We start from the raw sequence: 72089 nt of genomic DNA, 5'->3' as shown, positions 1-72089 counted from the left end.
CTATGCTCTATCATCATTGCACAACGAATTTAAATCATGCACAACCCCGGTATTGGCCAAGTCATTGTTTTCACACCTTTACTTTCTCAAACTTTTTCAACTCTCACGGAATACATGAGCGTGAGCCATGGTTTTAGCACTATGTGGTGTGGAGTGTGGTGGAGGTTGCAAGACAAACAAGGAGAAGATGGTCACATTAACTAGGCATATCAATGAGCTGTGGGGATCTCATCAATAGACATCAATGTGAATGAGTAGGGATTGCCATACAAATGATGCACTAGAGCTAAGAGCATGTGAAAGCTCTTAAAGAAAACTAGCGGGTGTGCATCCAACTTGCTTGCTCACGAAGACCTTAGGCAAATTTGAGAAAGCCTATCATTGGAATATACAAGCCAAGTTATATAATGAAAATTTCCCACTAGCTATATGGTGGTGACAAAACGATAGACTCTCAATCATGAAGATCATGGTGCTTAATATGCACAAGTGTGGAAAGGTGGTAGCATTGTCCCTTCTCTCTTTTTCTCTCATTTCATTTTAATTTATTTTTTTGGATGGGCTCTTTGGCCTCTTTTTTTGGTGGGCATTTTTGGCCTCTTTTATTTCCTCACATGGGACAATGCTCCATCAATGATGATCATCACACTTACAACTCAAAACTTAGAGCAACGATGACTCTATATGGAATGCCTTCGGTAGTGTACCGTGACAATGATCTAGCATGGCATAGACATTAATGGAAACATCATGCTAGCTATCTTACGATCATGCAATGGCAATGTAGACGTGGTGGCACATGTCATGGTGGTAGTTGCATGGCAATATATCTCGGAATGACTTTGAAAAAGCCATAGTAGGTAGGTATGGTGGCTGTTTTGAGGGAGGCTAACGGTGGATTTTGTGCACCGGCGAAAGTTGCACGGCACTAAAGAAGATAGTGATGGTGGAAGGTGAAAGTGCATCTAAACCATGGACTCAACATTAGTCATGAATAACTCATATACTTGTTGCAGAAGTTTTAGTAGTAATCGAAACAAAGCATTCAACGCATACTCCTAGGGGGAGGGTTGGTAGGTATAAACCATCGCGTGATCCCGACCGCCACACAGAGGATGACAATCAATAGACTAATCATGCTCAGACTTCATCACATAGCGGTTCACCATACGTGCATGCTACGGGAATCACTAACTTCAACACAGGTATTTCTAGATCCACAACACCTTACTAATATAACTTCAATATTACCATAACAACAACTCAAAACTAGTTGAGATGAATCAAACTTCTCTAACTATTCAATACACATGAAGGTGGAAGTTTTCGTATCCCTTTGGATAACTACCCATTTTGAGACTACTTTCAAAGCATAGATCAACTACCAAGCCATGCACCGCCGTGCTCTAAAAGATATAAGTGAAGCACATAGAGCAAAAGCAACTAGCTCCAAAGATATAAGTGAAGCACATGTGAGCTGAATTGTCTACCAAAGGATATAAGTGAAGCTCGACAAAATCACGGTGAGTGCATGTCTCTCTCTCTAGGTGTGCATAAAGGATTATTGTGACACAACAAAAATAAAAGACTCCTATGATACACGATGCTCCAAGCAAAACACATAACATGTGGTGAATAAAAATATAGCCCCAAGTAACGTTACCAATGGATTGAAGACGAAAGAGGGGATGCCTTCCCGGGGCATCCCCAAGCTTAGGCTTTTACGGCATACTTGAATCATATTGGGGTGACTTGGGCATCCCCAAGCTTAAGCTCTTGCCACTCTTTATCTTTTTGTCCATAAGAACTTCACCCAAAACTTGAAAACTTCACAACACGAAACTTAAACAGAAACTCGTGATAACATTAGTATAAGAAAGCAAACCACCACTTCCTTAGGTACTGTAGAAAACTTAAATTCTACTTATGTTGATGTTGGGTTACTGTATTTTCAATCTTCCATGGCTAATACCCCCCGATACTATCCATAGTTTCATCAAAATAAGCAACCAACACAACAAAAACAGTATCTGTTAAGAGCAGACCAGTCTGTAGCAATCTGTATACTTCGTATACTTCTGGTACTTCAAAAATTCTGAAAAATTACGACAGTCTGAAGAATTTGCATAGAAGTCAGCAGCAAAAAGAATCAACTCAAAAGCTCTTACAGAAAAAAAATGAAAATTCTTTTCGTGAGTAGAAAGTTTCTGTTTTTTCCAGCATGACCAAACGATCATCCCCAAGACTAATCATAACGGTGTTGCTTGGCACAAACGGTGTGGAAAACACAAAACATAAAGAAAAAGGATAGATTCGTTGGGTTGCCTCCCAACAAGCACTATTGTTTAACGCCCTTAGTTAGGCATAAGGTGATGGAATCACGTATAGTCATCTTTGGTGCTCAAACCATAAGTAGCCCTCATCATAGATTCATAAGGGAATCTTATTTTCTTTCTAGTAAAGTGCTCCATGCCCTTATTTAGAGGAAATTGAAATCTAATATTCCCTTCCTTCATATCGATGATAGCACCAATAGTCCTTAGGAAAGGTCTACCAAGAATAATGGGACATGAAGGATTGCAATCTATGTCAAGTACAATGAAATCCACGGGTACATAGTTCTTATTTGCAACAATAAGAACATCATCGATCCTTCCCATGGGTTTCTTGACAGTAGAATCCGCAAGATGCAAATTAAGAGAACACTCTTCAATCTCATGAAAACCAAGAATATCACATAAAGACTTTGGAATCGCAGAAACACTAGCACCCAAATCACACAAAGCATTGCACTCATAGTTTTTGATCGTGATTTTGATAGTAGGTTCCCACTCATCATGAAGTTTTCTAGGTATAGAGACTTCTAGTTCGAGCTTCTCTTCAAGGGATTTCATCGTAGCATCTACGATATGCGCGGTAAAGGCTTTGCTTTGGCTATAAGCATGTGGAGAGTTTGCAATGGATTGCATCAAATAAATGCATTCAAACAAGGAGCAACTATCATAATTTAATTCCTTGAAATCCAAAGTGGGGGTTTCATTACTACCCAAAATTTTGATTTCTTCTACTCCATTCTCCACACCTTTATCATCAAGATAGGTGGACTCCGAATCATTGGGGCGTTTTTCAACCAAAGTGGATTCATATCCAGCCCCTTTATCAATAGGTTTGACACGCGAAAACAAAGATTCAAGAGGAGTCACACCAAGCACTTTAAGATCTTCGTGATTTGCATCACTAAAACGCACCTTTTTAAACCATTCATGCCTAGCGCGAATTTGGGCGGTTCTTTCTTTGCTCTCATTCATGGAGACACGCATAGCTTTCAAAGTTTCATCCAAGTTGACCTTGGGAGGAGCATATCTAACTTTCAAAGCATCAATATCACAAGACATCCTATCAACGCTCTTAGCCAAATCGTCAATTTTGAGTAGTTTTTCCTCTATGGACGCATTGAAAATCTTTTGAGAGTTGATGAACTCTTTGATATTACTCTATAAATCATAGGGTAATTTGTTGTGATTTTCATAAGTGTTGTTGTAGGAATTGCCATAATTGTTAGAGGAGTTACTAGGAAAAGGCCTAGGAACATAGTTTCCTCTAAAAGCATTGTTGTTGCCAAAATTGTTCCTACCAACAAAATTAACGTCCAAACTAGCGTTGCTACTCTCAATCAAGGAAGATAGTGGCATGTCATTAGGATCTAAAGGAGCGTTTCTACTAGCAACCAAATTCATCAACTCGTCCATCTTAGCACTAAGCGAGTTCATTTCTTCTATAGCGTGTACCTTTTTGCTAGCAGGTGACCTTTCAGTGTGCCACTGAGAGTAGTTGGTCATGATATTGTCTAGGAGTTTTGTAGCGTCTCCTAACGTGATTTCCATGAACGTTCCACCTGAGGCGGAGTCCAAGATATTGCGAGAGGGAAAATTCAAGCCAGCGTAAAAGATTTGTATAATCATCCACAAACTCAAGCAATGAGCGAGACAATTTCTAATCATTAACTTCATCCTCTCCCAAGATTGTGCAACATGTTCATGATCAAGTTGCTTGAAATTCATGATATCGTTACGTAAGGAGATAATCTTAGCCGGCGGAAAATACTTGGATATGTAAGCATCTTTGCACTTATCCCAAGAATCGATACTATTTTTAGGCAAAGAAGAAAACCAAGTTTTTGCGCGATCTCGCAACGAGAAAGGAAAAAGCTTCAACTTAATCACGTCATTATCCACATCTCTTTTCTTTTGCATATCGCAAAGCTCAATGAAGGTATTGAGATGGGATGCGGCATCTTCACTGGGAAGGCCAAAAAATTGCTCTTTCATAACAAGATTCAGCAAAGCTGCGTTGATTTCATACGATTCCGCACTAGTGGCGGGAGCAATCGGAGTACTAATAAAATCATTATTATTGGTACTCGAGAAGTCGCAAAGTTTGGTGTTTTCAGCCATGATGACTTAAACAAACAAACAAGCACACAAGCAAGCAAGAAAACCGGCAAAGGGCAAAAGAAAGCAGCAAAGGAAAACGGCAAAAAGGCAAGAGAAAATGGCAAAGGAGAAAGGCAAATGAAAACGACAAATGTGGAGTGGGGGAGAGGAAAACAAGAGGCAACTGGCAAAAAAGTAAATGCAAGAGATGAGTTTGTGAGACCTACTTGGATAGATCTCTCCTTCCCCGGCAACGGCGCTAGAAATACTTCTGCTACTGCAACAAAAGACCTTCCAACGGCGCCAGAAACAAGCGTGCTGATGGGAGACTATTCTTGTCTTGATACTCCTCAGCAACGGCACCAGGAATCCTTCTGATACGGCTACGCCTTTACGGACTTCCTAGGAAAATATGCAAAGGATTCCCCCATGACCTTGGAGCCTTGCGTTGGTGTTCCCTCGAAGCGGAAAGGGTGATGTAGCACAGCGGTGGTAAGTATTTCCCTCAGTTTTGAGAACCAAGGTATCGATCCAGTGAAGAAATATCACAAGTACCTGCACAAACACAAAGAGCTTGCTCCCAACGCTATGAAGGGGTTGTCAATCCCTTATAGATTTCTTTGCCAAGTGAGAACTGAAAGCAACAAAGTAACAAAGCAAAGTAAAAGCGAAAGTGGAAACGATAGGTGTGAATAGACCCGGGGGCCGTAGTGTTCACTAGTGGCTTATCTCATGAAAGCAAGTAGACTGTGGCTGAACGAATTACTGATCGCCCGAAGGGGGAGTATGAAGCCCCTAGGACAAATTTTCATACAGGAAGTGACGAGAGTTGCTGACCTCCTAGATCCGAATGGGAGAACGTGAGATGTGGCCAAGCTGGATGCTATGTTCTCTCTTGAAGATGCCCGGGACATTAAGCAAATCGCTATTATGGACCAGAGGTGGTTGACTATATGGGCTGGAATTACACCAAGAATGAATGCTTCACCGTCACGTCTACATACCACCTACAACTGTCCATGTTGAGAGCGAGGAACGGACAACCGGGATCCTCTAGCTCAGGGAACCAACATCCGGGTTTCCTGGCATTATGGGATACGAATGCACCTCCAAAAGCAAAGATTCACATGTGGAGATTGATAAAAAATGGGTTGGCTATAGGTTATGAACTGCATCGACGTCGGATTAAACCGGGTGTTTTTTGTGTTGCATGAGACAGAGAAGAGACAACCTATCATGGTTCATGGGTGTATCAACATTTAGTCAGGTTTTGGCAACTTCTTCACTCAGAGAAGGGAGTTTTCAGTGGCGATCCCACCGTGTTTCATCAAATCCTAGAGTGGCCTTGCTCGCTGGAGATGACGAGATGATGTATATACTTATCGCCCCTCGTTGGTTACCCCAAGTGGAAGGGGGAGATGTAGTCAGCAGCAAATTTTCCTTACACGGAGACTGTAAGGTTTATTGAACCAGGAGGACTCCTAGGCTCAACAAGTAGGTGTCTTCCACCCTGGCGCTAGAAGAAGACGTGGACCTGCACACACAACAAATAATTTTGCTCCCAACAAGTACAAAGAGGTTGTCAATCTCTTTCGCCTTGTAGTTTGCAAAGGATCAAAACACAAGCGGGAAGGTAATAGTGATTGCAACGGAAAAGTAAATGAAAAGCGGTAAATGATGGAGGTGTAAACAACGATGGTGATATGGACCAGAGTAACATGATGTTCACTAGTGATGTCTCTCTCCCAAAAGACGATAAACAACTATGTTAGGGTAAACAAATCACAGTTGTGCAATTGGCAGAATTATGATCGCACCACAATGCTAATTATGCTCCTTGATAGTTAGAGGTTCAATAGTAATGGGCAGTACGTCAAGACAAGTAGACCGTTTATTCATCAGCATCTACTTACTAATCATCCACCTTGAGATATCTATCCAGAACATCTCTCCGGTGTTAAGTTGCGAGCCGCACCCAAAGTGTAAACTCAAAACAACGGACGACTGCATTAACGAACTATGCGTAAGGTAAACAATCCTTGCAACCGTGGTCACAAGCAACGTTGTTTTCTCCCTGGTGGCAACAAGCACATCCCCTAGTCTCATGTTTGTCACTCAAGCTAGACATCGAGGGGCCCAAACCCACAATCATGCATAACACTCCCTCTTGGAGTTACGATCTATTACTTGGCCAAAGCAATAAAAAGCAACAGAGAACATGCAAGAATCACTAAGGAACATAATATAAAAGGATAATCAAATATATAACTCATAACAATCTGAACATAATTTCATAATCCATCGGATCCCAACAAACCGAGCATAGCAAAAGCAAGAGGATTACATAGATGCCTTGATCATGTAGGGCAGCTCACAGGGACTAACCATTGAAGCAAAAGATTGGAGAGAAGGCATCACATAGCTATTGGTCATGGACTCATGGTCCAAGGAGGACTACTCATGGCACGTCCGGCAAGCGTCCATGACGGTGGAGAAGCTCCCGGAGGTCAATCCTCCCTCCGGCAGGGTGCCGGGAAGAGGTCTCCTCACGCTCCCGATCTTGGAAGCGTTGCGGCGACAGAACGATGGAGAAATTCGCGATTCCAGAAATTATGCGAGGGTTTCCTCACGGAACACTAAATAGAGGCCAAAGGAGGGCACCGGAGGAGGTGGGACCCACCCAGGCGACCTCCTGGCGCAGCCTAGGGCCTGGCCGCGCCAGCAGGCCGCCTGGGAGGCCCGTGCCCCCCTCTGTCCCTCCTTCGGTGATCCCGAAGCTTCTGTTTCGCTGATTTTTTAAATATTTTTCTGGATTTTTTCGGGCTTCGGAAAATTGGGTAAAAGCCCATGCAAAATAGACATGTGCAAACAGAAACTGTCATTGGGTGCACTGAGTTAGTAGATTTGTCCAAATATGTGTAAAATGATATAAAAGTGTAACAAACCATATAACAATGTCACCCAAAAGATCATGGAACAAGCAGAAATTATAGATAAGTTTGGGACGTATCAGCTGGCTCCTCGATTGGTTCGTGGGTGCATGTGACGAAGAAAGAGGGGTGATGGTCCAAGCATTGTATGGACTTTGGCTCGCTATAAATGAAGCACAAGATGGAAGGCAGATTGCTGGTCCATATGAAACAACAAACACAATATATGCTCATATGCGGGAATGGAATGAAGCAAATGGGGTTGGGCCACGGACAGATAATCCGAGAGTGGTTCAAAGCTCAGAAGCTCGGGATATTGGGTGGATCAAGGTCAACTTCGATGGTGTAGTGTACAAACATGGAGATAAGGGAGGGGTGGAGCGGTGCTCACGGATCACAATGGTGCCTTTAAGGCCGCGGTCCGCCACCATTTTCCCTCTATTATTGATTCAGAGGCTACAAAGATTCTAGCCTGTAAGCGTGGACTGGAGGTGGCAAGGGAGATCAATGCAACATTGGTGCATGTGTTGCTGGATTCGCTTAGCGTGGTACATGCTTTGGAGCAGTCCTCTCGGTGCGTGGCGGCAGTGGGACCGTGGGTGCAAGAAATCAAGACCTTGCTGGTGTTGTTTGATGATTTTAAAGTTTTATGGGTTCGTCGTTCGGCCAATGTCGCTGCACATAAGCTAGCTAAAGTAGGAGTAGGTGATGAACTGTGTAAGGTTTGGCTTGGGGTACCCCCAGACTTCGTTCTTGATGTAATTTTGGATGAAATTCCGGGACATGCTGGTTGAATAAAGCAGTGACATTGATACTCAAAAAAGAAAAAATGATTGCGTGTTGCAATGATATTTTTTTGCATGTTCCTTAACTATAACATTAATTATCTGAGCAAAGCAAGACTAAATGCATCTAGCGCCCCTTAGTGATTTTGGTGGTTTGAAGACTTATAGGTTAAGAGACTGATATGTTTGTGAGTGTACACAGGCTCTATAAGTCGCTGAGGAGTTTGAGTTATCCGATGAATATCGACCCCTAAAAATGTATGTCTTCGAGTGAAGACTTTGGTCTTTCCTTGAAGACTTTGATCGCGAAGAAATGCGAAGAAATTGATATTCCTCATGAAGATATTGAAGATGAGGAATTCGTGTGTCCTGAAGAAAACACTGTGAAGACTTTGAAGCATGAAGATTTACTCTTTCTGTTTCATTTTCTTTACACTTGAGTCATAGGAACACCGTACTATTAAAGGGGGTCAAGGTAAAACTACAAAATGATTTTCCTCATGATGCTCAACCCAAGCCTAAATCTACTAAAGCCTCAAAGTGAGGAATATGAGAGACATGAGGACTTTCACAGTTGAAAGTTTCGACCGTTGCCGCGCCACGCGCCACCTCACTGATGTTATCCACCCAACGATGAAAGTGTGTTATATCGACTAGAGGGGGTGAATAGGCGATTTTCAGAATTTCATCACTGAGGAAATTCCTTGTGAGGAAAGTCCTCAATGATGAACTAAGTGCAGCGGAAGTAGTACAGGATTAGGTGTGCAAAAACAGCTACAACAAAGTACTCAATGAGATTTCTGAGATTTGGTTTGCACAGTTCACAAGTACAGAGTAAGCACGTGAAGATTAACTCAAGTGAAGAATTTGAGGTTGAGGAAATTCAGTGAAAGACTTCACACAAGTTCTTCAAGCACCACAAATGAAAGTCTTCTGTTGGAAATATGCCCTAGAGGCAATAAAATGGTCATTATCATATTTCCTTGTTCATGATAATCGTCTATTGTTCATGCTATAATTGTATTAACAGGAAACAGTAATACATGTGTGAATAAATAGATCACAATGTGTCCCTAGAAAGCCTCTAGTTGGCTAGCTCGTTGATCAATAGATGATCATGGTTTCCTGATCATGGACATTAGATGTCATTGATAATGGGATCTCATCATTAGGAGAATGATGTGATGGACAAGACCCAATCTAAGCATAGCACTAGATTGTGTTGTTCGTATGCTAAAGCTTTTCTAATGTCAAGTGTCTTTTCCTTCGACCATGAGATTGTGCAACTCCCGGATACCGTAGGAGTGCTTTGGGTGTATCAAACGTCACAACGTAACTGGGTAACTATAAAGGTGCACTATGGGTATCTCCGAAAGTGTGTGTTGGGTTGGTACGAATCGAGATCGGGATTTGTCACTCCGTGTGACGGAGAGGTATCTCTGGGTCCACTCGGTAGAACATCATCATGAGCTCAATGTGACTAAGGAGTTAGTCACAGGATGACATGTTACAGAATGAGTAAAGAGACTTACTGATGACCCACAAGTATAGGGGATCAATCGTAGTCCTTTCGATAAGTAAGAGTGTCGAACCCAACGAGGAGCAGAATGCTCTGATAAACGGTTTTCAGCAAGGTAATAACTGCAAGCACTGAAAGTAGCTGTAACAAGTGATGGTGTAGTGAGGTGAAACGTAGCAGGTGAAAAGTAACAAGTAACAAGAGTAGCAACGGTGCAGCAAAGTGGCCCAATCCCTTTTGTAGCAAGGGACAAGCCTGAACAAAGTCTTATAGGAGGAAAAACGCTCCCGGGGACACACGGGAATTTCTTTCATGCTAGTTTCATCATGTTCATATGATTCGCGTTCGTTACTTTGATAGTTTGATATGTGGGTGGACCGGCGCTTGGGTACTGCCCTTACTTGGACAAGCATCCCACTTATGATTAATCCCTCTCGCAAGCATCCGCAACTACGAAAGAAGAATTAAGACAACGTCTAACCATAGCATTAAACTAGTGGATCCAAATCAGCCCCTTACAAAGCAACGCATAGACTGGGGTTTAAGCTTTTGTCGCTCTAGCAACCCATCATCTACTTACTACTCCCCAATGCCTTCCTCTAGGCCCAAATATGGTGAAGTGTTATGTAGTCGACGTTCACATAACATCACTAGAGGAAAAACAACGTACAACATATCAAAATACCGAACGAATACCAAATTCACATGACTATTATTAGCATGACTTATCCCATGTCCCGAGGAACAAAAGTAACTACTCACAAAGCATAATCATAATCATGATCAGAGGTGTAATGAGTAGCATCAAGGATCTGAACATAAACTCTTCCACCAAGTAATCCAACTAGCATCAACTACAAAGAGTAATCAACACTACTAGCAACCTTACAAGTACTAATCAGAGTCGCGAGACGGAGATTGGTTACAAGTGATGAACTAGGGTTTGGAGATGAGATGGTGCTGATGAAGATGGTGATGGAGATGACTCTCCTCCGACGAGAGGAGTGTTGGTGCTGACGATGGCGACGATTTCCCCCTCCGGGAGGGAAGTTTCCCCGGCAGGATCGTCCTGCCGCAGCTCTAGATTGGTTCTGCTAAAGTTCCGCCTCGTGGCGGCGGAGAATCCACGAAAAAGCTCTGCCTTGATTTTTTTCCAGATGAAACCCTTCATATAGCAGAAGAGGGGGGCTAGTGGGCCACCAGGGTGCCCACAAGCAGTGTAGCCGCGGCCAGGGGGCAGGCCGCGGCCACCAGGCTTGTGTGCCCTTGGCAGCTCCCCTCTGGCACTTCTTTCGCCCAGTATTTTTTATATATTCCCAAAATATTCCACGTTGATTTTCAGGGCATTTGGAGTTGTGCAGAATAGAGGACTCATACTTGCTCCTTTTCCAGTCCAGAATTCCAGCTGCTGGTATTCTCCCTCTTCAAATAAACCTTGCAAAATAAGAGAGAAAAGGCATAAGTATGGTACCACAAAGTATAATAACAGTCCATAAAGCGATAAATATCAACATGAAAGCATGATGCAAAGTGGACGTATCACTTACCGGTAACGAGATTAAACAAGGTATAAGTATACCGACGATCGAATCTCGGGCAAGTTCTATACCGACAGACGAAGGGAATTGTATACGGGATTGATTGAATCCTTGACATCGTGGTTTATGATGAGATTATCGTGGAACATGTGGGAGCCACCATGGGTATATAGTCCCCACTGATGGTTATTGGTCGGAGAGGTGTCTCGGTCATGTCTGCATGCCTCCCGAACCCATAGGGTCTACACACTTAAGGTTCGATGACGCTAGGGTTATAGGGAATTGTTAAACGAGGTTACCGAAGGTTGTTCGGAGTCCCGGATGAGATCCCGGACGTCACGAGGAGCTCCGGAATGGTCCGGAGGTAAATATTGATATATACGATGGATGGGTTTGGACGCCGGAAATGTTTCGGGCACCACCGGCAAAGTGCCGGGACCACAGGAAGGGTTCCGGAGGCCCATCGGGAGAGGCCACATGGGCCAAGTGTGAGAGGGAACCAACCCCTGGGTGGGCTAGTGCACCCCCACACCCAGCCCATGGCGCCTAAGAGGGGGAAAGGGGGGAACCCTAGTGCAGGTGGGCCTAAGGCCCACCAGGGGGTGTGCCACCCCCTCCTCCCCTCCTCGCCGCCACCCCCTTTCCCCATCTAGGGCTGCCGCACCCCTTAGGGGTGGGAACCCTAAGGGGGGGCGCCACCCTCCCTTCCCCCTATATATAGCGGGGGGGGGGGGGGGGGGTGGACATTGGAGATACGGGACTTCCTCTCTCTCTCGGCGCAGCCTTGCTCCTCTTCTTCTTCCTCTCCCACCGTGCTTGGCAAAGCCCTGCCTCGAGACCTCGTCTCTCCATCGCCACCACGCCGTCGTGCTGCCGGAGCTCTTCCCCAACCTCTCCCTCCTCCTTGCTGGATCAAGGTGCGGGAGACGTCACCGTGCTGCATGATACGTCTCAAACGTATCTATAATTTTTGATGGCTTCACGCTGTTATCTTGTCAACTTTGGATGTTTTGTTTACCTTTTATATCTTTTTTGGGATTAACTTATTAACTGAGTGCCAAGTGACAGTTCCTGTTTTTTCTGTGTTTTTGACTCTTTTCACATCTGATTTTGGAACAGAGTCCAAACGAATAAAATCCCCGAAATGAATTTTTCCAGAATGGAAGAAGATCGGGAGGCTTGGGGGCCAAGCAAGTGGCCCCATAGGGGGCCCACAAGCCCTGTTGTCGCGGCCAGGGGGAGGCCGCGGCAACCAAGCTTGTGGCTCCCCTGGCGCTCCCCTGCCCTAGGTATTTGGCCTATAAATTCCCTAAAAATCCAGAAAAAATCAGGGCATCCACGAAAACACTTTTCTGCCGCCGCAAGCTTCCGTTTCCGCAAGATCTCATGTGGAGACCCTTCCCGGTGCCCTGCCGGAGGGGACTTTGGAGTTGGAGGGCTTCTTCATCAACATCATCGCCCCTCCAATGACTCGTGAGTAGTTCACTTCAGACCTACGGGTCCGTAGTTAGTAGCTAGATGGCTTCTTCTCTTTCTTGGATCTTCAATACAAAGTTCTCCATGATCTTCATGGATATCTATCCGATGTAATCCTCTTTGGCGGTGTGTTTGTCGAGATCCGATGAATTGTGGATTTGTGATCAGATTATCTATGATATATATTTGAGTCTTTGCTAATTTCTTATATGCATGATTTGATATCCTTGTAAGTCTCTCCGAGTCTTGGGTTTTGTTTGGCCAACTAGATCTATGATTCTTGCAATGGGAGAAGTGCTTGGTTTTGGGTTCATACCGTGTGGTGACCTTTCCCAGTGACAGAAAGGGCAGCAAGGCACGCATCATGTTGTTGCCATCAAGGATAACAAGATGGGCTTTTATCGTAGATATGAGATTGTCCATCTACATCATGTCATCTTGCTTAAGGCGTTACTCTGTTCTCATGAACTTAATACACTAGATGCATGCTGGATAGCGGTCGACGTGTGGAGTAATAGTAGTAGATGCAGAAAGTATCGGTCTACTTATTTTGGACGTGATGCCTATAGACATAATCATTGCCATAGATAACGTCACGACTTTGCGCGGTTCTGTCAATTGCTCGACGCGATCCAGTTATCATGGTGGATATTGATGCTAGAGCCGTCACCAATACTCCATATGACCCCTTCTCTTAACACATCCCTACCATGCAAGATGCTGCAATATGTGAAGGATGCGTTGGGCGGATGCGTAGGTGACAAGATGGACTCCTCTCTTAAGTGGCATGCCTTGAGAACACAAGCACATAGCAACGTTGGCTCTTGTAAAATCCACCAAGCTTGCTTGGCAAGTAGTGCTTGGTTGAAAGCCTCAGGATCACGGAAACCAAGTCCCCCTCCCTTTTAGAGGCGCCCATCTTTTTCCAAGAAATCCAGTGCACTTTCCTTTCACAATTCGTTGCACCCCACCAGAACTTTGAAGAAATCAAAGTCAAGTTCCGACACGTCTTCTTTGTGAGCTGAAAACAACTCATGGTAAAAGTAGGTATAGCTTGGAGTCCTAATTTAAACAACACCTCCCTAGCAGCCTTCGAGAGACCTTGCCTTTTTCATCCTCCCACTTTTGTCTTTGAGCTCTTAGTCACATATTTGAACGTACCCTCCTTTGATCTCCCAACTAGTGTTGGGATACCCAGGTACCTTTCGCTAAGTGCCTCTCTTGTCACACCCAGGACATTCTTAAGCTCGTCCTTGATCTCCTCTTGACAACCCCTCCCAAAAAAGATTGAGGATTTCTGCAAGTTTACCCTCTGACCTGAAGCTTCTTCACATCCATGGAGGATTTCCTTCAAAGCTTCCATGTTGCCCTCGTTCCCTCCAAAAACACAGTGCTATCATCCGCAAACAGCATATGTGTGATAGTGGGGCCAGTGCCAGCAAAGGTCACACCCTTGAGCGCAGCATTCTATTTTGCTCTTTTCAGCAAGGCAGAAAATCCCTCAACGCAAAAAGGAACGAATATGGGGAAAGGGGGTCACCTTGCAACTAACACATTGTCTGTAATGAGACGACCTAGAACGAAGGCACTTTGCTCCTCTGAGATAAGAATTGGAAGAATTTCTTTGAGTTTATTTGCGAGGACTTTCGAAGCTATTTTATACAACACGTTACACACACTAATCGTCCTGAACTGGGACAGAAGCTCCGGGGCGCTTATCTTTGGAATCATAACAATAACCGTGTCGTTAAAAGCTTCCGGAGCTACAACCCCACTCAAAAAATCCTTTACTGCCCGACATACCTTGTCTTTAACCAGCGACCAGTGTCTCTGGTAGAAACAGACCGACAAACTGTATGGCCCTGACGCCTTCATCGGCAAACCGCTCCGTAGCCGAGAACACAATCACCTCAGCCAGAGCCCCAAAAGACGCCGTCGTCACCCACGTTTCTGTCGAATTCCAACCACCCCCGTGAGACGAAACCCTAACCCTAGCGTAGGAGCACAATCGCCTCGCGATCGCCTCCTACCGCCTTAGCACTTCGCTACGTGGTGGACCCCTCATTTAGCGCGTGGAATTTTGATGCACAGTCATTTTTCCTGGTACTTTCCCTATCTCTCCCTAATAATAAAGCAAATACGGTTTCTGGTCATCCGTCATTTAAATTGCCCCCATAAATTGGCTAAAATTACCCACCAATGCCACTCCTAAGTCAAAAAACGGTTCATTTTTCGGATTTCAGAAGTCGGCGCCGTTGTTTGTTGTTATGTCACCCGATACATTAGGAGAACAACAACCGACAAATAGCGCGATGGCTAATGGTTAAAGCTTGAGACTCGAGACCAGGGTTCGATCCCTGGTTCTCACATGTTTTCTCCCCTTTTTCTTTACCTCCGTGAAGCATGGGCCGGCCCATGTGTAGGTCAGGGCCCCCCGTTTTGTATTTTTTTTGTTTTTGTTTTTTCTTCCCTAAATTAATTTCAGATTTCAAAAGAACAAAGTATCAAAAAATTTATGAGTATAAAAAATATAGGAAAAAGCAAAAATTGTTTGTGTATTCGACAAATATATTCAAAACGTCATAAAATATTCATGAGTTCAAAAATTGCTCACATATATTATAAAACAAATCACGATTTCAAATAAATTGTAATGAAATACTAAATGATCATGATTTTTGTATAAAATTATTCAGTAATCAAAACATATTCATGAATTTGAATAGCTTGTCCATCATCTTTTAGAAAAATCTTCATAAAAATTAATACACATCCATAAATAATGAACAAAACGAACTGTCGCTTACGTAAATGTTTTATTAGGAGACCTATAAAGGTCATTTCATGATTTTATTTAGATCCTTGCATATCAAAAAGTTGCGAGTTTGAAAAAAATAGGAAAACGATAAACCATTTGTGAATTCAGAAAAATATTCGGAAAATCACAAAAAGTTCATGAGTTCAGAAATTGCTCACACATTATAAAAAAATCACAAATAATTTTTCATGAAGTAAGAAATGTTCAAAAAATTTAAAAATAATCCAGTATTCTAAGCATATTCAGGAATTTGAAAAACATCTCCATCTATTTTTAGAAAATGTTCGCAAAAATTAAAACACATCCGTAAATAATGAACAAAATTAAATATCACTTACATGAAGGTTTTATTACGAGACCTCTGGAGGTCGTTTTATGATTTTTTTAGTCCCTCGCGTTAGGTAAAAAAAAGTTTTCCTGTTTTGTACAACGTTGAGCCCAACCAAATTGACACATTTTTTATGGGTTAGTTTTGTATACAATTATGTTTATTCTCGTACCAGAATACTAGTTATGGTAAGCACCGCTACGCTAAGTTAAGTTAAGGCACATCATTCATCAGTATAGCTCAGACAGGGTCTGTAAATGCAGTTTGCTCAGCCATAAAATATTATGTTGTGACGTTTTAAGAAATCAAGTCGCGATGAGCATCATATTTTTTGTTTATGAAATCATACTTTTTTATATCTACCACACTTGCATAATCTAATAGTTTTTCCCGTTGCAACGCACGGGTATATTTGCTAGTACATGTAATGTATTTTCACAATCGTGCAACCCTTAGTTTTTTACCCCCAACACATGACGAAACAATGGGCCCATTTACCACATTGCACCGCATCAGCACAAAGGCCCATGGGACCGTTCAGTCCAGCCCAAACTTCTACCGGGAAACCCTAGTGCTCGGCACGAACCAGCTATAAATCCCATCCCACCGCGTCTCCCCAAACCCTAGAAGCCCCCTGCCTCCTGCGCCTCCACTTCCATCCAAAGGTAAGAGCCGCAGCCCGTCTTTCTCACCTTGCCGCCGCCGCCGCTGCCGCAGATCCTCTCCCCTCCCGTACCCTGACGCTGCATCTAATACTAACGCTCTGTTTCGTGTCTTTGCTCTCGCAGATCGCAGATCCGCTCCGGTGAGAATCCGTCGCCATGTCTTCCAGCGAGGTCGCCTGCACCCTTGCCGCCCTCATCCTCCACGATGACGGGATCCCCATCACTGTAAGTTATTCGTCTTGGTTTCTTCTCCGTTGTACGTTCCCTGGTTGGTTTTCGTTGTCTGAGTGTTTGGTTGCTTGGCCGTATGCAGTCTGAGAAGATCGCGACGGTGGTGAAGGCTGCCGGGATCAAGGTTGAGGCCTACTGGCCAGCGCTCTTCGCCAAGCTCCTGGAGAAGAGGAGCGTCGATGACCTCATCCTCTCCGTCGGATCTGGTAAACCTCTCCCGCTCTCACTGTTCTATTCTTCTGCAGTTTATACAAGGCTTTGATTCATTGCGCTGTTGTGAACTTCGTCGTAAATGTTTCATAATGTTGCCACTGCCTGTAATTTATGTAACGTACTTTGATCCGCTGCTTGATTAGTCTGTGCAACTGGAGAATTCATCACTTAACTTTATGTTAGTAAGCTTGAATTGGAGGATGATCTTCTTAGTCAGACTTGTAGATATGCCTATTTAGCGGTTATGTATTCTGAATTTAATTTCACGTGTAAATTAATAGCCATTCCTGTTTGACCAATCTGCGCATTGTAATAGTAGAGAATGCTATTCGGGATGATTGTAATTTATCATGAGCAGAAGCAACAGTCGCTCTATGCTTTGTTTTATCTTCACTGCTGCCTTTGTCAATGTAGTAATGTTTCTATTCGTTTCCAGGTGGAGGTGGTGCTCCAGCTGCTGCTGCTGCCCCGGCTGCTGGTGGTGCTGCTCCCGCTGAAGAGAAGAAAGAAGAAAAGAAGGAGGAAGCTAAGGAAGAGAGCGATGATGACATGGGCTTCAGCTTGTTTGACTAAGCAGTGCAATTCCAGTTCTCCTTTGGAATCTGCTATCCTAAAGACCCTTCTTATGTGCTTTTAGGTCGAATTTTGAAGATTTAATATGTTATTCTGTTTGGGACCTAAGTATCTGTGCAATGTTTACCGCAAACCTCCTTGAGATGGTATTGTTAGAATTAAAATGTGCCTTAAGCTTTCTTGAGTTTGGTGCAAGGTTTAATACCCTGTTTTCATTTCTACTCGTTGTGTTGGCTCCAGCATTCATTGCTCTCTGCAATTCTCGGACACATATATTGCACATCTAAATGACTAAACCAAGCATAAAAAGTAAAGAAAATACTCAAAGTAAATCATACTTATCTCACATCAAGATAAGATGGTACTGTTAAAATTAAAATGTCAGAATGATTGCAGCTTGTTTGAAGCTCTGTATGGTTGATTAATTATGGAGCTAAATCGTCTGTAATATCTGTGTCATGTCTGCAATTAAGGTGTTTCTAAACTGACTTTGTAGCCGAATCATATTTTATATCGGAGCATGGTAAGTTGGCAGCATGGTAAGTTGGCATCAACTGAACTCCAGTTACCCAGAGAATTGTTTCCAGTTACTCGAAGAACCGAATTGTCACATGACTGTTTTCACGAGGACATGCATTTGTCTTCAGCACGGTGGGATGTGAGTCGCATCTTGACTGGAGCATGCGAAGCACAAAAAGTGAATGACCTCGTATAAAAAACTGTCAACAGCATTCAATCCTTTAAGAATGTAGTTTGAATAATTTCAATCCTTTAAGAATGGAAAATTCAAGGCCTGTAGTTTTTTTTAGATAATGTCTGGCTGGCTATTTTTGCATGGTAGTTTGAATAATTTGTCTGACTAAAAATATGTTAACCTTCGTGTGTGATACACAAATGCGCATAATGAAGAATGATACTAGTGGACAACAAAACTTTTGCGACTCAAATGCCACCATTTACAAAGCCGTGGACAAAATTCTGGAAAATCCTACATGTGTACATTTGGCCTACAAAAAGGCTGAAACCTTAAACCTACCTGTTCCGTGGTGGATCATCCAGGACAAAGGCTACAAAATTAAGCCGGCTACTCCAGCCCCTCTATATCGGTATCTATCCTGATCTACTAATGGTATAAACAGATGCTTACGGATGACAATCACTTGTGCTAACACCCCTCTTGTGTGGTGGAGCGGTTGTCCCAAAGGTCATCCACGTTCACTGGACGCTGCCCAGTGATCCTGGCTGGTGTTGTCTGAGGGGGGTATGCTGACTACCCGTCTACCCCCATTGACAAGCACTGTAACAAGGATCAGGACCCAGAAATCTCAGCTAATGTTGCTTCGGTGAAGGATGTTCTTGTCCCATCTCCTTGCCTTTCCCTTCTCGATAAGTGCCATTAAGAACTGCAACGTGCCCTCTGCATCTTCGATGCTTGGCAGCTCAACACTGAAATGAAATAGTGGGATGAAGGCTGAGCTCAGGGCAATGTCTCTTGATCTGCCTCTTTTGTCCCTCGGCGATGTTTCGCCATTGCTCCCAACAATATTCACTACCTCCTGAGCTCTATCCAGATGAACAATAGATTTCAGGTTCATCTCAGTTTCGATTGCCCACTGTGGGTCAGGAGGAACACCAGCAAACTGGGGTGACCCCAAATCCACCAAGTACCGGCTCGAGACTAGCAGGAGCAGTTTCTCACTAAGCACAAGGAACTTTCCAGGCTCTCGGAGTGTCTTGCACACGACAAATGTCTCATCCTTCAGCCTGCCACCATCAGCTTGGACAAGCAAAGATACTCCAACTGCTTCTTCCCAGGAGTATGGGAACAACGGGCGATCTCTGGCCACAGGCCTCGAGAAACGGACACGCAGGCGGTTGGATTCATGAGGATTGCTTCGGTTTCTTATGCTCTGTGCAGTTCTGCCTGTGGCTTCAAGAATACTGGCCATAGGCCTAGCCACAAGCCCAGCTGTTCCCATTGCTATACCTGTAAAATAGATACAGTTGGTCAATGATTGGAACAACAAAAGCTGCCTGCACAACAACAAAAGCCTATCAAGTGGCATTACCTGAGATAACCCCAGGAAGACCATGTTTCTCAGCACCTCTGATTGGTGATTGGAGGAGCCCAGTCAGACCCTACACAACAAGATTGAAATGCACACAATGTATGCTGCTTAAGAGACAGGTCCAGCAATATTCTATGGCGCATACTGAAGAGTGAATGCGTAAGTAATAGCTGTGAGCTGTGACAAATTTTCTTTCCAATAATATGGTAGTAGTTGGACGCAGTTACTAAATTATCAAAACTATGGACCAAGAACAAGAAGAGGTCATCAGGTTCCAATTCAAAGAGTCATCTAGGATTTGGGTGTTACACGAGGATATACACCGGCTATAAAGGTAAATCAGTAACACTTGATCAAGAGATGGCTTTCACCTCTAGAAACCCATTCAGCACTCCTTCCCCATGCAAACCTAGCTGCCTGTCCCGTTCATCCAGTTTGGAAGCGGCTTGCTCATCATATGTAAACGCAACAAGGCCCTGCATAACAAATTTCCATGAGCTATGAGAGCCCATGGCTTCTTGAGAGCGTAATTTCCAATGATCAAACTGGAGCTCAGATAATACCTTATAGGCAGTTTTACTAAAGTGGGAAGTGGCGCTACTGACTGCATAAACCGTACTGCCAATAAGATTTTTTGAACCTTGTGCGATACCGTTTAACAGCTCAACAGGACTCTGTCAAAGAGTAAATCAATAGAACTTTAAGAAAAGAAGGATTAAAGAATTGCTAGTTCCTTCAAAAAACTGTGTTTACAAACCTGCAGTTTCCCTTTCCTTGAGGCAGACATAAAGTCTTTTAAGCCAAATCCAACATTCCTGGCAAAACCCATAGGATTCCCTATAACGCCAGCAGAGCCAAAAACCTGCACTTACAGTATATCACAACAAATTCTGCTCCCAAGACACATGTAGTAACTATGTAATACTGTTGGACATTGGAAATACAGTTTATATAAACCAAGGTAGTCCTATGGAATTCAATACTGCCCGCTTCTTAACAGGAAAAAGGAAAGAAATGGAGGTAAATGTTGGCACAAGCACATGGTTGCAGCCACTCACACTGCAGAAGATCTGAGGGGAGCAACAAATATCCATGTTGTTCTGGTTCCAGGGTTGTTCGATAAGCTTATTAAGGTTATGTTGGACATTAAAGAAGATGTCCCCCCCAAAAAAGATATATTTGACTAGAAAGAATACTAGCTTGAATGGTGCCATTTTACCTTGTAGAGTTCATGAAGCAACTGCCTGCTATAGTGCCTCACAAGAATGTCCTGGATGGATTGCCAACTAGCCATAAGATTTTCTACCATTATTTCTCCTAGATGAACTGGTACTCCTTCAACGTCAATGAGAGCCATAAGGCCTCTCTGCAACCAAAGTGCTTAATTAAGATGGGTACAAGGAAATATCCTATACAATGAAATACCCTAGTAAATAACTTCAGAGCCTAGAAACAGATCAAGTGCTGTGAACAATCCATGTGCATATGTGTTACCAGGTCAACACTACCTACGCTAGATAAGAATTCAGGATAAGCAAATATGTTACTTTGCACTTGTATGGCATTGTCCAACCTTAAGACAGAGGCACAGATAATATACTATCTTGTAAACTGTATCAATCAGCAGCACACTCTCTGAGAAAAGAGAACTCAATGGATCCAGCTTTCGTAGAAAGAATGCTGCTACTATCGCAGTATATAAAATAAACACGTGTAGTTCCTCCAAAAAGAAAGGAGGAAAGAACTTATGTAGATAATAGATGCATGCACAATGCTCTGATGTGAACACCTCTTATAAAGAAATTCAGTTGTAGTACAGAATGAAGTAATTAACATTGTAGGGCCTGTAGAAATGTATAAGCATATAATAATCCTTTAAGAAGCGCAGCCAAATAATAACATAGAAAAAAAATTCATTTGCATAATATCTCCTGAAGTGGCATGGAGTATTGTTCCACCTGAATTGCAGTACTGTTGTTGAAGCTTGTGCTGGGGTCTGAGAGACCTTCATTCCTATTGAGCCAAGGAGTGCTAGTAAAACTACAGCAGAATACAGTCACTGGTAAGTTGATAATGGTTTTTTGCAGTAGTGTTCGGAAACATAAACACAGAGAAGAAATAACCTGAAAGTTAACTTGACAGGAGTCAATTCAAACAATTCAATATATACTTTTTTCTGTTTCCTGGCTAATAGGTGTATCTGTTGCCATGGTGCACCAATTGGGATAACAGAAGGCAGCAGTCCATTGTCTTGATCAGTGTCCACCGTGTAGGAGCTTTGGGGCTTGTCTGACAGGTTTTTTGAGATTTTTGCATATTCACCAAAAATATCAGTAGCACCACATAAAATACTTGAGTCTACACTTTTCTCCAACAGACCAAAATGCACTCTAGAGGAAACGGATCTAATAAAATCAATCATGCTCAGGACAAGTCGTTCTTCAAGTTCAAGGCAGAAAGGTGCTACACTGTGAACCACCAAATGAAAAAAATTACCACAAGTTCAGATATAAACATCTGAAATGACTTAAACTGATAGTGTAAATAATACCTGATGTTTATACGTTGATACGAAAGAAATGATGTATCTCTAGTTCTCCATTTTACTGCAGCAAACCGCAGCACAGGTTCTGGGGTATTAGAACTTTTACTCTCATTTAGAGATTTCAGCTTGGTATCTTTACTCTTCAAAAAATTAATCGATTTCCCCTTGTGACTTCCCTCAAATGACAGCATGACAGGGTATGGGCTGTCAGAGAACTGATTATCAATTTGCATACTTGGTATTTCAACCGTAATCCGCTGCTGATCTAAGCTCTGCATGGCAACAAATGTCATATCCTTGGCAGAAGCAAACAACAATTCCTGGCAAAAAAAAAAGAGTATATTAAAATAAATGCAATGCTGAAAATTTCGAGGTAGCATTCAGCCTCAATTATAGCACTCTGTTCACCTGAGGAGAGGAGCTTATCAAAGATATGCCCATGAAAGGTAAGTGTATTTTGATAACTTCAGTGAAGTTCAACTCGATCTCCTGTTTGTGATCAGCATCCTTTGGTTCCCTTGATCCAAGGACACCTGCTTCTTTTGTGTCCATGTTGTGACAATTTGAATCAATAATACTGAGCACCTGCAGTTTATTATCGCAATGAAAAACTAATAAGAGAAATATATTGATCAAATCTTGATAGCTACTGGTCCTTGGAAAATAACCTTTATTGCTCCCTCCGCATGCACCGAGATGCCGAATTTTCTTTCGGCTTTCTGGCAAAAATATATTAAACAGAACCAGGTCAGAACTGAAAAACATCAACAATATTAATAAGCAGAACCCACCAAGATTTTCATAAATAAAACCAAGCATAAAACCAGCCTTTTCTCTTTCTTTGATGTGATTTAGTGATTTTCCCTGGCTGTTATAAATAGAACCATGTGAAATTGGGCAACACAATTCCAATTGTTACAGAGCTTCTCCACACACAAAATTCGCAAGCATAAACGGTGCTTAAGTAAAAGGACTTGTTATTAACTGATTATTATTTAATAAAGCCTCTTAAGTTTAGCAACTCCAGTCAATACTATCGTGTTAATAACAAAAATGTTGAGTTAGCCCTTGATCCATTCAGTTAGCAGCAGCTACAAGACATTTGACCTACCTCAGGTGTGGAAGGTAGGGCCACATGAACATCATCACTGAGAACATCAAGACTGTATGTACCCAAACTTCGTTCCCCAGGAACCTGTACGGGAGAGAAACTATGTTGTATGCTTGCTTGAGAGATTAAACTGAAAAAATTAAGTTATTTAAAATAACTGAAGAAAGAAGCTCAATAAAGTACCTCAACAATAAGACGGTGAGGATAGCAGGGTTCATCCCAAGCATATTGACATGACGTGTAAGGATATACAATTGTTTCAATAGATTCACATCTCTGCTGATATATCCGCAGTTTCTGAATTAAAAAAAAAAACAATCATAAACTTGAGAACCAGAGTTTCAAGAAAGCTACATAGCAAGAGCTATTTACCTCAAGAGAAAAGTTGTCAATCCTGTAAGGTACAAAACCAGTCTTGTCATCAGACAGCAGAATCAGTATTGTACCGGTAGTACTATTGTTTCTTCCAGCAATTTTTTTGCTATGTATGTCTATATCAGCATTTTGTACTTCCACTCGAACCATATTTGATACACCCGAGGCACTATTCCTCATTTTCACTTGAGCATCTCCCAGGCGGTCAGGGAAAAAGCTACCAGACCATTGCCATCCTGGCCCATCAAATCGAATCGAGACAAGCAGCTCTCTGCAAACAGAGTTTCCTCAGAACAAATTGTAAATACTTGAAAAGGATTTATGGAGAGCACATATAACCACACCATGCTGATAAAATTGACGACTGAATTCAGTTTAATATTCTATAAATCCAAATTTCAAAAATATACATGCATGAATTGTTGGCTCATACAGAATTGACCATTTCTTAAAAATCAAACTAAGCAAGCTAGTTAAGAAAAGAAATTGTATGGCTAAGCTCCAGATACAAAGGATAATAACTCACCTGGCTGTATCAGCCCAGTGAAGAAAAGAGTGTTGTCCTGAGCTTAAATGCTTAGAAAATCTTGTTCCCTTTTGTTTATAGAACATATCATTGCTGCATGCATTACAAATTACATATCTGGAAAAACAGGGGAAAAGAGGTAGAATAACAAATTAGCCAGGCCACCATAGAATGAAAAAGTTACATGTCAGAAAAAAATAAATAAACTGAAAATTAGTTTTGATTGGATGCTAAAGCCTTAAGGTACAGTGGAATCCTCGGAAAAATTATGTCTGAAATTTATAGCATTTTAGGACTACAGACAATGACAAAGTAAATCATGTAAAAGGAATGAATCAGCCAAGGCTACTGCAGAACTCCAGCGTGCCAAGTTTCATTTGTTATGGGTGAATGATCATGGTGTTCTTTTATTTTGTTTTTCTTTCTAGTGAGTGGAACCGACTCCAAAACTCATTGTAACTTGATAGATAACGATGAGCACTGAAACAATCTCGTCGGCATTACAAGCAGTTGATGAATTACCTTGGCTGGAAAGCAATAGCTTTTGTCCTCCCAAAGAGTTCTGTCGAAACAGGTACAGATGTTACAGCAATTAAGAAGGCACTAGAAGTAGATGATTGTGGAATAGTGAGACTCGTTGAACCACTGGCAGGGACAAGGAGAAATGGATTCGACCAATCTCGTCGAGTTGTTTCAGTTCCACTATTAGGTACAGATGCATTCAGCTTAACTGAAAGTTCAGTTGCAGGTGTATGTCCAGCAGGAGCAAACATATAAGCTTTGGCCTCTTTGTCACATTCTTTCTGCACATGCTCACTGTTATTTGCAACTCTTCTGTTTGACTGAGAGCTGTGCCCATCAATAAAATCCAACTGTGGCATTTTATTTGCAAAGTGCCTGGTAAAAAAAAAAAAGTTATTTCAAATAAGAACCGAAAAACAAAGTTAGTTTTTAACACAAGCATATGAATGCTTTAAGGGCCATAGACACTGACTGTATGGATGGGTCTTCTGAAACAAGAGAAAGGCCATTTTTCCCAAGCACATGTCTTGTGTGCCCATCTAACTCAAAACTGCAAGGGATCAAAAGGGTGGACCCGCTCCTCTCATAGCTGATTTCTGTGACTGTAAGCAAGAGATCTGTGCAATTATACAAAAGAAATGGAACGGAAAGGCACAGCTCCCTTGCACCAGAATGAGCATCTGTTGCTTTCTCCAGCATAACATTGAAAGGACCTGCCAAAGAAACCACCACCGAAATTTTAGCTATGCACTATCAACCTATTTAGAGTAGAGAGAAAGGCTGAACAACATACATTTCGACACATTTGAGTAGAACGCAATCGTCTCTGTTAAGGAGAATTTCAAGCCATTTGATGCGGTTCCATTAGAGAACGGTTCCACACGGGGAAACTTTATGGTCACAGATCTGTAATCTTGAATATGAAATGTGATTCCAAGATCATTGGAGGGGTCAACAAAATAAATGGAGGCGGTGCCCACCTGCGAAAATCATTCGGTAACGAATTAGCGAAATAACAGAGTCAAGGTAATATATATGTTTGGCATCAGAAACTTACCTCCTTAAGTGAAATCTGATGTGCAACCCCACCATTATCTATTGTCAAAGATACACATACAGGGAGATGGTTCTTTATGAGAAGAGGTGTACTAAGTCGGACTTGCCGGATGAAATGTGGTCTTGTTGAAACCTGCTTAGAAGCCCTTGGAGCAGTATTTCCAAGAATTGGCTGTGCATTCAAATGGTCAGTGCAGTACTGACCTTTCTGGGCACTACTGGATGAAGGGACAGTGTACTCTTCAACAGATACACAGCAGCGAAATGGATCATTACTAGGGTGAGAAGGATAGCACACAGATGATTTCATAAAACCCACCCTGCTTTCACGTGAAAGCAAACTTGATAAGGAGTGGGTTTCACTCCACAAATAAGTTCTGCCAACAGGATGCCACCTAATCTGGCCAGCCTCCGACAAATGAACTGGCAGGGGAATCTCTTTGTTTGGAAGAATTGGCCCGATTACCTGCAGGATAAAGTTTCTTGAGAAATCTCATGTTTGTTCCTTGTGAATCATCAATTAACCAAGAGTGCTCTACAGTGAGTAGCTGAGAAGTTGATATTAGGTAGCAAATGAAGTATACAAGAACATGTTTAGAAGAGTAAAATGCACAGATTTGAACAGGGCAAACCGTGCAATTACTCTGTGCATTGTGCAAGAATAGAATTACGAGTTTAAAGCTACTGGTAGCAGGCAATCTATCGGAGTTCATGGTAGGATTGTCCTTTGGCAACATGGTCAACTTTTATTTCAAATATAAATAAACATTTTGATCCAAATGTGACTTCAAAGTTTGAAATTCAGCCACCAACCACCTGCTTTTCCCCAATTTCCAATAGTTATTTTTCGCATTTTCTTTAATCTAGAACATTAATGAAACAATAAAGGCACAATGAGGCCAACATTAATCTATTCTTGTGCTTTGATAGTACCTTTATCAACATTTTCTCAAAACAGTTGCAAGATAAAATTAGGAAGAACATATATATACCTTTGAAGAAACACCAAATGGTATATCAAATCGTAACTCAAGGGGCATTGATGTTGCATTGAAGAGTATGACCTATAAAAAGAAATCATAAGCCTGTGTATGCGGATAATGATGCAATTGATCATTCAAAAGATTATTACCGTTGAGTAAACTCGTACAAGTTTGCTATAATTCTGCAAGGAAACATCGAGTACAACAGGCACAATTAATCCATCATGATGGCTACCCTTTCTACCAGATCCAAATGCTTCCAAGTTTTCCTCGCCAAGAATTGGCTTCTTACTTGAAGAGAAGTTGACTTCAAAGAAGTAAATGCCCACAAGGTCAATTGACATTGGCTTAGAGGACCCGGAAGTCCCATCAAATTCAATGGAAATCATATAGTGTGAGACCGCACTCATCCATTTCTCGATGAGGTGTTCAGATGATCGTGCTTCCCTGTGCTGGAAGAAGAATTCATCTAGAGTTTCTTCAACATATATCGGGACAGAATATCCTGCCGGCACAGAATTCTCATCTACTACAGAGAAACTCTCAATGTCATCTGAATTAACAGCACCACGATACACCTTGAAACTAAATGGCAATGATGTGTCATTTGAGAGAATATATGGTGCGTATCTCCTGGTGTGCACATCATCACGGCTTAATCTCACGATCCCTGGATCTTCTCGAAGATCACCTCCACTACTTGGATTAAGAGAATCTGTAATCATCTCACTAAGTCTGAAGATAGCCTACATATGCAAATGATGAAATCAGATCAACATACTTGAGAATTGGGACTCAAAGCACATACAGATATCACACACTGCTGAGTTAAATTTAAGAAAAAAGAACTTCTAAGCTAAATAAGTGTTAATGCTCCTTGAGAACAGATATATAGCTACATTCTATCTGCAGACCCACTGCCCTGATTCCTGAATCACGTTAATCAAGATGATAATGGCAGTAGAAAACTATAATGCTAATCACTTGAAGATAGGGCAGAACAATAATTTGCCTCGACAAGTTTGAACAATAATTTACCTCGATCAAGGGCTCTGATATATTAACATTAAGCTGCTTGCTTGAATTTAGTAACACCTCAGTAATGGGAGATACATCCACTGCATGATCAGCACATTTTCGAAGTATGTTTAACTGAAAACTTGAGGGCTCTATAAAAGGTTCCCACATAACCTAAACACACATAAATTGTTATTCCTTTATATCATGAAAAACATGATACATCTGACAACAAAGAAGCATAACTTTACCTTGTCGATGTTGTTGTAATTTATCAGAAAGTCAACAAAAGCAGAAACTTCAGTCTCAATACCCATTTGACTAAATTGCAGTGACAAGTTCTTCACCAACGTCTCTATAACAGGCCCATGACTGCTCCACTGTCAAGAAAGCATTACCAAAAACCAGAATGAGCTAAATGTTGAAGCTTAAAAAGAGGATGCCAATCAGCATATTTGAATACACAAACACACATGGACAAAAAGATGTTATCTGATCAATTAAAAAATGGACAATTTTTTTCTTAGGGGCAAAGTAGACTTCAAAGTCATCTTACAGATTCAGTTGCAAGGTTGAGGAAACAAAGCTAATGATCCATTACTGCTGAAGGTAAATAATCGTCTTTGGAAGGCACCAGCTAATGTTTCATTCTGTGACATTTTTTACATTATTTAGCTCGCTTCAATACTTCATAGTGCTCCTTTCTTAAAAGCAATATATTCCAATTATTTTTGACGCTTTATCTACCGAATGGCCAAGAAAATGGCAAAGTCGCATGAGACTGCAAGTATTTTCCGGTGATACTCCACCTCACAAACAACAACAAACAACAACAACCAAGCCTTTCAGTCCCAAACAAGTTGGGGTATGCTAGAGTTGAAACCCATAAGATCTCGAAACCAAGTCATGGCTCTGGAACGTGGATAGCTAACTTCTGCGCACCCCTGTCCATGGCTAAGTCTTTGTCGATATTCCAAACCTTCAGGTCTCTCTTAACGGACTCCTCCCATGTCAGGTTTGGTCTACCACGACCCCTCTTAACATTCTCAGCACGCTTTATCCGTCCGCTATGCACCGGCGCTTCCGATGGCCTCCGTTGAATATGTCCAAACCATCTGAGACGATGCTGGACCAGCTTCTCTTCAATCGGTGCTACCCCAAGTCTCTCTCGTATATCGTCATTCCGTACCCGATCCTTTCTTGTGTGGCCACATATCCATCTCAACATGCGCATCTCTGCTACACCTAACTGTTGGATATATCGTCTCTTGGTTGGCCAACACTCCGCGCCATACAACATCGCAGGTCGGATAGATGTCCTATAAAACCTGCCTTTTAGCTTTTGTGGCACTCTCTTGTCACAGAGTACGCCAGAAGCTTGGCGCCACTTCATCCACCCAGCCTTGATTCGGTGGCCCACGTCTTCATCGATATCGCCATCCTTCTGCAACATGGACCCCAAATATCGAAACGTGTCTCTCTCCGGTACCACCTGCCCACCAAGGCTAACCTCTCCATCCTCGTGCCTAGTAGCACTAAAACTGCACCTCATGTATTCAGTTTTAGTTCTACTAAGCCTAAAACCTTTCGATTCTAGAGTCCGGCTCCATAACTCTAACTTTCTATTAACCCCCGTTCGGCTATCATCGACTAGTACCACATCATCCGCAAAGAGCATACACCATGGGATATCTCCTTGTATATCCCTTGTGACCTCATCCATCACCAAATCAAAAAGATAAGGGCTCAAAGCTGACCCTTGGTGTAGCCCTATTCTAATCGGAAAGTCATCGGTGTCGCCATCACTTGTTCGAACACTTGTCACAACATTATCATACATATCCTTGATGAGGGTAATGTACTTTATTGGGACTTTGTGTTTCTCCAAGGCCCACCACATGACATTCCGAGGTATCTTATCATAGGCCTTCTCCAAATCAATGAACACCATATGAAGGTCCTTCTTTTGCTCCCTGTATCTCTCCATCAGCTGTCGTACCAAGAAGATGGCTTCCATGGTAGACCTCACAGGCATGAAACCAAATTGGTTTTTGGTCACGCTTGTTAACCTTCTTAAGCGGTGTTCAATGACTCTCTCCCATAGCTTCATAGTATGGCTCATCAGCTTGATTCCGCGGTAATTAGTACAACTTTGAACATCCCCCTTGTTCTTAAAGATTGGTACTAAAATACTCCGCCTCCATTCTTCAGGCATCTTGTTTGACCGAAAAATGAGGTTGAAAAGCTTAGTTAGCCATACTATCGCTATGTCTCCAAGGCCTCTCCACACCTCGATGGGGATACCATCAGGACCCATCGCTTTGCCTACTTTCATCCTTTTTAACGCCTCCTTAACCTCACACTCCTGGATACGTCGCACAAAGCACATGCTGGTATCATCAAAGGAGTCGTCTAGCTCAATGGTAGAGCTATCAACCTCTCCATTGTAAAGGTTGTCAAAGTACTCCCGCCATCTACGCTTGATCGCCTCATCCTTCACAAGAAGCTGATCATCTCCGTCCTTGATGCATTTGACTTCGCCGACATCCCTCGTCTTCCTCTCCCTAATCTTGGCCATCTTATAGATATCCCTTTCGCCTTCCTTAGTGTTTAAACGTTGGTAGAGGTCCTCATACGCCCGACCTCTCGCTTCACTCACCGCCCGCTTTGCTGCCTTCTTCGCCACCTTATACTTCTCCATGTTAGCTGCACTCCTATCCAGATATAGGCATCTGAAACAGTCCTTCTTCTCCCTAATACTCCACCTCACAAACCCGAATAAAATATCCAACAAATAGCCGGTCTAAGGATATTTGTAAGCCTTGATGGCATTTCATTACAGCAAGTTAACAACTAGCAATGTAGCATAACTTACCCTTCCATCATTTAGCAGGAGAGAACCTTTTCTTAATCCCACCTTGAATGACACGGAACAAAATGAGGAAGCTGATGACGATGATTTAGGAAATCTGAGTTCTATACTACGCCAGAAACTAAATATCTGGTGTGAAAAACTAACATCCATGTATTCTGCTTGTAGATCAACAGAAAGATGTAGCATGTCAGTTTCTGATTGATGAATATAGCCACCAGCTTTAATCTTAGATATATGCATGAACGGAACAGAGGCACCCTTGCTCACTTGGATCATCTCCAGTATTACTTTTACTCTATCTAAATCACATTTGAACTTCACCCAGCTTTCACCTAACATGACCACAAAATGTTTACTCTCAAAAGTTAAGGTGATATATTTGCAACCTCTTGGTTCAATGGATTGAGCATCATCCGCATGGTGGATCAAATAAGAACCAGAATTCCCATCAACCCTTGGATAACTGCTATGCTCATTTTGTTCTTTCTCCCAGATAGGTACATGAACAACAACAGCAATATTTTCACATGTTACCACCAAGTAAGAATTGTCTTGTGATTCTGATTCAAGAAATGATGACATTGCAGAGCCTGAAAAATGAGGCGAAGCTGGTGGATGTCCCACATGCGAACTGTTGTCTTCATTTCTTACGTAGGAATGAAAATGGTTGATAATGATATCCCAATCAACTAAATATAACCAGGTCTCGAATAAGGGTACAGTAATTAATATCTCATCTCGCCCAGCATGATGCTTTGTGAACTTGATTAGAACAGGAGATGATGGCCCATCAGAAACTATGGAGACAAGAGTGTGGCCACCAGATGAGTGTAGAGCTAAAGAGACAATATCCACGTCAACATGCTCAGGTTTTTCATTAACCATTACAGCAGAAACGTCAAACTCAAGGTTTGCAGTGGCAACCTTCTCCAATGGCAAATCTTTATCTTTTGAGTGACCAAAGAGAACTACCAGATCCTTGATAGAAATAATAATATTAATAGGCTCATTAGATTCAATGCTCTGCTCATTGGATCTTCTACATTCTAAAAACTGACGGGCATTGCCTTCGTACATTTTACTTTCTTTGACAATTGAACTTAACTCGTCAGTAATACGAAAAACTGTCTCCATCCCGTCCATAAAATACAAATCTGTACAAGATAAGACAGAGTATGGTATTATTGCATAACCAATACGTATCAAGAAATGTTTAAAAGAAGATAGTATCAACTCAAATCTATACCTTCAGAAACCAAATTGCATTTTGATATTTTGCTCATAATGAAAGTGGCCAACAAAGGCTGCTCGGAGCAGGATAGTTCTTTGCAAGGAACTTGAATCCATATACCGGCATCAAGCTTTTCTACAAGAGGGTGTATTCTTGCAGGCATGTCCTCATCAAGCTTCGGAATAAATTTTGTTTGCTCATTCAGGAATACAAGTGATATGGATGCATTTCTTGAACATAGGCTGATGACATCAGCTCTACTGGAAAGAGTGCATTCTAAATTGAAGAATTCTTTGGGAATACGCTTGATAAATTCTGCTGAAATCCCAGTTGGAATGAACTCGCAGAAAAAATATGGAACACCAAGCTTTACACAAAAAAGTTCTTGTTTTTCGACAGGAAAAAGTATAACACAATCACATATCTCAATTTTGTAGGTGATATTGTCATCCAATTCTCCAGAACACTCAAGATTGTTACTTGCCACAGAGTGATGCTCTTCCACCATAGGATTCCAATCATCCAATAAAAAATATCCAATAAACATTGCCAGCAATTTTGTTGGTAATACACAACAAACATTTTGGGTTGCAATACATACTTCAGCCGAGAGGGCAGACAGGTCCTTTTTGACACGAACGTTGAGTACATTAGAATTACCATGCGAATAAGTCCCCCAGAGCACCTCACTGACACTTGGTGACGTCCACGGTGAAGCAAGCATTATATCTTTAGCAGACAATAATAGGTCCCATGAGGTTGCATCTGCCAGTGAGAATGTTGCTATAGACTCGGGAACAGTAAGTGTTGCTAAAATACCACATGATTCATGGAAATGTGTCCTAACCGAAACAAGTGATAAATCCAGAACGGTTGTGCTGACATTATTTGTATTATTCGGTGAGTTAGATGAGCAGCTAGAATGCTCAGTTTTACTCTGTACATTGCTTGCAAGCTCTGGTGCAGAGTAACCATTTAAACCTGAAGTCTCATGACACTGTTTACTCTTTGAAGATGTAATATCTAAGGCCTGAACATCTTGAGTTTCTAAACATCCGAAATTAGATATGATATCAGCATGTAAAAAGGGAAAGTGATCAACAGGAACTCCTCCAAATGATGTGCTCTCCGCTCCACAGATATCTGACAATGAAAGCTTGGGAAATTTGGCATTGGCTGCTTTAGGTTTCATGGAACTTTGGTCCATCTTTGAGGGCATAACAGCACTGCCACCTGGAGATACTGTACCAAGATTGCTCAAGAACTTCTTTATCTGACCAAGTACAGATGGATGAACATGCAGATCAACATCATTTAAGTTCAACTTGTACACATGATGTATTTGATCATTATATTTGTGAGTCCTGTAATGCAGCTTTAAGCAAGCCTCAGCAGCAGAACTTTCAGGAAAACCTGTCGAGTCTACACAAGTGCTAGTTTTGTAGTTTCCTGATGAACATAGAACATGCGAATTCGATTTGTTCTTCAGATCAGTGGAAGTAATTTCAACCATCTTGGTGATGACCCAAAGTTCTGACAATTCCCACACAGCATACCTATAAATAACAAAACCAATTCACACATAAAAATCACAGGAGGTAATCAGGATAGCAAGATTGTGAAAATTGATAACCTGATATCAATATCTCCAACACCAACAGTGATGAGTGAACATCCCTGGCTATTGTCTTCAAGGTCAACCCTTAAACTCAGTTTGTCCAGCTTGAGAGATGCAGACATATTTAAGGCTGGTTTATTGGGCCCACTAGTCTTGGTATCAACAGAAGTGTTGCTTCCAACAAGGTTACTTTCTTTCAGATAGGTACACAAAATAACAACAGCATTGTACATTGTCCGAGAGAAGTAGATATTGGCAGATCGCACAGTAGAAGCAACCTACCAAAATGGTTCCACAAAATATTTTACAGACATATAGAGCATATAGTATAAACCAACTAACCATCTTCTGTATGCATTTCTATAAATATACAAGAATCCAGAACATCAAAACCATACAAGAAGACACATATCATTCAATAACTATTACCTCCAATTGTTTCAGCATTGGTTCGTCCAAGAATATACACAGTCCAAGGACAATAGAAGCGTCCAGTTTGAGCAGTGTAGAGGTCATATCATGTCTAGCCATCAACATCTTCACCTGCAAACAGACATATATAATTCTCACTGGTCTGGGTGGATGTTGAATGAAAATTAACTGGAGAGCATCTACGCAAGGCCTAACCTCAAATCCGGTGAGGCTAAACTCAAAATGATTATATAGGTCATCCAATTGCAACCCAGGTAGCAGGTTGTCAGAAAAACAAGTAGAAGTTTTCTTCGACATGTAATCAAGAAAATAATTGTTATCTTGTGTCTGAGAATCATCGTCTACTGTATCTTTGGATCGCATGGATAAATCTTCAGCCTCAAAAACCTGCAATTTGTACTTGTTTCAACGACAAAGCTACTTACTATGAACCAAAAGTTTTAATATAAAGAGGAACATCAAGAACCGTCTTTCTTTCAACAATTACATTGAGCTGGAAAGATGCCAGATTTTCTCACTGGGGATGTGAGTGCCTGTGAGTGGATGGGGGGGGGGGGGGGGGCACTTGATATCGGCTGGTGATGTAGCACACGCCCTCTAAAGTAAATCCATCCACTGAACCGATCTTTTACCACTGCAGTGGCTGTTGTTGCATGACATAGCTGTTTCTGTTGCCTAATTCGGTGATGTGGACAAAAGGTGAAGTAGTCTAGGGCTATGCTATGCACAATATTACATGCTTAGATACTTACTCAAATTCACTTATTGTCAAAAACACAGTTGAGCAGTTTCTTTAGCCTGTCAATATATTTTGCCAGCATGCATTCACCAGGACCAAGTGCTACACCTCTACGTACTGGCATCTCACCGACCTGCTGGCTATCTCCTCCTGCCACTCCCATCCTTTACCATTAACTAGGTAATTGTCTTCCATTTAAACAATTATGGCATCTGTTTCAAAATGCAAGTACTAGATTGCTTCACCTCAAGGTTAAGAAAATACATCCTACAACCAGGTGTACTTACACCCACGTCTCTCATTTTGAGTATGTTCATATACTATTACTAAGATGCTCCAAATCGAACTACGTGGAAAAATTACAACTAAGCCCATCGTTTTTAGTATATTTTTAAACTGCATTCATATTTGTACATAAAAAGAGAATGGGAAAAATATGGTACATGGTATTGAAGTACTCCCTCTGTAAACTAATATAACACGTTTTAAATCACTAAAGTAGTGCATATATTCCTATATACCACTCCCTCCTATCCATATTACTTGTCACTCAAACGGATGTATCTAGCACTAAAATACGTCAAGATACATCCGTTTGAGCGACAAGTAATATACTCCCTCCGTTCCTAAATTTAAGTCTTTTTAGAGAGTTCACTAGGGGGCTACATACGGAAGAAAATGAGTGAATCTACACTCTAAAATATGTCTATATACATCCGTATGTAGTCACCTAGTGAAACATCTAAAAGGACTTATATTTAGGAACGGAGGGAGTACATATTACACGTACATACCCTCTGGTAGGGTATGATAGATACTACCTATACTGTATGAAACACACATGGGTGTAACTTCAACATTTATTTCCATATAGGGGCAGTCTATAAAACAAAATCAGGGGAAAATTATACCTTACATTATGAAACACTAGGAGGCTTACGATCATGGTTATAGGTTATAGCCATCCAAGTTTGCCTAGTTCCATAATTTATTTACTACAATGTCAAATTTATATTTCCAACTTGAAATAAACAGAACTCATCCGATTTATCAGAACCTCGGTTGGGTCCAAAATTCCCATAAACCCATGAATATAGTAATAACGTGGAACTAACATGCTCCATTGTCAAAATGTAAAACACTGTTGTTTATCACTGGCACATACCATAGTAAGTTCTCTTCCACAATCATATGATGGTAGCTTAATGACGAAATGGTGAATCCTTAAATCCCAGAGAAGTTTCTTTTGGTTCACAGACATGTACCTAGAATCACATTTAAACAATGACCCAAGTTCTACTGGCAATACCACAGTACGGAAAATGTAGACGTAAATGGGGGAGAACTTACTCTAGTTTGGAAAGAAGTCTTGTTCCGAAATTATCAAGACGGTTTAGCGAGGAAAGCACCTGGGTGAATGCAGAATGGCTAGAATATTATTTGGCATTTAAACTTGCATAACTTCCTCCAGGTGATAAAAATCTCGAACCAAGTGAGAGTTAACAGTATATTTAAGTATTCGAAAGGCACAACAAGTAACAACAAAGTGGGCTGATGCCAAGTCCAGGATAAAAAGTGTATGCCTAAAAATCAAGCTGATCTAGGAACAACATTACTGAGAGAATATCATATTCAAGATTAGAGGATTTGAGTCAGGGCCTCCATTATAGTTTTCGTTCAAAAAGGATAGGAGGATTCAACTATGCACTTCTAGGAATGCAGGACAAACAGATTTTACAGAGTGGGGACTATAGTTGCAGTGGACGTTACTTATACAACACATGTGATCACAAATTAGTTTCAATTGATAATCCAACTACATTATTGGCTATTGCATCTATCTCTTGCTTCATTAATAATGGTTAGCTATATTGAGCAAACTCATATACTCCCTCTATCCATATATATAGGGCCTAATGCGTTTTTCAAGGCTAACTTTGACCATATGTTAGAGCAATAATATATGACATGCAAGTTACACAAAGCATATCCTCAAATTCGTACATGAAAGGAGCTTTCAATGATATAATTTTCACATTATACATTTTATATACTATTAATCTTATCAATAGTCAAAGGCAATCTTGAAAAATGCATTAGGACCTATATATATGGATGGAGGGAGTAACAAAGCAAGACACCAGAAAATACTACAAAACAGTGGAGCATAGATGTACAGCATGAATGCTTACCCTATCATGCTGGAATTGGAAAGAGGAAAACAAATCATAGATGTGCAGGAGATTAAAGAAGAGTTCTGGTTCGTATATGGCATTGAATTCCTGGACAACAACCTAGCAAATAACGGGCAAAATAACTAGAATCAGCAATTAAGGACACCGCAGAGGTACTATGTGATGAAATCAGCTCTCTTCTGGAAAGAATACAGGTACCCGTGTTGAAGCTTCTGAGTTTTCGTTTGACTTCGGAAAGTCGACTTGAATACTAATAACAGGTGCGCCTAGACTGTCACCAGTGCTACACTAAAATATGTTAAGGATTAAAGACATACAGTTCAGAGAAGGGTCCAAAAGGATCTTCAGGATCAAACTGTAATTTGTACCTTTTCAGCCAGCAAAACTTTATTTTTATTCAACGGGTTAGTTATCTCAAGTGAATCAAGCCAAGCAAGGATAGTTGCTGAATCATCCCATATTTTATATTCAGTACCAAGACCAGTAAACATCCCATCGATAAGCTTCATGCCAAACCTACTAACCAATCAACAGAGCAAAGTTAGACAATGAAAAAGGGCCTCTTGTATAAGCCAAACCATATAAACAGGAAACAGAAAATCAGGCAGCAAATGACAGCACAGTAAGAAGCAATAAGTTATTGCTTAAAACAGAATGAATCAATGGAGTGTTTGCCATTAGAGTGGACTTTTGGAGTACTTATGCCTTACTATTTAGGGAAATAATAACTAATAGGCACAGACTGTTAGAGCAATCACGGAAATATTAACCAAAATGGCAAAGATTATCACTCACTAAATTACTTATATGGCACACCATAGCAATACCACACTGGCTGTAAAGCTATATGACAAATAAAAAAAATGCAACATAAAATATGAAATAACCCGAGAGATGAACAGGAAAGAGACACTTGCCTAGAGGTGACAGTTGTGAGTATTTGAGGAATAGATAGTCTCAAAGAGTAGTAGTTTTCCTTTGTCAGATGATTTTCAGCAGAAGAAACAGGATGAAATTCTGTTCCCTCGTATATATCCTGAACGAAAAACTAAGATGTTAGGCCTGTTCCTAAATATCAATTGCATTAAAATTGGCTGTCTTGTACAGAATAAGTGAAGAGCTGTATACTTCAGAGTATATAACCTTAATAATGTCTTCTGAAACAACACCAGCAAATGAACTAGTGTCAGCTGTTCCACCAGCACCAAGCATTCCAAGAGAAAGCCAGTTTAACCATCCTCGGCCTGCCCCTGCTGACGGCTCATCAGTTCGAGGACTTCCTGGACTAGAAAAGTTGTCTTTTGTAGATTTCACAGACAAATCCTGCCAATATCCAGCGAGCTTTTAGCACAGGTGCCCATTTCCAGCCCACCACCTCCCCCCTGCCCGCGAAAAGAGGCAAAAATGTGTTCTAACCTCTAAAACATAAATACATGCGCTCTATGGAAGAACCTAAACAATTGCAGATTTCATTCTTGTGTTGAAGAATGAGAAAGAAACCAATATAAACCCTTGAAGTATCATTATCCAAGATTTAGAACATATGGCAATTGGCTAGGCAAGTGGTATAGCAATAATGCACACGGATGTTAGATGTAAAATGTTTAGGTAAAGAGTACAGTTTTTAGTGGCTCAAATGCCTATAGGTGGGCAGTTTCAACTTTAGCGGTTAAACTTATACTTGATGAAAATAGTTTACAGTATCACTATATTATTCTTCACATGAAGTATCAAGTACCTGTAATCGTTGCTCTGCAATTGTTCTGTAGCTAACTATATCATCTATATCACATTCTTTGTCCAGAGTTTCCAGCTTTTGTAGAATGTCTTTACTTACAAGCTGAAAATAGCCAAACTTCAACAAAGTAAGCTAGTGGAAAGGATGGTATGAAAAAACAGTAAATAATGTACATCCTGTGCTATTATATTATCTAATAAAATCGAATATGAAATCAGTCTATACAAAGAAATGTTGTTTACTGGCAAGAGGGAATAAATGTGCAGTATGATGTACCCCCTCCGTTCAGAAATATAAGATGTTCTAACCTTTTTCTGATTCGGATATATAGAGAGCCATTTTAGTGTGTTTGTTCATCCATTCAGTCCGTATGTAGTCTTTACTGGAATATCTAAAAGATCTTATATTTATGAACGGAGTATATACACAGGCTAGAATGGTTGCAGAATCAGAATCACCAACCTAAGCCGGGGCTATGTAGCCTGTGTGACCAATAAACTAAATTAACATATTTAATAGGATCTGGACAAACAAATATGACCGAAACAAAATTTGGTCAGACCCTATCTACATTAGAAAATGACGAGGAACAGTGAGTACACCATCATACAATACAAGATGTATATGTGACATCTCACATTTTCATCCCTTAGCCAATTTTGTTACACACAAATGATACAGAATGTCAGTCCAACATGCACATGATTTACATGTACAGCTAAATCTAACAAAAGCTGCCCGTTTAGGATAACAGAGTTCTTTATTTCCAAAACAGTATTTCACAGAAGTTAATATAATCCTTAAGGAAACGGGTATTAGTGTTGGAATGCATTATAGAACTTGGCATATCAGAAACAATACAAAAACATAGCATGTCATCAACACTTTCGTCTGACACCATAGTCGTGTTGGTGCCTGCGTTATATGTGTTTGGTCTATCACAGATAATACAAACGAGCAGCAAATACATCTTATCACATATTTCGTCTGACATAATTTAAAATTGACAATGTGTACTATAGACCTCCCTCCTGTTCTATCAGCTTTCCTTTTACTTTATATGTAACATACAAGTAAGAGAGATTATAAACTTCTCAGTCTTGAGCTATATTACAGGTAAGAACCCTCTGTTCATGTGTGTGTCAGAACCATTTACAAAATTATGAGAAAATGCATGTTATACTGAGAAAATCACACAACCTGTCCTTTCTGCAAGAGCTCCAATTTCGTTCGGTACAAATTGACATATTTTCGACGGCACTCCCTGTTAACATACAAACAGGCACACACATTAATCTAGAAAACAAGAGAAGAGAACAAGTGTGGATGAAAGATATTTTTTTGTTCTTAATATCACTTAAACAAGATTATAAAGCAGCACCACATCAGTGCAACAGGTTTGAAAGCAAGTAAACACGAAGTCATAAATCATCAAATCGGAATTGTTTAAACAACAAAGCCTTATCTTCTACTTATCAAATAAAATAAAAAAGATCAATGGTTGTCAGAATAACAAACCAAGTCAGCGATAGCTAGTATTATCTATAGCAAAGAAAATGTCAATCTTCTATTCCTATCTGTCAGCACATAGGCTCCATGTGTTGTTCAGGTGCGAAGCTCTGAGCTCCCAGAAGCTTTTTTAAAATATCAAGGAAGTAAAACATATATTTACGAAATAATTTAATGAATTTGCTATCATTGACAATCTGCACTTGACATAGAAAAAGAAAGCCATCCAAATCATCAGGCTCCCTAATTGCCCTCAGAAACAAAATTCAAGCAACCTTCAAACCCATATTTACACTTGTTTTCAATAATTTTAGATTATCCTGTCTAGCAATAGTTGCTGTCCATTCAACTATAGTTTTTCTGCTCATTTCACACTTGCCGATCAAGTTGAAAAAGGAAAGAGCTAATACAAAACTCACAGTCGCTTCCCCAAGAACCTCCAAGAGGTTTTCTTCAGTCTTCTTTCAACGTCTGCCATGATAGAGTTCTTGGCATACTGCCACCACATTATCTGCCAACCTTTATGTCTCTTAGATAAAAAGCTTGCAGGCGGGCGGTAACGACCATATCTGTGAAATAGCAGCAATAAACATTAGAGGTGGTTCTGATTTGGTGTCAGATTTCATTTACCATCAGCAAATCCTCAAGCCATTTACCTTTTGTATTCAACAAATCAGTGAAACCAAGGAATTCATTATTTCGAGCACAGGTTTAAATGCTAGGAAGTTTTACAGTGGACAGCATTTTTCCATCAAAGGCAGAAGATGAAGGGGAGTATTGTGTATTAAGGCGTACAAGATTTCGTGACGAAAAAGTTAACAATAAAGCCTATGCTTGTCTATGAAAAAATACACGGAACCTATGATAGATGTCGGTAATAGGATAATAGTTTTTGCTCATGTAAATAGACCAGCGTACTTTGTTCGCAGAGCACAGATGGTGAAGTGATCGCAGAGATTCAAAATTTGCTGAAGCTGGAGTTCATCTATTGATAGAACCTGCAAAGAAGATCAAACATGCAAGGATAAATCAACTCCGAAGTGATTAACGCATCAACACTGCTAAAAACAGAAGAAATAACGAACCAATGCAGTTAGTTCTGCAGTCATGTCATACTGAGGCACACCATCACGCTTTCCGGAGTTGTTGGCCTGTGATACAGATGATATTTCATTAGAACAATCTGCTCGGCATTCAGCAAAAAAGAAAAAGGGCTGATCCGAAAGTAAACAGAAAGCTTCTGAAACCCTGTTGACCAAACAAGACTACCTAATAATACCATAATTGATCAGAATATGTACAGAGAAGAGATGCACTTACAAGCACAGACACAGTCACACAAAATGGATTTATAAGATAATCATCTCTTTGGTGGGCCAACCCAAGACTGAAATTAGACTGAGCATCAGTAAGAGCACCAACATCATATAGATTCTGCTGTTCTTCTAACTGTTGACAGTAAATTCCAACATTCGAAATATTTATCTTCTTGTTCACTTCATCTTGCCTGGACCTAGCCATCAATGACCTAAAGTGCCCAAAAGTTACATATTTACAATCAATGAATCAAATGTTTTTTTCCGAAAAAAATGTAAGCAGCATATATTTTACAATGCAATCACAAACAGTCCTGATGGTTTCATGATATATATCGCACAGCAGCTATACCCACACATAAAACCAAGTCAGTAAAGCATGCTACTGCACAATTCTAGGCCACCAAAGTTAAATGTCAAGACATTTACAAAGCATGGCATTTTGGATTCCTTCAGGACTCATAAGTCAAATCAGCTTTGCAGAAACACTCTGTAGAGTTGTGCTCCAGTGTTAAGTTGATTACTTTAAAAAATCCCAATGAGTTTTAACACTTAAGAAACTTCACTGGCTTCCAAGCATTTTCGTTACTTTTACTCAAGCATTTCAGTTTATATGCTTATAAATAATTTTAATTCCTAATTAAAATTTAGTGATCTTCAGTACTACAACCGCCAGGTTGTATACAAAGAATATTAGACTTAACTAGCAGGTTGAAGCTTTGTTATCGGTTTAAAAGGATAAGATGGCAAACCAAATATGTTTGTATAAGATGGTAACTCACATGGCAAAACTTTGCTTCTGTGTATCCGTTTGTATCGAGAGACTGTTGAATTTCAAACCAAATATGAAGCTCCCCTGTATATTACCAAGAAAAACAGGTATATCTGAGAATCAGCAGGAAAAAAAATATGACACTGAAGATAAGAATTGAATATATGGGGATACAAGAGTGAAATGCACTTGAAAAGTAATGAGTTTGCTGCTAGGTTTATCTGTAGCACAACCGTTGATGTTTCGGATTGCAAAGAGCATCACGGAAGTTTCTATGAAATATTGACCTGTGGATATTCTGAGACAGTTTTATTAACAATATGAAAAATTGGTATGTATGCAGATATCAAACTAATTCCTTCCGAATTCAAAACAAGGTGCAAAATGTGGCAACACTAAAATACTGCTTAACCTTTACGCTTTAGAAATAGCAGGTATGCCTCTGCAAATCTACCACTGAGTTCTACAATTCCAAAAATAGACCATTAAATGATATTTGGAAGAGGAAAATTGAGCAGTGTAATTCCAAACACTAGGTAAAAATAAAGAAAAAGGGATGATAATTTGATGGACAAGAACTATGGAGACATAGAGGGGGGTGTGGATGAGTTTTGGAGATTGTCTCTTCATGGACATAAAATAATACAAGAAATAGTCCACCACCATAAGTGCCTCAAAATCTGATCAATACAAATTAAAACTAACTGTCCACATGATAACATAGCATGCCCAAAGATGGGTAATTATTAGTGTGGAATACTTTCTAACTTTTTTCAGCTGGCACCAAAAGCGTACTTGAATATATGATATAAACTTGCGTACCTGATCGTTGTGGGATTCAACATATATGATGTGAACATTTCGTATGGAAACTTGGATATTGTCCAGTATCTGCCAAACGGAGCAAAATTATGAGTTTTTTGGCACATCAATGTTACTACTGTTCAAAGAATAAAATTGTAAGCTTGTTACCTTTGCTGACATGTAGGATAGAAGTGATTGCCCCGTTTGGTTATCTAGAAGTCAAAAGAATTAGGGTTTTCAGGAATACCTTTCAGTGTGTTAACTCAGATAAATAAACATGCAATTTGCAAATGTTGTATTAACAGTATGATAAACATAAGCAAGTAAGTGTTAGGAATTGGTAACAGCTAGTTCATGACTGGCAGCCTTCAGATACTCATACAATCTGATAGATAAAAATGTCTTCGGAATGTGTGTTTGTATCTTGGTGACACTGATCTACACATTTAGTAGTTAGCATATGTACCTATAGATTGCGGATTTTTATATAATGCATGCTAATGCACATGCAAGAAGATAAACAAAAACAGTAAGGACATGAAACCTGAAGTTACCACTAGCAGTCTAGCACAAACGGCTGAAGTTAGCATGTCGATATTGAAGTGAATTGCAGTGACAAATTGATCTCTGAAATTTGCAAAAAAAATGAAGAAGAGCACAGAAATCGAGACTGACCTGTCACTCTTCTGGAAAATTTGGCGAGCTCTATAGCATTAAGTTTAGCCAATTTTCCAGCTAGTTCTCTCTTACCAACTGACTCGGATCCCCACTGATAAAAAAACAGCGTATTTATTGGGTCAACACGGGGTAAACACCATTTGCAAGCTAATTGAACAATGTAAAACCAGATTCAGTGACGTGCCTCAGAATCCTCCCGTGGATATGCACATACAAACACATCTTCTATCACAATAATTATAGGGTCCCATCCAAGCTTTTTCCATGGAATCTTTATGCTTAGCTTCCCGATTCGTCCTGTGGGAACAGCAGAATGGAAACTTACTGACCTACCATAACACATAGTTTTACCTAGGCGTGACAAAATAGCAAAAAGAGCGTTGATAGCATCCAGCCAAAGAAGTCTGAGTGGGACAATAGATCATACCAGTCTTGAGTGCGAAAGGCAACTGCAGGTAGTCGAAGGCTTCCAGAATGAGCTCTACATTTTCCAAATTTATTTCCTCTGCACAAAGTTTAGTCATCAAAAGCTTAGCCACCATCAGGATCAGAGAGACAGCACAATCCAGAAGAGCTAAGGCGCAGAATGTTAACAGTCCTAAGAAGAGTTAATTGGCAGTATGTATATCAGTATCCATCACCGATGCAAAGCATAAACAGGCGTAACAACGGAATCAATACAAACCGTGCACATACAAATACCAGTACGATCAAACCCAATGCCAGTCACGCCTCAATCAAAACTCAAACATCTGGAGCACTAAACGCAGCCATGGAATTAACCAGAAAATTTACTGCTGCGGCAGCCCGAGGGGCGACGAATTGGAGAACAGCGGGGACTAGGACAAGCGCTGGCTCGCGGGTGATTGGGCCAACCCCAAGTAGCGGAACGCGGGGGCGTGGTCTCTACTCGCTAGTGCTCTTGGGAGGGGATCGAGTACGAACCGTTCCAGATGCCGATCTTAAGCTGCTCCTTCTGGATGCCCTTGACGTAGCGGCCGAGCAGGCCGGCGAGCACCTGGCTCACCACCCCCTCGAACATGGCGGCGGCGGAGGGGGAGGAGGAGTCTCCCTAGCGAGCCCGCGCTCCCATGGGGCGGGAGAGGAAAGGGCAAGGAGGCGAGGGATGGAGTCGAGGAGGGGGCGAGGCCGTGGAGGGAAGGGAGTGTGAGGAGAGGAGAGGCGAGTTGGGTTTGGGGCTTCCGTTTGCTTGGAGGAGGAGGCGGAGGAAGACGACGGTGATTCGTGTCGTTGATGTTCGGGCATTCGGGCTCGGTGCGACCGTGCGATGTACGCGTGTACGGTATTCGACCTGTATCGCTGTATGTCTGCCTATTTGGGATTTCCCTCGGTCGCAAAGCTAATTCATGAAAGTATGCTTTGAGGTGCTTCAACAAATTGCACTAAAATGCCCCCAAATCCAGATTCAGTGACGCTGGCAAAGCTGATTTAAAGTAGTTATTTGTTTTACTCCCTCCGTTTCTAAATATAAGTCTTTCTAGATGTTTCACTAACGAACTACATACGGATGTATATAGACATATTTTAAAGTATAGATTCACTTATTTTGTTCAGTACGTAGACACCTAGTGAAATATCTTAAAAGACTTATATTTAGGTAAGGAGCGAGTAGATTTTAAATTCAGTTTCACTAACAAAACTGATTTCACTAGCAAAGTTGATTCAAAATAGATGTTTGTTTCTTATTGCTGATTCAGCTTCGCTGGCAAAGTTGAGTTTGATGCTTGAAGCTCAAACAAAACAAGCCTCACTTATGTTCATTACTAATCACGTGCATTGTATTATCTTCGCAAGCGCATGACGAATGACGGGCTGCGAAAAATGGTACGGGCCAGCTAGAGATGTGCCACAGTGATCCCTAAGGACAATGTCATTTAGGACATTAAAACTGAACCTAAAGCGAGCCCTCGCAACGTTTTGCTTTTTTAGCCGTTCATTTTAATGATCGGGTCGTTTCTAGCCGTCGAATGTGATGTATACCGTCACCTCCAGCACACTTTTTCATCATCGGCCCGACTGTCCTAATGGGCAAGACTGAACCTAAAGCGAGCCCTCGCAGCGTTTTGCTTTTTTAGCCGTTCATTTTGATGATCGGGTCGTTTCTAACCGTTGGATGTGATGTATACCGTCACCTCCAGCACACTTTTTCATCATCGGCCCGACTGTCCTAATGGGCCGCTGCTCCGGTGGCCGAAACCGTGTTATTTGGTGAAATGGGCCTATTTTCTCAGCCCATCCAGTGTCAAAAAAATTCATATTTTCCATACGTTATCTACAAAATATATGCAACTACACAAATGAAACATACATAATTAAACAAATAAATTTATATTACCTGTTTCAACACCATCCATTCACGCTAAATTTATTCGAACAACAAACCTACAATACACAATAAATTTCAACAAATTTAACATACAACTATTATTCATTATTCAAAAAAATAAAGAATTAAAGACAACAAAGTTTAACAAATATAATCGTACCTACAACCAACACAACTGAAAAAGAATTAAGTCCAGCTCACAAACTAAGAACTGCATACACCAACATCAAAACAAACACAAAGGATGGTATATATATAGAGCAAGTAAGCTACTAACGTCCCTCTACTTATAACTACTGTTCATAAATACAAAGGTCAACAAAGTTACAAATGCTAATGCAAAACCTACAACCATTCCTATCCTAGATCAATACCAAATTAATGCCTCACTAAAAACGTTCAACATACACATCAATACACAAAAAATGCTGACGCAAAAGTATTAATAGCTAAACATGCCCATATCAGCCCAATTACAATAATACACATAAATTACAAAATTACTATTATGTGGCCCATAACACCCCAAATTTTCCAAAAAATAAAACAAAAAAATTGCATCAAAATAAAGATCGCAAACCACAAGAAAATAATTAATGTAATACAAATATATCTTAAGCAATTACGATCCTATATAAATATACAGAATTAAATCCTCGCTAAAAACGTTCAACATACACATCAATACACAAAAACTGCTGCTGCAAAAGTATTAATACCTATGCAGGCCCCTATTAGCCTAATTTAAATATTACACACAAATAAGAAATTTACTATTATGTGGCCCATAACACTACAAATTTTTCAAAAAAACAAAAACAAAAAAATGCAACAAAATAAACATCGCAAACCACAATAAAGTAATTACTGCTATACAAATATATCAATAATAATTTCATCCTAAATTCATAATAGACGGGCGCAGCAACGCGCGCCTTTCATGATCTAGTGTCTACTTTACAAAAGCATCATTAATGTTTGCCTCCTTCTAACGGCTTCCAACTAGCCACCATCGTCGACTAATGCAAGTTCTACCCCTCCTCTAGCAACAATCGCATCCGGGTTGCCACATAATGTGGATCTTCAAATGGCCCGTTATTTCTTGCATCGTTTTTGGCTAGCCAGAGTTAGAATACTGACATCATGATCAAAGTCTTCAAACATTCAACAATTATTCCTTATCATTCAAGGAATTAATTCTTCATCTCTCTCTGAGATGAAAAAAAAACTAGCGGGGAAGGAACATTTACGTCATAGTTGGCAACAACACATTTTCGAAAACAACCAAGAGTGTGAGCATCATCAAGAGTGTCGAAAGTCATCTTCTCAGGTCCACAGCAACACAAAACCTCTAGCTATTATCCGATGTCTATGTACCTCATCATATAGCGAAGCCATTATTGAACATTCTCCGTGCATGCACATTATGTAACACCCCAAAATTTTCAATTTGGTTTAACAACAAACTTTATTTACTTAAAGAGGGTTATTGATATTTTTTTATGAAAGTTTCTTTTTAAAATCTTTTGTATTGAGAAAACCTCTTAAAAATCCATGGATTTGATTCTTGACTTTTAAATTTTCAGATGGTCTCTACCAAGACGATGATTTTCATAATGTGATATTTCCTTTATATCAAAAGTCCACAATTGAATTTTTATTTCTATATGCTCCTTTTGAAAATCTTTTTGTCACTTCTTGTCATAGCATATTTCCAAAAACATTTCCTCCCAATATTTCTCCCTGTCCCAAGACATCAACCACATAGATTTCATAAAGTTCCTAGCCTATCCTGTATTTTTATTTCACTCAATTTGTTTTAAAACAATTTCAAAAATGAGTTTGGACCCCTTGCACTTTTCAAAGGAACTCTTAGCTAGCTTAAGATTTTGACCCCAAATAAATTACCCCATATTGTCCTTAGTATCCACAACCTAGTTACCCAAAAACCCTCTGGCCTCTAGTTCAAAAATTTCAAACTAGATTTGAAGGAAGTTTGGACCAGAAATGCATTTCTTGTTGAATACCCCTCTTTCTCTTCTTCAAAAATTCTAAGAAAATTCATGGAGCCTCAAGATACATCAGTAGACCACCATAACAAAAAAATGCCCCAAGAATATTTTTCTAAATGCTATTAGCATTCTGTCGAACACCTAGTGGGCATGGAGTCAGTGTTTAGTCAAATCTCTGACTCAATCTCGCGAGTGCCCCATTTGGCCCCTCACCCCCAGTGCATCAGTGTCTTGAGCGTGTCGCGCGGTCGTTTGTTCGGCTCTGCTTGTCGCCTATGAGCTAGCATGTCGGCGCCGACCTCATCTGCGGCAACAGTGGCGTCCGATGCGGCTAGCCGGGGGGCATTCCCACGAGAATGGCGTCATCGAGCATCGCCGAACGTCCTTGGGAGCTCCGCGTGTTCATCCGCAGCCTACCACACCGCATGTCCGTCGCCGTGGTCAAGATGGCAGAGATCGCGGTGACTGTCGTCCGCCGTGCCCGTGAGCCCATTCCATCGCGCCGCTGAGGTAGCTCAAAATCGAGCATGGTTAGGCAGAAAATGTTGGAAATATGCCCTAGAGGCAATAATAAATTAGTTATTATTATATTTCTTTGTTCATGATAATCGTTTATTATCCATGCTATAATTGTATTGATTGGAAACACAATGCATGTGTGGATACATAGACAAAACACTGTCCCTAGTAAGCCTCTAGTTGACTAGCTCATTGATCAAAGATGGTCAAGGTTTCCTGACCATAGGCAAGTGTTGTCACTTGATAATGGGATCACATCATTAGGAGAATCATGTGATGGACTAGACCCAAACTAATAGACGTAGCATGTTGATCGTGTCATTTTGTTGCTACTGTTTTCTGCATGTCAAGTATTTGTTCCTATGACTATGAGATCATATAACTCACTGACACCGGAGGAATGCTTTGTGTGTATCAAACGTCGCAACGTAACTGAGTGACTATAAAGATGCTCTACAGGTATCTCCGAAGGTGTTCGTTGAGTTAGTATGGATCGAGACTGGGATTTGTCACTCCGTGTGACGGAGAGGTATCTCGGGGCCCACTCGGTAATACAACATCACACACAAGCCTTGCAAGCAATGTGACTTAGTGTAAGTTGCAGGATCTTGTATTACGGAACGAGTAAAGAGACTTGCCATTAAACGAGATTAAAATAGGTATGCGGATACTGACGATCGGATCTCGGGCAAGTAACATACCGAAGGACAAAGGGAATGACATACGGGATTATATGAATCCTTGGCACTGAGGTTCAAACGATAAGATCTTCGTATAATATGTAGGATCCAATATGGGCATCTAGGTCCCGCTATTGGATATTGACCGAGGAGTCACTCGGGTCATGTCTACATAGTTCTCGAGCCCGCATGGTCTGCACACTTAAGGTTCGACGTTGTTTTATGCGTATTTGAGTTATATGATTGGTTAGCGAATGTTGTTCGGAGTCCCGGATGATATCACGGACGTCACGAGGGTTTCCGGAATGGTCCAAAAACGAAGATTGACATATAGGATGACTTCATTTGGTTACCGGAAGGTTTTCGCGCATTACCGGTAATGTACCGAGAATGACGAATGGGTTCCGGATCTTCACCGGGAGGGGGGACCACCCACCCGGGAGGGCCCAAGGACCTTGGGGGTGGCGCACCAAGTAGGTGGGGTCATCCCAAGGCTGTCTTGCGCAAGAGAGAAAGAAAAACCAAAAGAAGAGAAAGAGAAAAAAGGGAAAGGTGGGAAGGAAGAGAAGGACTCCACCTTCCAATCCTAGTTGGACTAGGATTGGAGGAGGACTCCTCCTCCCCTTGGTGGCGCAGCCCTTGGGGCTCCTTGAGCCTCAAGGCAAGCCTCCCCTCCCCTCCTCCTATATATATGGATCTATTAGGGCTGATTTGAGACAATTTTTGCCACGGCAGCCCGACCACATACCTCCACGGTTTTTCCTCTAGATCGCGTTTCTGCGGAGCTCGGGCGAAGCCCTGCTGAGATTAGATCACCACCAACCTCCGAAGCGCCGTCACGCTGCCGAAGAACTCATCTACCTCTCCGTCTCTCTTGCTGGATCAAGAAGGCCGAGATCATCGTCGAGCTGTACGTGTGCTGAACGCGGAGGTGCCGTCCGTTCGGCACTAGATCGGAGCGGATCGTGGGACGGATCGCGGGACGGTTCGTGGGACGGTTCGCGGGGCGGATCGAGAGACGTGAGGACGTTCCACTACATCAACCGCGTTTCTTAACGCTTCTGCTATGCGATCTACAAGGGTACGTAGATCTGAAATCCCCTCTCATAGATGGACATCACCATGATAGGTCTTCGTGCGCGTAGGAAATTTTTTGTTTCCCATGCGACGTTCCCCGACAGAAAATGGAGCCCCTGGATCATGCCTGACCTCTCGCACCATCATAACCTTATGTCCAAGCCCCTGCCTCGCCGTGATATGTGTCGGAGTAATCTACCCAAGGCAACCGCCTCGGTCACCTATAAATAGACACCCCGCGAGCTGCGTATTAATCCCGCACCACCTCCAGAGACCCCAACCTCTCGCCTAACTCATTAGGAGGCCTCGAGGAGGCCTTCGTCTCCATCTCTGCCCGCCCGATCCGCCTCGGGCCCGGGCTACATTTGCCCAAGGTAGCACATGCATGTTGCCCAAACCTCGCTTGTAGTCTCCAAGTGAACCCACCTCTTTGGCCGACGCGTCAATTTAATGTTTGTAGGTCCATACGGTAAGCTCCGTCTTCCCTGTAGCCGTCGGCCACCGGAGTTGAAGCTGTCGTCGACGTGGTGCTTGCCGACAACCAACTCCAACACCTAGAGACACGGAAGAACCTCCTGAGTGCACCTCACCCTTCCCTTCCCATGGTTCGTCACCGATCGTTGCCGGTGACCACCGTAGCCCTCTCATGTCGATGAGGATTCAAACCTGACGAGGGGGGCCACTCGCCAGGATCCTTTTATTTTTTCAATCATTTTTCCTGAAAGCATATTTCCCCGAAAATTGTTTCTCCTCTCTCGTTCGCGTACTTTTACCCGAAGCGTTTTCTCCTTTCTCAGTCTACCCCCTGGATAACTTTTTGTTTATCACAGATAGGTCCCTAGGCTTATTTTCTTTATAACTTTTAAACCAAAAATGATTTGACCCTGATTCTTTTTCTCAAAATTTTCTTTTCCAATCTATTTTTTTATAAGATTTACTTGAAAAATTTTGGGAGAACTTTTTATACAAGCACGGTATTTATGTAGATATAGGATATTTCTCTGACGTAGATACCGAAGGAGGAGACATTGTTGTCAACTTCATCGAGTCTGCTTCCAACTACATTGATCCACGCAAGCATGTTTGAGCCTTTGATATGGTGATTGTTGTCATGCCTGCTTAATAAAAATTGCGGCATATAGACAAGGTAGCATGATGTGTTGTCATGATTTCATGCATGAATGTCTTGCACCTGAGCTAAAAATTGGAAAGTTTCCACGAAATGATTTCACGGCCTAGTCACGTGGTAACGTGATAGGTTGTGGCATGGTCATGTTGGAGCATGTGAGTAACATGACAAGCTAAGTAAATCCAGTATCGGCATAGGTCGAGTCTTGTCCAAATGTTACCTTATTTTTCCATGTCGTCACATGCTTTCCCGAAAGGGAATATGGTTTAGTAAGTTGCAAACCTATTTCCATGTACACACCGAATAGAGGGGTCGGGATGAGGGTTCCATGGCCCTGGAATAATGCTCGTCATCCGGTCAGGGCACATGGGTGTTTCTGGTTGAGGCGAGAGGGGGGTACCCCTTAGTTGCGCGCAGTATAAATTTGATCCCATGCTATTCGAGGTGCTGGCCTCCACATCTTAGAGTTTTTCTTGAGCGTGGCTTCGGGTGATTCCGGGCCTCGTGAGGTAAAATGGGTGTGTACTAGTTATGTGTGTTTACTTCTAAAATACTATAAGCGAAATTAGCCGATGTGACTATTGAAAGTCGTTGGTTGTGGGTAAAGAGTACAACCTTTGTAGAGTTAAAATTATTGGAGTAGCCATGTCCATGGTTAAGGACGTCTGGTTGACACGTCAACTGCCGGTCTCTGGAGAACAAATAATTTCCATGACAGGATAAAACCTGTGATGATATGAATATTGTGGTTGCTTATGCTCTTATCTGTTTAATTGTTTGTTGCACCGAGTATCAATTGGGATAGTCGTACCTCCTGGATACTCGTATATTTGTGCTTTGAATATAAGCCTTGCTCAGACGCGTGATCATGGAATGCATGCTACTTTTTTCAATATAAGCTCTTCATGCGGTGTCGCCCAGACGCCCAATTGTGGTAGTTTATTTTTGTTTACCTTTTGTGGCGTCGCTTTAGACACCCGATTGGTTTATTTTATTTATGTTTACCTTCCAAGCTGTCGCTTTAGACACCCAATCGGTATATTTTTACCTTCCATTTTTGGGAATTTCGGGAGGACCATCGACCGAACTTTCCATTGCTTGAATAATTTCATTTCATAGTTGAAACATTATACTTGATGAATGTTATATTTAATTTAACTTGAACATGTGCATTATGCCTGCATTCATTATATCTTATGTCCAAACTGTCTTATGAGTACATTTGAAGTACTCACATGGCTTGTTAATTTGGCCAGATTTTGATGAAGGCGATCTTATGGATGAAGAATACGATAGTGAGTCCAACTCCTAGAGGAGTCTTGGTCAGTCGTTGCGATCCTAGAGTCCACCATTATACTATCCACCGATGCTTCCGCCACACAAATAAAATTGTCGAGCCTCACCTTGACGCTTGACACGTTATATAATATTTGAGGCATGCCACCCACTCCATTGTGACATACCCGCCATCATCGTATATCGCGAGTCAGTACTACTATCATCATTTCCATTGTTAATATCCGTCTCTCTGACAAATATTGGCGTGCTTGTAATAAATTGTTGAGCGATTTTAGCTTAACCCTATACAATATTAAGTACTACTAGATTTATGTATCAAGGATTGTCTACCAGTGTGGATTATTTTCTATGCTGAAATGACACTAAGGTATATTTTTTGATAATTATTTTATTCGGAAATCAGGAACTCTAGATCCTGGGCTACCCTTGAGCGGATCAGAGTTGCAGAGCTTCAAGATTCGCGATGTCAACACAAGTTTCTCATTGTTGACACTAAAACGACAAGCATGTGTTTTGACCCCTCATGAGTCAGGGCTACCACCACCCTCTTAACTATCCAACCATTGGTTATTTCTCATACATTGCAACTTCATCTTACAAGGGATGCCTAGGTCTCACAAGTCAATATTACAAGAAGTCTCAAGCCTATAATCTTGGTGATGCTACACATCCCACCTCTCTTCGTCAACAACTATCGATTAGCCTATGTTGATCCTAAGTTTTTATTCGTTCACATGATATGTGCTATTCTTGAAGTGTACTTTGTTTTATTTGTTGTTTTAAATAAATATCATATCTGAAATATTTATTAAGAGAGAGTCCTCACATAGCTACCTAATTGTTTGACTATCCATTGATCTTCACTTATATATTTTGAGAGTAGTTTGATGTTTACTCTTATGCTTCACTTATATCCTAAGAGTAAATTGTGAATAAATGAATATCATAAATCTGAAATTATCAGTGTGCTATTCTTAGTAGTAAGTTCACATTGGGTTTAGAAAGTAGATCTATTTAAGTTTGACAATCACAATATTGGTTATACAAGCAATTCATGGATGGTTAGTATAAGTAAGAGAACTTTCATATACAAATATATTATCTTGGACATCTTTTATGATTGTGAATACCCATTAATTATTTTAAAACTTTATCAAGTAGTTGAAGTTGGACAAGTAAGACAACATAATGTCTATGTATGGGTATATTTGCATAGAAGTTATATTGTTATGGATCCTCCAACATGTGGTGCTTATTTAGAACCTTTTTCTAGCCAAAACTCCGTACTAAGTAGAGATACTACTTGTGCATCCGAATCACTGAGCCAAGTTTCTTCCATAAGAGTCCACCATACCTACCTATATTTGGTATTTCATTATCATTCAAAGTAAATTTGCATGTGCCACCTCTAAAACCTTCAAATGAACATCTGTTTTGTGTGCCCGTACCGCTCATGGAGCGATCTGGGCAGTCAATATCTTCCATGCTAAGTGGGCTATTCTCATCATTGAAAGAGGCTCGTAAAAGGGATTCTGAGTCCTGCATAATACAAAAATAAATAAACAAGAACCCCCCTAGAAAGTTGATTGTTTGGAGGGCACCGTGGATGTGGCTAACCATGGAATGTGTTTGAATGGTTGAGGGTGGTAAAATTTCAATTCTGTTTGGGATCCACCAATAATGTGATTAGCATGGAAGATATTGAAATCCCTTGTCGTAGCGTTGATAGGAAAGGCACACCGCCCAAAATATATGCATCTCTATTTTAAAACAATGAGCTCTGGAACCTCCAACGTATCAATAATTTATGAAGTATTCATGCCATATTTTCCCATGTTTACAATAATTTTATACGGTTTTGATGCACTTTATATGATTTAGTTGGAACTAACACGAACTGATGATGTTTTCAGCAGAATTACCGTGATGTTGTTCTTGTGATGAAAATAAAAGTTCTCAGAATTTCCCGAAACTTTTTGACGATGTTTTCTAGAACATATAATAAATACTAGAGCAAAGAACCACCGAAGGGGGCCCACCAGTTGCCCCCAAGGCAACAAGGTGCAACCACCCCCTAGGGCGCACCCTATTACCTTGGGACCACCCCATGGATCCATTTAGCGTGATCCCAACGCTAAAAAAATCCTAAAATATAAAGAAACACTCAGAAATAAACATAGAGCTTCCACGCGTCGCTGCAAGCCTCTATACTAAACCGGTCTCATCTGTAGCCGTGTTCGAACACCCTGTCGGAGGAGGCAATCATCACCGGAGGCCATCTTCATCATCCCGGCGGTCTCCATGACAATGAGGGAGTAGTTCACCCTCGGGGCTGAGGGTATGTACTAGTAGCGATGTGTTTGATCTATCTCTCATGTTCTTGAGATGTCACAATCTTGATGTATAATGGGCTTTGTTAATATAGTTGGATCATATGTGTTCTTCCCTTGCTATCTTGATGTGATGAATTGAGTCTTTCCCTTTGAGATTTCGTTATGTCGGACTGAATATTGGATTTGAGATCAGTTGATGTATGTCTTGCATGTGGACACCCATAGTGACAATGGGGGTGTTCTATTTATTCACTTAATATATGTTTTGGTACTCAACTTGCAGATTCCCGAGGTGACAATGGGGTAATCTATGCATATTGGTTGATACACGTTCTTGTCCTACTTTTTCCGATAGAAATCTTGGGGTACGTCTTGAAGTTATTTGTGTTGGATTGAATATGATGAATCTGAAATTGTTTGATGCATGTTGAATAATTAACCCACGGATACTTGTGGTGACATTGGAGTATGTAGGTGACATTAGGGTTGATTGATGTGTACCATAGATGTTATTCTAGTACGAACTCTAGAGCTGTTTGTGACACTTATAGGAATGGTTCAATATATTGATCGAAAAGGATGAGGCGTTTTTTCTACTTGCAACAATTCCCATCTTATGTTATGTGCTAGATAGGAACTTTGGAATGACTCTTTGTTGCACGTTGAGGAATTATCATATGATTCTATTACGTTAGCATTGTTGAGAGACCGCACTAGTGAAAGTATGAATCCTAGGCCTTCTTTCTACGCATTGCAACACCGATTATGCTCACTTTTATTACTTGGCACTTTGTTGTTTTTATATTTATGGATTATGAAAACATGTTTCTACTATCCATACTACATTTGTATCACAATCTCTTCCCCGAACTAGTGCACCTATACAATTTACCATTGTATTTTTGTGCTGGGGACACAATAGATTTCTTGTATTTGATTGCAGGGTTGCTTGAGAAAGGCCATCTTCATCCTACACCTCCCACAAATTGATAAACCTGAGTTCATCCACTTGAGGGAAATTTGTTGCTGTCCTACAAAACTCTGCACTTGGAGGCTCAACATCATGATTAAGAATAAAGTTGCTTAGTAGACACAAGATGCCTACACCAAAATGAAGAGTAAGTTAATGATGATGATCATGAAACTTTGGATCAAGTCACTACGAAACTTCGTAGGTCGACAAGGACACGTACTACCACTGGGTGGTACAATAATCCTGTCTTGGAAGTCATGTTGTTAGACAAGGTGAGACTACAAACTATGAGGAAGCGATGATGGGCCCGGATTCCGACAAATGGCTAGAGGCCATGAAATCCGAGATAGGATCCATGTATGAAAACCAAGTGTGGAATTTGGAAGACTTACCCGATGGTCGTCGGGCCATTGAGAACAAATGGATCTTTAAGAAGAAGACAAACGTTGATGATAATGTCACCGTCTATAAAGCTCGACTTGTCACAAAGCGGGTTCGACAAGTTTAAGGAGTTGACTACGATGAGCTCACCCATAGCGGTGTTAAAGTTTGTTAGGATTGCGTTAGCAATTGCTGCATTTTCGATTATGAAATCTGGCAGATGGACATAAAAAATGTGTTCCTTAATTGTTTCCTTAATGAAGAGTTGTATATGATGCAACCAAAAGGTTTTGTCGAACCTAAGGATGATAATAAGGTACGCAAGCTCCAACAATCCATCTATGGACTCGTGTAAGCATCTCGGAGTTGGAATCTTTGCTTTGATGTGGTGATCAAAGCTTTTGGGTTTGTACAAGTTTATGGGGAAGCTTGTATTTATAAGAAAATGAATGGGAGCTCTATAACATTTCTAATATTATAGAACTACTAATATTATATAATATAAAATGAGTGGGAGCTCTATAGCTTGTATTTCTAATATTATATGTGGATGACATATTGTTGATTGGAAATAATATAGAACTTCTCGAAAGCGTGAAGGGATACCTGAATAAGAGTTTTTTCAATGTAAGACCTCGGAGAAGCAGATTACATATTAGGCATCATGATGTATAGAGATAGATAAAGATGTTTGATCGGACTTCCATGGAGTGCATACCTTGACAAAGTTTTTAAGAAGTTTAAGATGAATCAGCCAAAGAAGGGGTTCTTGCTTGTGCTGCAAGGTGTGAAGTTTAGTAATACTCAAAGCCCGACCATGACATGAGAAAGAGAAATGATGAAGGTCGTCTCGTATGCCTCAGCCATATGATCTATAGTATATGCCATGTTGTGTACCAAACCTGATGTGTCCCTTGCCATAAGTATGGCGGGGAGGTACCAGCGTGATCTAGGAGTTGATCACTTGACATGGTCAAAAATATCCTTAAGTACCTAAGGAGGACAAAGAAAATATTTCTCGTTTATGGAGGTGATAAAGAGCTCTTCGTAAAGGATTGTGTCGATGCTAGCTTTGGAACTGGTCCGGATGACTCAAAGTCTCAAACCAGATACATATTTATTCTGAATGGTGGAGCGGTTTGTTGGAGTAATTCTAAGCAAAGTGTGGTAGCAACATCTACTTGTGAGGCGGAATATACAAATGTTTTAGAAGAAACATAGGAAGGAATCTCGATGAAGGAGTTCATGACCAATCTAGGTGTTGTGCCTAGTGCATCACATCCAATGACCATCCTTTGTGACAACATTGGAGCCATTCCCATTGCCAAAGAGCCCGAGTTTCACAAGAATACCAAGCATATAAAAGCTGCTTCAACTCCATATATTATTACATCAAGGAGATAGACATAGATATTTTCAAAGTACATATGGATCTGAATATTACAAACCCATTGACTAAACCTCTCTCACGAGCAAAACATGATCAACACCAGAACTCTATGGGTGTTAGGTTTGTACAATGTAAACTAGATTACTGATTCTAGTGCAAGCGGATATGCCATAGAGGCAATAATAAATGGTTATTAACATATTTCCTTGTTCATGATCAGGTTTATTATTCATGCGAAAATTTTATTGACCAAAAACTTAAATACATGTGTGGATACATAAACAACACAATGTCCCTAGTGAGTCTCTGATACGTCCATTTTGCATCATGTTTTCATGTTGATATTTATCGCTTCTTTGGTTGTTATTTCACTTCACGGTACAATTCTTATGCCTTTTCTCTCTTATTTTGCAAGGTTTACATGAAGAGGGAGAATGCCGGCAACTGGAATTCTGGCCTGAAAGTGGAGCAGAGTTGAGATACCTATTCTGCGCAACTCCAAACGTCGTGAAAATCAATGAGGATTTTTATGGATTTATCAAAAATACTGGGCCGAAGAAGTGCCAGAGGGGCGCCAGGGGTTGGCCACAAGCCTGCACAGAGCGGCCACCCCCAGGCCGCGCCATGAGGGCTTGTGGGCAACCTGTTGGCCCACTTGCCCCCCTCTTTTGCTATATGAAGGGTTTCGTCCAGAAAAAAATCAAGGAGGAGCTTTTTCATGGTTTTGCCGCCGCCACGAGGCGGAACTTGAGCAAAACCAATCTAGAGCTCCGGCAGGACGATCCTGCCGGGGAAACTTCCCTCCCGGAGGGGGAAATCATCGCCATCGTCATCACCAACACTCCTCTCATCGAAGGGGACTCGTCACCACCAACATCTTCATCAGCACCATCTCATCTCCAAACCCTAGTTCATCACTTGTAACCAATCTCCGTCTCGCGACTCCGGTTGGTACTTGTAAGGTTGCTAGTAGTGTTGATTACTCTTTGTAGTTGATGCTAGTTGGATTATTTGGTGGAAGAGTTTATGTTCAGATCCTTGATGCTACTCATTACCTCTATGGTCATGAATATGATTATGCTTTGTGAGTAGTTACTTTTGTTCCTGAGGACATGAGATAAGTCATGTTAATAGTAGTCATGTGAATTTGGTATTCGTTCGGTAATTTGGTGTGTTGTATGTTGTTTTTCCTCTAGTGGTGTTATGTGAACGTCGACTACATAACACTTCACCATTATTTGGGCCTATAGGAAGGCATTGGGAAGTAGTAAGTAGATGATGGGTTGCTAGAGTGACAGAAGCTTAAACCCTAGTTTATGCGCTGCTTCGTAAGGGGCTGATTTGGATCCACTAGTTTAATGCTATGGTTAGACTTTGTCTTAATTCTTATTTCGTAGTTGCGGATGCTTGCGAGAGGGGTTAATCATAAGTGGGATGCCTGTCCAAGTAAGGGCAGTACCCAAGCGCTGGTCCATCCACATATCAAACTATCAAAGTAACGAACGCGAATCATATGAACATGATGAAACTAGCATGACAGAAATTCCCGTGTGTCCTCGGGAGCGTTTTTCCTCCTATAAGACTTTGTCCGGGCTTGTGCCTTGCTACAAAAGGGATTGGGCCACTTTGCTGCACTGTTGCTACTTTTGTTACTTGTTGCTTGCTACGAATCATCTCACTGCACAATCACTTGTTACCGACAATTTCAGTGCCTGCAGATTTTACCTTGCTGAAAACCACTTGTCAGATCCTTCTGCTCCTCGTTGGGTTCGACACTCTTACTTATCGAAAGGACTACGATTGATACCCTATACTTGTGGGTCATGAAGACTCTTTTCTGGCGCCGTTGGCGGGGAGTGAAGCGCGTTTGGTAAGTGGAACTTGGTAATGAAACATTCATATAGTGTGCTGAAATTTATTGTCACTTGTCACTATGGATACTAATCCTTTGAGGGGCTTGTTCGGGGTATCTTCACCTCGAACGGAAGCACAAAGAGTTGCTCCTCAACCTGCTGCACCTACTGAAATTTTTTGCTTTGAATTTCCTTCGGGTATGCTTGAGAAACTGCTGGCTAATCCTTTTACAGGAGATGGAACATCACATCCAGACTTGCATCTAATCTATGTAGATGAAGTTTGTGGTTTATTTCAGCTTGCAGGTTTGCCCGAGGATGAGGTCAAGAAGAGGGTCTTTCCTTTATTTTTGAAGGATAAGGCGTTGACATGGTATAGGCTATGTGATGATACTGGATCATGGGACTATAGTCGATTGAAATTGGAATTTAATCAAAAGTTTTATCCTATGCATTTAGTACATCGTGATCGGAATTATATTTACAATTTTTGGCCTCGTGACAGAGAAATCATCGCTCAAGCTTGGGGGAGGCTTAAATCAATGCTATATTCATGCCCCAACCATGAGCTCTCGAGAGAAATTATCATTCAGAACTTCTATGCTCGGCTTTCTCATGATGATCGCACCATGCTTGCCACTTCTTGTACCGGTTCTTTTATGAAGAGAGCTATTGACTTCCAATGGAATTTATTGGAGAGAATTAAACGCAACTCTGAAGATTGGGAGATTGAAGAAGGTAAGGAGTCAGGTATGAATTTCACGTTTGATTGCGTTAAATCCTTTGTTGAGACAAATACTTTTAGTGGTTTTAGCGCTAAGTATGGACTAGACTATGAGATAGTAGCTTCATTGTGTGAATCTTTTGCTGCTCATATTGATCTCCCCAAAGAGAATTGGTTTAAATATCCTCCTCCTTTAGAAGTCAATGTAGTTAAACCCACTCCAGTTGAAGAGAAAGTCATTGCCTATAATGATCATGTTGTTCCCAGTGCTTACATTGAGAAACCACCTTTCCCTGTTAGGATAAAGGATCATTCTAAAGCTTCAACTGTGATACGTAGACGCTATATTAGAACACCTACACCCCCTGAGAAAATTAGATTTGAACCTAGCATCGCTATTATCAAAGATCTTTTGTCCGACGATGTTGAGGGACATAATATTCACTTTTGTGAAGATGCTGCTAGAATTGCTAAACCTCACGTTAGAGACAAACATAGGCCTGTTGTTGGCATTCCTGTTGTTTCTGTTAAGATAGGAGATCATTTTTATCATGGTTTATGTGACATGTGTGCTAGTGTTAGTGCAATACCTCAATCCTTATACGATGAAATCAAAGACGAGATTGCACCTATTGAGATAGAACCTATATATGTCACTATTCAGCTTGCCAATAGAGATACTATCTGCCCTGTGGGAATTGTTAGGGATGTTGAAGTCTTGTGTGGTAAAACAAAGTATCCTGCTGATTTTCTCGTTCTTGATACCGCATAAGATAGCTTTTGTCCCATCATATTTGGTAGACCCTTTCTCAATACTGTCAATGCTCATATTGATTGTGAGAAGCAAACTGTTACTGTTGGCTTTTAAGGTGTGTCACATGAGTTCAATTTCTCTAAGTTTGGTAGACAACCTCATGAAAAGGAGTTGCCTAGTAGGGATGAAACTATTGCCTTAGCCTCTATTGCCGTGCCTCCTACTTATCCCTTAGAGCAATACTTGCTTGAGCATGAAAATGATATGCATATGGATGAAAGGGATGAGATAGATAGAGTTGTCTTAGAACAATATCCTATCCTTAAGAATAATCTGCCTGTTGAACTGCTTGGGGATCCACCCCCACCAAAGGGTGATCCTGTGTTCGAGCTTAAATAGTTGTCTGATACTCTTAAGTATGCCTATCTTGATGAAAAGGAGATATATCTGTCATTATTAGTGCTAGCCTCTCAGAGCATGAAGAAAAGAAGTTACTAAAAACTCTGAGGATGCACCGTGCTGCTATTGGATATACTCTTGATGATCTTAAGGGCATTAGTCCCACTCTATGCTAGCACAAGATTAAAACTGATCCTGACTTCAAACCAGTTACTGATCATCAAAGGAGATTAAATCCTAAGATGAAAGAAGTAGTGAGAAAAGAAATACTAAAGCTCCTGGAAGCGGGTATTATCTATCTTGTTGCTCATAGCGATTGGGTGAGTCCGGTGCATTGCGTCCCTAAGAAGGGAGGCATTACCGTTGTCCCTAATGATAAGGATGAATTGATCCCACAAAGGATTATTACTGGCTATAGGATGGTGATCGATTTTAGGAAACTGAATAAAGCCACTAGGAAAGATCATTACCCTTTGCCTTTTATCGACCAAATGCTAGAAAGGTTGTCCAAACACACACACTTCTGCTTTCTAGACGGTTATTCTGGTTTCTCCCAAATACCAGTTGCACAATCTGATCAGGAGAAAACCACTTTCACCTGCCCTTTCGGAACCTTTGCTTATAGACGTATGCCTTTTGGCTTATGTAATGCACCTGCCACTTTTCAAAGATGTATGATGGCTATATTCTCTAACTTTTGTGAAAAGATTGTTGAGGTTTTCATGGATGACTTCTCCGTTTACGGGTCTTCCTTTGATGATTGCCTCAGCAACCTTGATCGAGTCTTGCAGAGATGTAAAGACACCAATCTTGTCTTGAATTGGGAGAAGTGCCACTTTATGGTTAATGAAGGCATCGTCTTAGGACATAAAATTTCTGAAAGAGGTATTGAAGTCGATAAGGCTAAGGTTGATGCAATCGAGAAAATGCCATACCCCACATATATCAAAGGTATAAGAAGTTTCCTTGGTCATGCTGGTTTCTATAGAAGGTTCATTAAAGACTTCTCTAAGATTTCTAGGCCGCTTACCAATCTCTTGCAAAAGGATATTCCTTTTGTCTTTGACGATGATTGTGAGGAAGCCTTCGAAATACTTAAGAGGGCTTTGATAACTGCACCTATTGTTCAACCACCTGATTGGAACTTGCTGTTTGAAATCATGTGTGATGCTAGAGATTATGCTGTTGGTGTTGTTCTAGGGCAAAGAGTTGATAAGAAGCTGAATGTTTTTCACTACCCTAGTAAAACTCTAGACAGTGCCCAGAGAAACTATGCCACTACAGAGAAGGATTTTTTAACAGTCGTGTTTGCATGTGAAAAGTTCAGGTCTTACATAGTTGATTCCAAAGTCACTATTCACACTGATCATGCTGCTATTAAGTACCTCATGGAGAAGAAGGACGCTAAACCTAGACTTATCAGATGGGTTCTCTTGCTACAAGAATTTGATTTGCACGTTGTTGACAGAAAGGGTGCTGATAACCCAGTAGCAGATAACTTGTCTAGGTTGGAGAACGTTCTTGATGACCCACAACCTATTGATGATAGCTTTCCCGACGAGCAATTGAATGTCATCAATGCTTCACGTAGTGCATCGTGGTATGCTGATTATGCAAACTATATCGTTGCCAAATACATACCACCTAGTTTCACGTACCAGCAAAAGAAGAAATTCTTCTTTGACTTAAGACATTACTTTTGGGATGATCCTCACCTTTATAAGGAAGGAGTAGATGGTGTTATTAGACGTTGTGTACCCGAACATGAACAGGGACAGATCCTACAGAAGTGTCACTTCGAGGCCTACGGAGGACACCATGCGGGAGATAGAACTGCACACAAGGTATTGCAATCAGGTTTCTATTGGTCCACTCTCTTCAAGGATGCCCGTAAGTTTGTCTTGTCCTGTGACGAATGTCAAAGAATAGGTAATATTAGTAAACGTCAGGAAATGCCTATGAACTATTCACTTGTCATTGAACCATTTGATGTCTGGGGCTTTGATTATATGGGACCTTTTCCAAATCCAATGGGTATACTCACATCTTAGTTGCTATTGATTACATCACTAAGTGGGTAGAAGCTATCCCCACTAGTAGTACTGATCACAACACCTCTATCAAGATGCTGAAAGAAGTTATCTTCCCTAGATTTGGAGTCCCTGGATATCTAATGACCGACGGTGGTTCACACTTCATTCATGGTGATTTCCGTAAAATGCTCGCTAAGTACGATGTCAACTATAGAATTGCGTCCCCTACCACCCTCAGTCCAGTGGTCAAGTAGAGCTAAGTAATAGAGAGATTGAACTGATTCTGCAAAAGACTGTCAACAGGTCTAGAAAGAATTGGTCTAAGAAGCTCGGTGATGCATTGTGGGCTTATAGAACTGCCTATAAGAATCCCATGGGAATGTCTCCGTACAAAATGGTGTATAGGAAAGCATGTCACTTACCTCTTGAGCTAGAGCATAAAGCTTATTGGGCAATCAAAGAGCTCAACTTTGATTTCAAACTTGCCGGTGAGAAGAGGTTATTTGATATTAGCTCGCTTGGTGAGTGGAGAACTCAGGCATATGAGAATGCCAAGCTGTTCAAAGAGAAGGTTAAGAGGTGGCATGATTAGAGGATACAAAAGCGTGAGTTCAATGTAGGTGATCATGTCTTGCTATATAACTCTCGTTTAAGATTCTTTGCAGGCAAGCTTCTCTCTAAATGGGAAGGTCCCTATGTTGTTGAGGAAGTATATCGTTCCGGTGCTATCAAGATCAACAACACGGAAGGTAATTGTCTGAGAGTGGTAAATGGGCAGAGAATCAAGAATTATATCTCAGGTACTCCCATAAATGTTGAAATCAATATCATCAATACCATAACTTCAGAAGAATACCTAAGGGACATTTATCAGCCTGTTTCAGACTCCGAAAACGAAGAGGTATGTGATTCGGTAAGAAAAGAGAGTCCAAAACTTTTCTAGTAGGAAATTTTCTCCGTTTTGGAATATTTGAAAAAATACAAAAATTGGAAGTAGTTCAGAAAGTGCGCGAGGAGGCGACAAGCCTGCACGGTGCGGGCCCACCCCCTAGCCGCGCCGTGAGGGCTAGTGGCCACCTCGTGCGCCTCCTAGACTCCGTTTTCGTGCAGGGTACTCCTTCTGGTCTAGAAAAAAATCATTATATATACTTCCATTTGGTCTGACCCCTGCATCACGCAGATTTCCTCTGTTTTTCGTTTCGAGCTTGTTTCCGTTGTAGATCTAGATCGCTATGACTTCCCCAAAAGCTCCGAAGGACAAGATCTTCGAGAAGGTCATCAATCCCCACCTCACGGGAGTGCTGCAACACCCTCAATCTATCGAGATGCGTGAGGGGATGTTGCACATCCGTGATGTTGAGGGGCCTAAGAAGACCGAAAGCATGGAGACGAGGCTTGAAGGAATGGATCAACAAGTCTTCAAGTGCCAAGGGATGGTGAAGCGTGGACCCAACGCCAACCACATGATGATCACGGAGTTCACCAACAAGCACAAGATTGATGCCAATGACATTGGGAAGCATCTCTCCTGGCTCTATGACAGGATTGATCAACTCCAGGACCAGATCTATGACCTGCAGAACCAAAACTGTGAGTATGAGTATAGATTTAAATCAATACGGTTGGCTGCAGATTTGAGGATTACGGAGACTCGTTCATCTTTTCATGATGGAGCACCTATGCCTTGGAAGACGGAGGATCAAACTCATGTTGCAACAACTCCACCTTCACCACCAAAGGAAGACAACTGAGCATTGGTATGGGCAATCCCCTTGGCTTGTGCCAAGCTTGGGGGAGTTGCCCCGGTATCATATCACCATCACATCTTTTGCCTTTACCTTTGTTTTAGTTTGTTCCTTTTCAGTTTTCTTTTTCTCTAGTAGTTTAAAAGTCTTAGTGTTTTAGTCTTTAGTTTTGCTTTGTGTCTCCCCCGATGTATTCGAGCTTGTGAGCCATATAATAAAGAGTGTCTTAGTTGAAGGGCTTTGCCTCTTGCCATGGTCAAAAGAGTGAGAATAGAACAAAAGCATGAAAGATCATGTAATGATCTTATGGGAAGTGATAGCTTCACATATAAAAAGAATGAGGATTGAAACTTGTTGAGGGTTGGAAAACGTAGACCTTGGTCATTGTCGCAATTAATAGGAAGTGATAAAGAAGGAGAGGTTCACATATAAATATATCATCTCTGACACCATCTATGATTGTGAACACTCACCAAACTATTGCATGCCTAGAAGTAGATGTTGGACAAGGAAGACAACATAATGAATTGTGTTTGCTTGGGTCTGAACAATGTTATATGATTAGAGATCCCTTAGCATGTGACGATTGCTTCCACCTCACATTAGCCAAACCCCCCGCACCAAGTAGAGATACTACTTGTGCATCCATAAACCTTCGAACCGGTTTTTGCCATGAGTGTCAACCATACCTACCTATGGATTGAATAAGATCCCTCAAGTAAGTTGTCATCGGTGCAAGCAATAAAAATTGCTCTCTAATATGTATGATCTATTAGTGTGTGGAAAATAAGCTTTATACGAACCTGTGATGAGGAAGACATAAAAGCGACAGACTGCATAATAAAGTTCTTTATCACAGGAGGCAATATAAAGTGACGTTCCTCCGCACTAAGAGGACACGCATCCAACCCTCAAAAGCGCATGACAACCTATGCTTCCCTTTGTGAAGGGCCTATCTTGTACCTTTACTTTTTTCCCTTGAAAGAGTCATGGTGATCTTCACCAATTCCCTATTTCTCCACTGTCCTGGCTAACGTCATATGCTTGGGAAAGATCTATATTCATATGTCAACTTGGAGGTAAGTATTCATGAATTATTATTGTTGACATTACCCTTGAGGTAAGCAGTTGGGAGGCAAAACTGTAAGCCCCTATATTTCTCTGTGTCGAGCTGAAACTTTGATCTCATGAGTACCACGTGAGTTGTAGCAATTGTAGAGAACGAAAGAATGATTGAGTATGTGGATTTGCTTTACAAGCTCTTATTTGACTCTTTCTGATGTTGTGATAAATTGCAATTGCTTCAATGACTAAAGGCTACCGGTTGTTACTTCTCGGTAAGGTTCTTGATTCATGCTTTACTTTGTGAAGGAATTATCACTTTAGCATGAGAGATTATATGTTGGTATTCCTGTTCTGATCTTGATCATGATGCATGCATGTTCGTATCTTGTTTTGTTGACACCTCTCTCCCTAAACATGTGGACATATTTATTGAGCTAGGCTTTCGCTTGAGGACAAGCGAGGTCTAAGCTTGGGGGAGTTGATACGTCCATCTTGCATCATGTTTTCATGTTGATATTTATCGCTTCTTTGGCTGTTATTTCACTTCACGGTACAATTCTTATGCCTTTTCTCTCTTATTTTGCAAGGTTTACATGAAGAGGGAGAATGCCACCAACTGGAATTCTGGCCTGAAAGTGGAGCAAAGTTGAGATACCTATTCTGCGCAACTCCAAACGCCGTGAAAATCAACGAGGATTTTTTTCCAGATTTATCAAAAATACTGGGCCAAAGAAGTGCCAGAGGGGCGCCAGGGGTTGGCCACAAGCCTGCACGGTGCAGCCACCCCCCAGGCCGCGCCATGAGGGCTTGTGGGCAACCTGCTGGCCCACTTTCCCCCCTCTTTTGCTATATGAAGGGTTTCGTCTAGAAAAAAATCAAGGAGGAGCTTTTTCGTGGTTTTGCCGCTGCCACGAGGTAGAACTTTAGCAGAACCAATCTAGAGCTCCGGTAGGACGATCCTGCCGGGGAAACTTCCCTCCCGGAGGGGGAAATCATCGCCATCGTCATCACCAACACTCCTCTCATCGGAGGGGACTCGTCACGACCAACATCTTCATCAACACCATCTCATCTCCAAACCCTAGTTCATCACTTGTAACCAATCTCCGTCTCACGACTCCGATTGGTAGTTGTAAGGTTGCTAGTAGTGTTGATTACTCTTTGTAGTTGATGCTAGTTGGATTATTTGGTGGAAGAGTTTATGTTCAGATCCTTGATGCTACTCATTACCTCTATGGTCATGAATATGATTATGCTTTGTGAGTAGTTACCTTTGTTCCTGAGGACATGGGATAAGTCATGCTAATAGTAGTCATGTGAATTTGGTATTTGTTCGGTAATTTGATGTGTTGTATGTTGTTTTTCCTCTAGTGGTGTTCTGTGAACGTCGACTACATAACACTTCACCATTATTTGGGCCTAGAGGAAGGCATTGGGAAGTAGTAAGTAGATGATGGTTGCTAGAGTGACAGAAGCTTAAACCCTAGCGCTGGTCCATCCACATATCAAACTATCAAAGTAACGAACGCGAATCATATGAACATGATGAAACTAGCATGACAGAAATTCCCGTGTGTCCTCGGGAGCGTTTTTCCTCCTATAAGACTTTGTCCGGGCTTGTGCCTTGCTACAAAAGGGATTGGGCCACTTTGCTGCACTGTTGCTACTTTTGTTACTTGTTGCTTGCTACGAATCATCTCACTGCACAATCACTTGTTACCGACAATTTCAGTGTCTGCAGATTTTACCTTGATGAAAACCACTTGTCAGATCCTTCTGCTCCTCGTTGGGTTCGAAACTCTTACTTATTGAAAGGACTACGATTGATCCCCTATACTTGTGGGTCATCAGTCTCTACTAGACTAGCTCATTGATCAAAGATGGTTAAGTTTTCCTCACCATGGACATGAGTTGTCATTTGATAACAACATCATATAATTAGGAGAATAATATGATGGAAAAAACCCAACTGTAAGCTTAACATATGATTGTGTCATTAAAAGTTTAATTGCTATAACTTCCGTCATGTCAAGTATTTGTTCCTTAGACCGTGAGATCGTGTAACTATGTGACACATGAGGAATACCCTGTGAGCTATAAAACTTCACTTTGTAAATCAGTGATCACAAAGGTGCTATTGAGGTATCTCCAAAGGTGTCTGTTAAGTTGGCATGTATCGAGACTGGGTTTTGTCACTCCATGTGACGGAGAGATATCTTTGGCCCCTCTCGGTAATACAACATCACAAGAAGCTTGCAAGCATACAACTAATGAGTTTATTCAGGGAATCTTGTATTATAGAACGACTAAATAGACTTGCCGGTAACAAAATTGAACTAGGTATGGAGATATCAATGATCGAATCTTAGAAAGTAACATATCACCGCACGCACGGAATTATATACAGGGTTAAATGAATCCTTGACATTGTGCTTCAAACGATAAATATCTTCATGGAGTATGTAGGAAACAATATGAGCATCCAGGTACCGCTATTGGTTATTGATTGGAGAGGTTTCTCGGTCATGTCTACATGATTCTTGAACCCATAGGGTCCGCACGCTTAACGTTTGATGATGCTAGACTGCTAGAGTAATATTAGGACATGTACATTGGTGACCGAATGTTGTTCGGACTCCTAGATGATATCCAGGACGTCTTGAGGAGTTCTGGAATGGTCAGGAGGTAAAGATTCATATACGGGAAGTCATATTTTGTCTACTTGAAAGTTTTGGGTATTTCCAGCAGTGTACCGGGAGTGTCGGACGGGTTCCAGGGTCCACCTGACCCGGGGGCCACATGGGTTGTAGAGGGGGCGCACTGGTACTCGTGATCTGCATTGGGTTTTCCGTGAAGAAGAACGAGTAATCGCAGAACAAAGTGGCTAAGTATTTCCCTTAGTTATGAAACCAAGGTTTATCGAACCAATAGGAATATCAATCCACAACCGTCTTCAGCGTCTGCACACAAAAGAACAAACAGCTTGCACCCAACGCGAGCAAGAGGGTTGTCAATCCCCTTGGTCTCGTTATTTGCAAGCGAATGAGGTGTGTAAATAATTGTAAAATGCAAAATGAAATAAAATAAAATAAATAGCAGCAAGGTATTGGAGATTTGAGCAATATGTTGTGAATAGACCCGGGGGCCATAGCTTTCCCTAATGGCATCTCTCATAAAAATAGCACACGGTGGGTAAACAGATTACTGTTGGGCAATTGATAGAAGAGTGGATAGTTATGTGATTTTCACGGTAATGATCATGTAAATATAGGCATCATGTCCATAAAAAAATAGGTCGAGTCCTCCCTGCACCCATTATTATTACTTCACTTCAAGAGCGCTTCTATGCTTATCTCTCTACGTATTAAGTTCATGACGAACGAAGTAATTCTTGGAGTAAGATGACTTGATGTAGATAAAGTAAACGCAACCAATATGAATAAACCCCATTGTTTTACCCTTATTAGAAGAAACACAAAGATGCAACTTGTCCCCTTTTGTCACTGGGATATAGAAACCCACAAGGTTGAACCTACTACAATGCACCTCTCTCACCGAAGAAATATCAATCTAGTTGGCCAAACTGTTTCAATAGATCGGAGATAATTACGATGCTATCATAATCATGCACATAAGAATCATATTATGCACCAGAGGAGACTCAAATATTTATCATGAATAATCTAAACATAAACCCACAATTCATCGGATCCCAACAAACGCACTGTACAAAAGAGTTACATCATGTGGATCAAAGCGAAGATGTGGTGATCATTATATTGAAGATCAAAGAGAGAGAGAGAGAGGGGGGGAGAGAGAGAGATGCCATCTAGGTACTTCTATGGACCCGTAGGTCCATGGTGAACTACTCACACATCATCATGAGGGCATCAAGGTTGATGAAGAAGCCCTTCTTGATCGATCCCCACTCCGGCAGAGTGCCGGAACGGAGCTCTAGATGGCCTCCCATCGAAACATAGACTTGTGGTGGCGTAAAAAGTGTTTCAGGACCTCCTCTGAAGGTTTTAGGCTAAATTGGAATTTATAAGCCAGAGAAGGGGGTTGGGAGAGCCACGAGGCGGCCACAAGCCATCAAGCCGCGCCCCAGGCCGCACCCTAATGGCTTTTGGGGTCCTTATGCGCTTCCCGGCCTTCTTCTGATGCTCCATGGTCTTGTTTTGGTCCACAAAAAATTCACAAAATGTTTCACGTCAATTGGGCTTCGTTTGGTATTGGAACCTGAAAAGTGCAAAACATGCCGAAAAAACAACTCGCACTGGGCAATGGGTCAATTTGTTAGTGCTCAAAAATAATATAAATTGGTAGATAAGTTCGTAAAAAGTGTTCTAAAATGATAACATAATGACATGGAACAATAAAAAATTATAGATACATTGGAGACGTATCAAGCATCCCTAAGCTTACTTCCTACTCCTCCTCGAGTAGGTAAACGATAAAAATAGAACTGTTGATGTGACATGCTATCCATGATGTATTCTTATGCATGTATTCTCATTGAGAAACAGTGAATTAACAAGTATTAACACATCAATATTTATGAGTATAAGGAGCAAAGCAATTAATTTTTCAAGGTGTATGATCCTCAAAAATTGTTTCAATCATTTCTATCTTTATTATATTAGCAAGGCATGGCTCCATCTTCATCACAAACTAAAAATGTCAAGCACCACGGTGCCCAAGTGAGGCAATTGGATTGTATTTTTTCAATATGCATCAAATTTTTATTCTTCGGGCAATAAATGGGCGTGAACCATTGTACATAGCATATAGGTGGAATGGAGTAAAGCGGTAGGTTTCAAAGGGGTTGAAAAGTGAAGAAGATAGTCTTGTATCAACTAGGCGTACTAATGGGTTATGGGGATACCTATTGATAGATATTGACACAAGGAGTAGGGATTGCCATGCAAATGATGCACTATAGCTATAAGTGTATGAAAGCTCCACTGAAGCTAGGTGGGGTGTGCATCCAACTTGCTTGCTCATGAAGACCTCGGACATTCGAGGAAGCCCGTTATCGAAATATACAAGCCAAGTTTATATATTTTTTGATTCCCACTAGCATATGAATGATGTAACATGAGACTCTCTACATGATGAACATGGTGCCACTTTGAGGCACAAGTGTGGTAAAGGATAGTAGCAAAGTTCTTTTTCTCTTTTTCTCTATTTTTTATATGGTGGGCTCATTTGACCTCGCCCATATTTATTTCTTCACTGGGACAATGCTCTAGAAATGATATCATCACACTTTTATTTACTTACAACTCATGGTTAACTCAATATGATGGATGAATCAACATGACTCCAATATGAATGCCTCTCGCAGTGTACGAGGATGTGCAATGATCTTAGCGTGACATGTATTCATCATATGATTTTTGGTGGCTTTGCCACAAATGCTATTGTTAGGGCATATTTTGTTCTAAGAAGTTTTGGTGATTGATGACAACACCTGTGCGGACTAATCGTGTGCATTGAGCACTTCAGATAATACATCACAGGGCACAAGATGATTTGTCGCCCCTCAGTGTTGTTGGACCACGGTGTTTCCTACGATTCTCTTTGGTAGTGTTGAGTAGTAGGAAAGTCATACTATTAAGAGGGCGTCCGCGTCGGAAAGGTTTGGGTGGAATCAACTCACACACGAGCACATTTTCTTTCCACCACCTTCTCTTTGCGGCAATGGAGCACCCGCTTGGTCTATCCTTGCATTTGCAAAGGGTTCAACGGTAGTA

At 41.1% G+C, this 72089-nt stretch overlaps 2 protein-coding genes across 3 annotated transcripts; one reads left to right on the top strand and one right to left on the bottom strand.

Annotated features, from left to right (window-relative positions):
* Nucleotides 1–16385: 16385 nt before the first annotated feature.
* On the top strand, nucleotides 16386–17693 carry LOC123407887 (60S acidic ribosomal protein P1-like). Its single transcript, XM_045101124.1, has 4 exons — nucleotides 16386–16492; nucleotides 16616–16717; nucleotides 16806–16929; nucleotides 17373–17693. Exons 2-4 carry the CDS (start codon nucleotides 16649–16651, stop codon nucleotides 17507–17509), a joined length of 330 nt encoding a protein of 109 aa, XP_044957059.1. The 5' UTR covers nucleotides 16386–16492; nucleotides 16616–16648; the 3' UTR covers nucleotides 17510–17693.
* A 733-nt stretch (nucleotides 17694–18426) lies between these two features.
* LOC123408636 lies at nucleotides 18427–44887 on the bottom strand. 2 transcript variants are annotated; one of them, XM_045101699.1, is made up of 48 exons: nucleotides 44566–44886; nucleotides 44048–44125; nucleotides 43805–43917; nucleotides 43618–43711; nucleotides 43111–43154; nucleotides 42961–43029; nucleotides 42149–42222; nucleotides 41371–41578; nucleotides 41136–41201; nucleotides 40969–41048; nucleotides 40470–40619; nucleotides 39742–39805; nucleotides 38542–38643; nucleotides 37947–38126; nucleotides 37721–37839; nucleotides 37172–37319; nucleotides 37002–37091; nucleotides 36801–36902; nucleotides 35959–36017; nucleotides 35774–35873; nucleotides 34065–34256; nucleotides 33867–33980; nucleotides 33453–33715; nucleotides 31835–33375; nucleotides 30589–31742; nucleotides 27965–28093; nucleotides 27735–27887; nucleotides 26846–27442; nucleotides 26706–26777; nucleotides 25715–26179; nucleotides 25451–25637; nucleotides 25130–25370; nucleotides 24658–25032; nucleotides 24136–24252; nucleotides 23607–23880; nucleotides 23418–23531; nucleotides 23235–23318; nucleotides 22792–22842; nucleotides 22532–22708; nucleotides 22130–22443; nucleotides 21702–22046; nucleotides 21537–21618; nucleotides 20798–20944; nucleotides 20336–20440; nucleotides 20142–20252; nucleotides 19950–20054; nucleotides 19579–19648; nucleotides 18427–19496 (listed from the first exon to the last, which is right to left on the bottom strand). In XM_045101699.1, exons 1-48 carry the CDS (start codon nucleotides 44660–44662, stop codon nucleotides 18835–18837), a joined length of 10278 nt encoding a protein of 3425 aa, XP_044957634.1. In that variant the 5' UTR covers nucleotides 44663–44886; the 3' UTR covers nucleotides 18427–18834. The 2 variants fall into 2 exon arrangements, with proteins under 2 accessions (XP_044957634.1, XP_044957633.1); XM_045101698.1 differs by having other exon boundaries at nucleotides 19950–20252; nucleotides 44566–44887.
* Between the last annotated feature and the right edge of the window lie 27202 nt (nucleotides 44888–72089).

The sequence above is a fragment of the Hordeum vulgare genome, chromosome 7H (assembly GCF_904849725.1).
Source record: "Hordeum vulgare subsp. vulgare chromosome 7H, MorexV3_pseudomolecules_assembly, whole genome shotgun sequence".
In the NCBI taxonomy this organism is placed as follows: Eukaryota; Viridiplantae; Streptophyta; class Magnoliopsida; order Poales; family Poaceae; genus Hordeum; species Hordeum vulgare.
Note: the sequence above shows the minus strand (reverse complement) of the source record. Positions and strands in the feature narration are given on the sequence as shown.

Excerpts from the sequence above, each read along its gene's own strand:
- LOC123407887 (XM_045101124.1), top strand. The coding sequence starts at position 16,649 with ATGTCTTCCAGCGAGGTCGCCTGCACCCTTGCCGCCCTCATCCTCCAC. Across the intron at positions 16,718-16,805 it reads ATGACGGGATCCCCATCACT|TCTGAGAAGATCGCGACGGT; the intron begins GTAAGTTATTCG and ends GGCCGTATGCAG. Across the intron at positions 16,930-17,372 it reads CATCCTCTCCGTCGGATCTG|GTGGAGGTGGTGCTCCAGCT; the intron begins GTAAACCTCTCC and ends ATTCGTTTCCAG.
- LOC123408636 (XM_045101698.1), bottom strand. The coding sequence starts at position 44,662 with ATGTTCGAGGGGGTGGTGAGCCAGGTGCTCGCCGGCCTGCTCGGCCGC. Across the intron at positions 37,840-37,946 it reads TTTCAGAAGACATTATTAAG|GATATATACGAGGGAACAGA; the intron begins GTTATATACTCT and ends TTTTTCGTTCAG. Across the intron at positions 22,843-23,234 it reads CCCTACCTTCCACACCTGAG|AAAGCCGAAAGAAAATTCGG; the intron begins GTAGGTCAAATG and ends TATTTTTGCCAG.